Source organism: Artemia sp. Qi Xiang Cuo, chromosome 9 (genome assembly GCF_049724085.1).
Source record: "Artemia sp. Qi Xiang Cuo chromosome 9, ASM4972408v1, whole genome shotgun sequence".
Lineage (NCBI taxonomy): Eukaryota > Metazoa > Arthropoda > Branchiopoda > Anostraca > Artemiidae > Artemia > Artemia sp. Qi Xiang Cuo.
Window position 1 is genome coordinate 16,214,783 of NC_142802.1, and position 60,948 is coordinate 16,275,730.

General features: G+C 34.4%; 2 protein-coding genes across 3 annotated transcripts; both read left to right on the plus strand.

Moving 5' to 3' along the window:
- The first annotated feature begins 2,922 nt into the window (after positions 1-2,922).
- On the plus strand, positions 2,923-4,324 carry LOC148948369 (uncharacterized). Its single transcript, XM_089094908.1, has one exon. The coding sequence runs from the start codon at positions 3,524-3,526 to the stop codon at positions 4,322-4,324; it is 801 nt and encodes a 266-aa protein (XP_088951034.1). The 5' UTR covers positions 2,923-3,523.
- An 11,835-nt stretch (positions 4,325-16,159) lies between these two features.
- On the plus strand, positions 16,160-54,346 carry LOC148948370 (brachyurin-like). 2 transcript variants are annotated; one of them, XM_089093901.1, is made up of 6 exons: positions 16,160-16,294; positions 35,312-35,465; positions 37,858-38,026; positions 46,256-46,425; positions 51,612-51,847; positions 54,104-54,346. In XM_089093901.1, the coding sequence occupies exons 1-6, from the start codon at positions 16,256-16,258 to the stop codon at positions 54,272-54,274; spliced, it is 939 nt and encodes a 312-aa protein (XP_088950027.1). In that variant the 5' UTR covers positions 16,160-16,255; the 3' UTR covers positions 54,275-54,346. The 2 variants fall into 2 exon arrangements, with proteins under 2 accessions (XP_088950027.1, XP_088950028.1); XM_089093902.1 differs by having other exon boundaries at positions 16,178-16,294; positions 37,851-38,026.
- The last annotated feature ends 6,602 nt before the right edge of the window (positions 54,347-60,948 follow it).

Genomic DNA, 60,948 nt, shown 5'->3' on the forward strand with positions numbered 1-60,948 from the left:
CAATTCCATAATACACTTGAACTTTTAGCTCTAGTCTTAGCGATTGGTCCTTAGATTTAATAGCATCAGCTACAGCTGTAGCTTGATTTTATCACTTACGACGAGGCGCCAAGTATCTTCTCTCGGTCTAAGATCAGTTATCGCCGACTTCGAGTCACCATACAAGTTATCAATAAAAGTTTGCGGTCCTTGGGGTCGTTGAGCTCTAATTAACAGCTTTGCAAGACCGTAAAAAGATTCTAAAACTGCAGTTTAAAATATTACGCCCACTGAAAATATTACACGGGTGAAGGAGCCAAAATAATAATTGTGAGGGGAGTGCTGTATGAATACGTTTGAGGATAAAAGGTGGTATGATATACACAATTCTCAGATAAAAAAGAAGAGAACTTAAATTTTACACACCGAATGAGACAAAAATTAAAATGGTAAGAATTCCTGGCAAAGAGATCAATTCCTTCAATATATTATGCGTTCAATAATTAAGTATTAAACATTAATACAGTATGTCCAAAACAAAAAATAGCAAAAGACAACCAAATTTAAACTTATGATTTCGCTTTCAAAACAATTTTACTTCTTTAGAAGTTCAATTTCAAAACCCAAAATCCAACTGAGCGTTCCGTTAAACAACTTCAAGTATAATTCTTGGCTAATTTTGTCAAGATTGTCTTGGCCAGGAATGATGTAAATGTAAGAATCTTATAGCATTTGGAATACCGCATTCGAAATGGTTTACCTTAGGGATATATCCAGGATCATTAATGCAAGACAAGTTGCATTGTCAGAAACACAAACATGATGTATGACAAGAACATAAAACAAGGAATCCAAAATATGTTTTAAGTTTATTAAGCTGTTCTCTCCTATCAAACTACTGATCTATAATGCTAATTTGCATCCTAGGCTACTTCCATTTTTCATGATTGGGTTCAATATGGGCTATTTGAGGCTAATTGTTTTTTCTTCAAATGATAAAATTGTACAATATGACCTTAAATTTTGATTGGAAATAAGTACAAAAGCATTACAAGCCAAAATAATCTGCAAAGTTTTGTTTATAGCCTAGGCAATAGGCTATATATTTTAATTTTACAACAACACTTTATTTACATTTCTAACATGTGGAACTTGTATTTAAAAATAGTTTTTAATTTTAGAAGTGGTTTAACTTTTTTGAGGGAATTCACTACAAACAGCATATTAACAGTAGGCTACGGTAATTCTATCTGTTGTATCTAAATACATTTAGATGGATTTGTTGACACAGAAAGATAGGTCTATATCAACTATGAAACTTTAGTAAGAATATAAATAAATGATGAAACCATTTTGTACAAAGATTTGAATGACACAGTTAGATTATCTTTCTTATCAACAAAGTTTTTGAATTATAGGAGGAAATGCTGAGAGTAGTAATATATTTTTCCTCTTTCCTTGTATTGTTCCACTTACTGTTGGCATAATTTTTGTGTTTAATATTGTGACGAAATTAATAAAAGTGCATTTGGTAAAGTCTGAAAGTAATGCTGAACAAATTAAAATGTACTCAGTTATTTTTCTACTAAGATCTGAATAAAAACTAGATTAATAAGACCTAACTTTTTGTAAATGCTAGATTAATAAGGTATTCTAACTTTTGAATGTCTTTGATAAATGCTCTTTTGCTCTGCCTGTTCAGAACTAAACCAATTATTGGAACAATTATCCTCAAATGTAGGAGATTTAAGATCATAAAAAAAAACTACTTAATAGAAATTTTATAAGGGATATCTTATGGATATATCCAGGACCATTAAGGGAAGATAAGGGGCATTGTCAGAAACACCAACATGATATATGAAAAGGACATACAACATGTAATTTCAAAATAATTTTTTTAAGTTTATTAAGCTGTTTTTTCTTGTCAAGCTAGTAATCTATAGTGCTACCTTGCATCCTACTGCGATTTTCCATGATTGGGTCCAATATGAGCTATTTAAGGCTAATTGTTTTTTCTTAAAATTGTACATTATGAGCTAAATTTTGATTGGAAATAAGTACAAAAGCATTGCAAGCCAAAATAATCTGCAAAGTTTTGTTTATAGCCTAGGCAATAGACTATATATATTAATTTTACAGCAATACTTTATTTACATTTCGAACATGTGAAACTTGCATTTAAAAATATTCTTTAATTTTAGAAGTCGTTTAACTATTTTTGAGAGAATTCACTACAAAGAGCATATTCACAGTAGGCTACAGTAATTCTTTCTGTGGTATCTAAATACATTTAGATGGGTTTGTTGATCCAGATAGCCTATGTCAACTACAAAATTTAGTAAGAATATAAATAAATGATGAAATAATTTAGTACAAAGATTTGAATGTTTCAGTTGGATTATCTTTATTATCAACAAAGTTTTTAAATTATAGCAGGATATAGTATATTCTTTAAAAATATAATTTACTTCTCCTATCTATCTCCCTATTTTCAGATATACTGAGAGTAGTAATATCTTTTTCCTCTGTTCTTTTATTTTTCCACTTGCTGTTGGCATAGTTTTTGTGTTTAATATTGTGAATACAGTAATAAAGGCGCATTTGGTAAAGTATGCAGAGCCTATTGTGATATGTACCTTTGTCTAAGAGCCTAAAAGAGATGTGGATATCCTTGTATCTGCTTTTTTCCCTTTTTCTGTATAGAAACTGAATTTTGACTGAATTAGGATGGCTGGGCTCAAATTTTGAGCCCAGCCAGCCCAAGGATAAGTTATCCCCCTGCTTTTAACAAGTTTACCCCCTTTAAATCAGAAACTAACACAGTTACAGAGACTCATCATGCTTTATTTGCTAATATTGTACATTTTGATTGCAAAAACATATAATACCTAAAAAACTGATTTATAACACTTTACAAATCTTTTACCAAACACAAACAACATTTTCTCAGTATTTTTCACAAACAAGCTGCAATAAAAATTGGGCTATAAAATGATTATGTTTAAAGTTTAAAAGTTTAAAAACCTAATATTGTATATTTTGATTAAAAACATATAATAACTAAAAAACTGATTTATAACACTTTACAAATCTTTTACCGAACACAGTACAAAAGAAAAAAAACGCAGAAACATGCATCTTGCTCTTTTGCAAAAAAAATTCTTTTTCCAAAACAAAAAGATTTTTTCTAAGCTACCCCAGTAGGGCTTGGTTTAACTATCTTCAGGGACAGTTGATATAGATATTACTTCAGTACAGTAACAAACGTTTTGTAATTGAATATAGGCAAAGTGCTTGTTTCAATAAATTAAATTTAAGACACAGTAAGTTTTCCTTCTTTTCCAATCAAACCTTGACTTTCTATGGTCTAGAAAATATTTTTTTTGGTGCTCCATTGAATTTAGGAGAAAAATCAACAACATTTTCTCAGTATTTTTCACAAATAAGTTGCAATAAAAATTGGGCTATAAAATGAGTATGTTTAAAGTGCAAAAGTTGAAAAAGTTAGTAATAATTGTTATTTTTTCTAGTTACTGAACTTATGAAAAGATGGGGAAACTTGAGGGACCACTATGTCCGTCTAAAGAAAAAAGGGAGATCTCCAAGTGGCTCTGGTGCATGTGCAAGCTTAAAGCCAGATGAACTAAAGCTTGTGCAAAGAATGAATTTCTTTTCTGAACACATAATTGAAAGGAAACGTAAAACAACAGGAAATAGTGATCAAGATCAAAACATTTCAGGGGAGATTTATTCAGAGCATACAGGAAGTGTCTGTAGTGAGAATCCTTTGGACTATACTACAAGTATTTTTGCCATTTCTCCTGATATGGATGTTTCAGAGGCTCCAGTTAGCAGCCAACAAAATAACTATTATGATCTGAATGACATTAATTTTATTGCATCTAGTGCAGAAAATATTATCAACAATACGGAAACAGATATCCCAAGTTCCGAAACTTCTAGTAGGCAGCAAATATATGCATCTACAAGCCAGAATGAAAATCAGAAAAGAAGAAAAACTGGGCCTGGAGATCAGACAGATCTGAAAGAAGCCCTTGCTGGTTATTTTAAACAGCAAACAATTGAAAAAAAAGATAAGCCAGGTGAAGATCAGCATGATCCAGAGTGGTACTTTCTTCAATCACTTTTACCCCATCTAAAAAAAAGTACCAAAGGACTCAAAGTTAGAGTGCCAGATGGAAATTATGAAAACAATCCAAAAATTCATTTAATCATTCAGTGTATTTTCAGTTTTTTAGTCAAACTCAATAAAGCTTTTTCTTTTTTCTCTCTGGTAAGCATTAAATTGTATGAAAAAATAGCTAGTAGGTCTAAAAAATAACAAATAATCTAGCAATGTAAATAATTAGCAATAATAATACTAGTACCACAAAAAAAACATGATCCGAGAAAATAGTTCTAACATTTTTATGGTTTTGTTTTGAAATGTAGTAACTGTTTCTAGATTTTCTTTGAAAAAAATAATCTACTAGCTAAATTAGGTATTTTAATTCAATTGGAGATGGCAAAAAACAAGGTAAAGAGCCGTTTTTTAACATAAAGTAAATAAAAATGTGTAAAAAGGCATGCATGCCATGAAACTGTAGTTAAATAGGAAACCATCAAAAATTTAGAAACTGCCACGCAATGCCCTTTCCCTTTGCCAGGGTACACTTCCAGAAGATGAAACTAAATATCTAGCCAGATTATCTCTAAGGCATTGGGAATTTCTTGATGCATTATTGCTTCCAAACCGTCCGCCTTCAGATAAGACAGAGCTAGTTAATGTTTCTTGATGATCAGTCTGAGTTCCACGAGTCTGGACTAGAAAATTATGCAAACAGAGACAAGCTGAAACCAGTAATTTTGCTTTTTCTGGCTGGAGAATAATCTCAGTTCAAAATATTCTAAACCTTTGTACAAAAATACCAAATGCATTCTCAATTGATCGCCGGGCACTTGAAATTCTACAATTGTAGGTTTTTTGCTCTTCTGAAAGCCTATTCCCTGGGTATGGGCGCATTATGTAGTCTTTTAAAGGGAAGGCCTCATCAGCAACAAAGTAATAAGGAAAGTTTTCATTAGTTCCTGGCAATGGGGTGGGGTCTGGAAGTTTAATTTGACCACTTTCTATTTTTTGACCACGGAAAATCCTTTTCCGTGACCACAGGAAAATTTGACCACATTTTGTTACCAGTGTTACCATTCAATTGAATCAGGAAAATTGTATCAAGTGAAGTCTTTGGTTTTAGAGTCTAAGCGTAGAGGGGGGCTATTTGCTCTCAAATCACTTTGACTTTTATAAAGGGCACTATAACTTCTAATTTCAAATCTAATAAGCCCCATCTGATATTTATACGACCGCCCATTTAATAAAAATCTTATATGCCCTCACAAAATAAGTTATAACCCTATCCCCAGGGCGCAGGGGGGTTGTGTCATCCCTAGAGACGTTATTATATGTTCTTTGGATTATTTTGAAACGAATCTCTATCTCATAATTTTAATCAGATGCGTTTGGTGAAAGGAGGAGTTGTAGAAGAAGGTTTGTTCAGTCCAATTAACTCCGTGATAAGAACACTGGACTTTCAAGAGGTGTTGGATTTATTAGGTTGGTTGCCATCTTGCTCCTCTCTTTTGCAATGCTTTAACCTTAGTTTTATTTTGTCTATATTTTCCACATTTTTTCTTCTACAACTTTTTTCTTCTGACCACAATGTGGTCAGCTGTCACCAGTTGTCTTTCTGTATCAAGGAAACTCAATTTCCTTTAGCCTTCTTTTTTTCTTTGTTCCTTTTTTAGGAGGGGGGGGGGTAACCAAAGATACAGTTTTGCTCTCAAGTTGCCTCTTACTGCAAGTCTGGCTTTTATTTATATATATATATATATATATATATATATATATATATATATATATATATATATATATATATATATATATATATATATATATATATATATATATATATATATATATATATATATATATATATATATATATATATATATATATATATTTTACCCTTAATTTTACATCTTCACAAAGCTTCTGACCCCTCAAGATAGCAAAAACATAGCTATTGCTCCTATGAAATAATAGTCTTGACTAGAACAAAATAATGTACTTGAATTTTCCTTGAAAATAAGAATCTGCAATGGATTTCATCGAATATAAAGCCATTATAATATACCAGGCGTGAGAATGCCTAAGGAATGTCCCTGTTCCTACCTGACCTTAATTATTACTGTCATCTAGCAATGACTAGTAAACACAAAAGGAACCCAGTAAATTTTTTTTCAGATTTAGATTATTAAGTGTTACCAAAAGAGTTAGTAATGAAAAATCTTAGTAGTTGGATTAATAATTTCATATAATATAATTAGTTAGGCCTTTTAAATGCTGACTGATGACATTACTTTAGCTTCTTTTAGATGTTAAGACTAATGGTATAATATATTTGAAAAAGGTACATGTTATTAAACCATTTATTAAAATCTTTATTAAGGTTCTGTTAAAATTAAAGCGACTGAAAAAAATGCAAATTATTAATAAATATAAAAGAATAAATTTGCAATTTACAACATTTACGAAAAAACAAGCAAGAAAAACGGGTTTAAAAAACGGGTAGAAAAATATATATATAAATAAACAAACCACAAAACAAACTCTTATTAAGAGTTGTTTTTTTATTTATTTACCGTAAAATATTTTTTTCTTCCTGTGTTTAGTTGTTCTTTTTTTATGTGTCTTATTTTTTTTAAAATATATTTTTTTCGTTTTTTCATGGGGCCAAAGTATTGGCAATATTTTTTAATTAAAGTATTGATTTGTTTTTATTCATTTCTGTTTCACTGCTTTATTAAAATTAAAACCCGTTTTTTTTGCTTGTTTTTTCGTAAATGGAAAAGCAGCAGGAAATTATTTAAGTTTACAACATTAGTTAGGATGAATGTTAATATATGAGTAGATGCCCTTTTTTATACTCTTTCCTAATCCAGTAATTGCTTCTGGGGGAAATTATATTTCAACCACTTACATGCCTAAAAAAGTTCTAGGTGTTTACCCGCCAGAAAATAATCCTTGTTGAAAGGAATTTATTCCCAAAAATCTACTCCTCATTGAAAATTCACCCTGACAATAACACCCCCCCTGTCCTGCAGAAAACTCTGCCAAAAATGTCCCTATGTTTCCCAATAACGAATACTATATGTAAGCAATTGACAAATTACATAACTTAAAAGGCCACTTAAATATCTACAATGTGTTTATCTGATTTTTTGTAGTTTGGGAGGGAGGGAGATACCTCCCTCCCTCGTTTGGGAGGAGATATATCAGATAAATATAGAATTAGTTCTAAGGGAAGGTAGAACTTGTTGTATTACCCCCAAAGCTGTAATTAAGATTTTTCTTGGGGGATGGGTACAAAAGAAACCTAAAAAAACGCATAAAAATGTGATATTGTTATCTACTCGCTTTATGCTTTCATGGAATATTTCTAGTCTACTCTGCTATTATGAAAGTATTGAGTAACATTAAACCCCAAAATGAGCAGAATTTATTCTGTATAGGAGGGGACTAACCCTTCCTCCTCCACGCCTCAACCTAATGCAGAGGATGATCATTAGATCAGAAATTGAAAGTTCCAGTCCTTTTTTTTAAGTCAAAAGTGATTTTAGAGAAACCAGCGGTAGGGGCGGGGGCTGGGTGCTTAATGAAAGAAATTTTTTCGGGGGAGGGGGTAAATGTTGGCCACTGGGTAAAAGGGCTCAAAACAGCCCATAGTAACCAGAAATTTAAAATCCTGTTTCTAAAAAATAGTTGCAGGAATTTTGCAGCTGCAAATGGCAACTTTTCTCAATATACAGTTTTTTTAGAAACATTCTTTTAAACTTTTGGTTAATATGGAATGGTTCACCTTTTAGGGTTCAAAATGAAACTTCCCCCTAAACAATTATTGAATTAGGAAAGACCTGAATTATGTTGAATATTTACAGAAAACTTAAATAAATAGGACAACATACTTTACTTGTTGATTAGATTCCTCAAGGATAGCTACAGCAGCGAGTACCAAATCATCTTCACTGTCACTGGTTCATCATCATCATCATCATCAAGGGTTTGGAGTTTCCCTTTGTGTTGAACGCCTTGTGAACCAAATCACTGTTTTATATGTATCACTTCACATTACTTAAATTTTTTTATAGCATCGAGTCTTATCCAATTTCCTTAAAGAATTGAATTACAATTCTGACTATTTTCAGGTTGTCTTCTAAGTCATTCAGCCCTCCAAGAATGGAGTGCAAACTTATGGGGTCAAGCCTCCCTCTGAAGAAAGCATATATCTTGTCTCTTTGCTCCTGATACTCCTCCCAATCCAATATTAAATGTTCCACAGACTCTTCTTCCGAACAAGTCATGCAATTTCTGTCTTCATCATAAAATCTAGCTCTATAGTTATTCGTGCTGCAGTGACCTGACCTTAATCTGAAAAGTAGGTGTCCTTTGTGTCTGCTAAGATTTTTATGAATTGATTTTTCGAACTTCCAATGCAGCTTGCTTGTAACAAATAAATTGCCAGTCTGATCTCTCACATTCTCAAATCTTTCTCGTAATACATCTTCACACACACACTACAATTGACTGGAGGTACAGCAATTACGAATCATTCCTTCTGTGGCTGCTTGTTTGGCTTTGCTATCTGCCAATTCATTTCCTTTTATTCCCACATGTGATGGAACCCACTGCAATGCCACTCTCCTCAATTCCATCAACATCAACAACTTTGAATAACATTCAGCTATTTCTCCTGATTTACACCGATCTGCCTGGAATGACTTAATGGCAGAAATCACAGCTTTAGAGTCAGGACATATCAATATGCCAAAATATTCCTCGTGCACTTCTGATAATGAAAACTGAAGTGCTTCTGCAAGAGCTACTGCTTCTGCTTGGAAAACTGATGCTTTACTGTGAAGTTTAAACTGTTTTGAAACATTCATTTTAGGGACAACAAATGCAGCACCAACCATCCCTTCATTTTTTGATCCATCTGTATAAATGTCTAAGAATCCTTGATACTTTTCTAACTTCCATATCCGGAAACAGGTTTTCTAATCTAAGTTATTAGTCTGCTTAAATTCCAAACCACATACTACAGATTTCTCTTTCCAAGGAGGTGGTAGCACCACTTGAGGTACTCTTAACATATCAGTAAACTTCAGTTAAATTCCATGAGGTTTTGCAATACTGTCACATTGTTCAAATATATTTGCCTGGAACCTCTTATTTTTGGGGTTTGCAGTGATGATTCTTCCTTGTTTTATAACTCTTGACTTCAAAGGGTTGGTTTTATCAGCTATCCATAATCTTTGCAAATACTTCAATACACTTATTTTCCTTCTAGTCTCAAGTTCCGGTAGACCACTTTCAGATAGTAAGAATATCACTGGTGTTGTTTTTCTTGCTCCAAAAGCAATTCGTACTGCAGAGTTTTGTATTACATCCAGTCTTTTTAATGTTGAATGCGGTCCAGACCCATATATCACTGAAGCATATTCAATTTTAGGTCAAATATACTTCACATAGAACTCCAATAACATATCTGCCTTCATCCCCCATGAGTATGAAGTGAGCAACTTCATAATATTCAATCTCTTCATACATGCAGCACGAACCATTTCAACATGTGGGTACCAACTCAGTTTATCAGTAATTACACACCCAAGGACCTTCGTCTGTTTCACGTACTCAATAGGATTACCATTGAGATAAAGAATGTGTAAGTTCGTTATTTCCTTTCTAGTGATCACCATCATCTTAGATTTGTGAGGGGAAAATTTCAAATCGATTCCCTTGGCCCAATGTTCAATTTGTTGTAATGTGGATTTTACAACCTCCATTGTCTCTTCTAGTGTTCTTGCTACTGCCCAAAAAGAATTATCGTCAGCAAATATCATCCCTTTCGACTCTCCATTCTCAATCGGTATATCATATTCTGCAATATTATAATAATCAGGACCAAGTGCTGATCTCTGTGGAACCCCGCGTCTTCTTCTTAATATAATACTAGACTCTACAGAGCCAACTCTAACAGTGTCTTCTCTTCCTGTCAAATAGTTCTCAGTAACAGCTAATGTCCTTTCTCGGATTCTGGCTTCCATAACCCCACTCAATATATGACGATGCACTATTGAATCAAAAGCACTATTCACATCCAAATGGACAATAACCATAATCCATCCGTTCTGCAATGCATAAAGGGCATCTTGTTTAAAACCGAGCAGGTTTTCAACTGTGCTTTTCTTTCTCCTAAAACCACACTGGATATCATTTAGAAAACCCCTCTTTTCTATCTCCCAATTTATCCTCTTTTTTATCGTTCTTTCAAAAACTTTACCTAGTACTGGTAACAGTGTGATAAATCGATAGTTTTCTATTTTTGACATATCCTTACCAGGCTTAGGTATCATCACGACCTGGCCTTTTTACCAAATAGTAGGGAACACTCCACTGTCCCAAGCTAGGTTCATTACTTCCAATAACGCATCCATCCATTTATTAGGCATTGCTTTCACGAATCGTGAATGAATCATATCAGTGCCTGGGGAAGTATCTGGAAGACTCGTCACAATATTTTCCAACTCTTTCCTGGTAAATGGCTGGTTATAGTGTTCATCGTTACCAACTTTACTAAGTCTTCTTACTTTTGCTGTTGATCGTGCTACCTCATCATGAAAGGGATCTTCTCTTCCGATAGTCTTTAATAAATGCTTTGCACCCACTGTCACTGGTTATTTGTGCCATGTTTTGGAATTGAAACCTTTTGCGAATGATGATTGTGATGGTTTTGTACGCTGAAGGTGCATTATTCTATAGACAATTAACGTTGCAGTGTGAAGGGAAGATTTTTGATGTGAAGGAACATAAACGTAAGACCCGTAACCTGAAACTTAACAACCTTACGATTGAACGTAACGTAAAGCCTTACGTTTTCAATGTGAAGGAACCTTTTAATCTAAATGCAGGAAAAGGATACTTATGTGACCATATGAAGAACGGTCTATACTTAAATTGTATCGGTCTGGTTTTTGTGCAAAGCAGCACAGGAGACGAAAATTAACGAACAGGAGAATAGTGAAAATTATGGTATGTAAAGTAATCCAGTAGTCAAGTGATAAGTGAAGTTTTGTTAAAGCTAATGAAATAAAACAAAACAGGATGAGAATATAATAATTTATGAGCCAATTTGGACTATATATTTGCTCATTAGGGCGGAGGGGTCGGGTTTAAGCATAGCATATATTAAATACGTAACCTAACCTAACCCAAACTAGGTACTTTTTATTCCCCCTAAACCCCAAAAAACTAAAATTTAAACATAGTTCCCGGAGTGAGAAAAATCTCACAAGCCAGCGGAAACCCAGCGGAAACCAGTTTTTTCATTGGATCTTTGAAATTCTATTAAATGAAAAGAAATTTTCATTTGAACTTAAACATTAAAACTTAAACGAACAAAAATTATTCCGTATATGAAAGGGACTGTCCCCTCCTCAATGCCTCACTCTTCGCGCTAAAGTTTTTTATTGTTTTAAAGAATAAAGTTGTGAGACAGAGTCAAACTTTAGCGTAAACAGCGAGGTGTTGAGGAGGGGACAGCCCCCTTCATCGAGTTTTTTCCGATTTCTTTTTTTTATTGGCGTGTTTAGCCTAGACTGATCAATAGTGGTCCTATCCGGTATCTTATGCTTTTTTTCATCTTGCTATTGTATCTATCTATACTCTACCACAGGGAAAGTCTATCTATACTAGCCTCGGGGAAAGTCTTTACATTTCTAGCTGATTAGAGTAAAGCCTAAAGGAATATTTAGTCAGAAGAGTGCATTTCATTCCGTTATTAACATTGGTTCTTCTCTACTGTTATAGTTTAAAAAGAACATTATTTTGTGGAGCTAAAGAAGAACCATCTCTGACATTATTGTTGTATTTCGTACTAGGTTATATTTTACTAGCTACTAAAATGGAGGTTATTTTCTGCTCGTTTCTACTATTTGTGAGTCGAAATTTATTTATTAAAGATATCTTTCTTATATTTGGATTATCAACCGCGCTTGGATTGATTGGGAGCATCATTTATTTTCTTGGTTCTCCTTATTTCTTCTCAAGTAGTAATTTACTTTTCTAACTACATGGACGGCGAAATTTTTATAAGTCGTTTCATATATATATTGCTAGGATTTATCTCGTCTATAATCCTGTTAATCATCTCATCATACGGATTAGGATTAATATTAGGTTGGGATGGGCTCGGAACTACTTCCTATCTCTTAATTATGTTTTATAAAACTACGTCTCTTCTTCTAGAAAGATAATCACAGTCTTAAGAAACCGGGTGGGGGATGTACTAGTCTTATGATCACTGGGGTTAATATTTTACTCTAAGAGATGGGATTATATATCCTTAAGATATTTCTCTTTATTGAATCTTCTTTCACTAAAAGAGCTCAGTTACCTTTCTCCCGCATAACTACCTACAGCCATGGCGGCCCCCACGCCCCTCTCGTCACTGGTTCATTCTTCTACATTGGTAACCGCTGAGATTTATTTAATAATTCGTTTATCTCCCTGATTTGAAGGAAGAAGCTGCTCCCTACTCATTATTATAGGGGCTTGACTTCCTTCGTCTCAAGACTAGCTGCTTTTGGAGAAAATGATTTAAAACGAGTAATTGCATTGTCCACACTGAGTCAATTAGGGGTAATAGTATTTTCTCTGGGCTTAGGGTTAACATTATTTTGTTATTTGCATATCTGTGCTCACGCACTTTTCAAGGCACTCCTTTTTATATGTTCGGGGGTGGGGAATTCCTTCATTGGGCGTACAGGATATGCGTCGGATGGGAGGGGTCTCTAGAATACTCCCGTACACGAGTTACATTATTTTGGTATCGTCCCTAAGATTAATGGGATTTCCGTTTTTATCGGGATTCTTCCCAGAGGATCTAGTCATTGAATCTTCAGAAGACCTAGCTCTGTTGATCTCCACTGTGCTTATATTAACCTCATGTCTCTGGACGAGAGTCTATTCATCTCAAATCGCCATAGTATGCCTATGTTCTTACAACTACAACCTGAGCTGTCAATATAGGGATGAAGAGAGGGATTACCTAGCCCCTCTCTTCATTCTTTATTTGGGGGCCGTTATGGGGGGCTATATTTCCTATTGATGTTTTATGGGAGATATAAGACCTATTCTAGGGATTTTGAGAAGATTTTTCTTTTATCCCTCGTTGGGGCGGGGGTTGCATTATCTTATTTTATAAAGTCGCTTAGCCTGAATTTAAGACATGATCTAAGAAATATAATCTTTCTACCTTTCATCACAGGACGGATGAAACAGATGCCACACGGCTGCCTATCCATGAAAAAAAAAAAAATCTAATGTCGCTTAGGTTTCTTCTGGTTTATATGTTCTCCGGAGCAGCTGCATCTCGGTCCGGCTTTGTCTAATGGTTGAGACAGGAAATGGTCGTACTCTTACAATATGTCTACAGTGTGAATGATCTCTCTACGATGTTCTGGCCTCTTCAATTTGCTTATACTTTGAGCAAGTATCAACTTACTGCTATTTAAAACCTCTATTTGCTTATAGGGATAAAATTTTGAAAATAACAAAATGTTTATAAATACTAGATAATTTATTTCAATTTTGCACCCCCAAAAATTCGTACCTGGAGCGAGTGCCCCCCAGCCCCCTCCTTTAAAACTACCTGTAGGGAAAGGGATGCTTAAAAAATTCTGAGAAACACAAACCTAAATGTGTTTTAAAGATGTCTGAAAATTCTGTTGGTTCTTTTTTGAATTTTCTCCCGTTATTCTAAGGGGAAATCAAGTCTTGTTATTGAAAGGGGCCATCACAAATATCATCCAAAGCTGAGACTGGACCATCAGTTGGATCACGTTTGTTAATTAATTTGATCAAAGTTAAGCTGCTTTCACTGTTAAGATTGTCTTCACTTTTTGTTATTGTGTTACTATAAGAAAACGTAGATGGAAATTAAATCCGCTTTCCATACCTTCTTCTTCGTGTCCCGATTTCCGTTGCTTTTTTAGTTGGTTCTGAGCCAAAGAAAGAAAGTAAGGAGCTCTACCCTTTGTTGGTTTTACTAACCTGTTATAACCAATTAAAAGAGATATAAATTATATTTTTAGTAACGTTATAAAAAACATCAAGTTGAGAGTTGGACAAAGCTGGTTTTTATGGAGCTGGTTAAGAAACCTAAAGTTTGGACATCTTACATCGCTGAGCCTACGGACGCGCTTATTCTGAATTAATAATTTACAGAATATTTAGCATCCCAGCTGTCTCTATCCTGGGACCGCAAGTTCATTTGATCTTCTCCCTCATCAGGGGGGGGGGTTATACCAAGTGGCTAAAGAATAAAGATAGCCCGCTCGTTTAGCAAGTCTTCAATAGGACATTTTAAAAGAAAAGTAACTATTTAACAAAGTCGTTACTAGGTTAACTTCAAAAACATTACAGAATGCATAAGTAAACAACGCAAACGCATCAAACAAACATAAATTAAGTAGTGGACTCAGCTTTTACTAAGGCTGTAAGTAATTCATTGAACAGCTCACTATTCCAACATCCCCGTGCATCGCGTCATTCAGTTGCATATTATTTAAAAATGTCTGAGCAAATCAAAAAGTACATCCTTATATATATATATATATATATATATATATATATATATATATATATATATATATATATATATATATATATATATATATATATATATATATATATATATATATATATATCTATATGGCCGTCATAAATTGCCACATGGTACACTAAAAGTGCAATTTGGGTGACATTTTTGGAATGGAAAGGCTGGCATTGACACACAGTCATCACTGCGATCTAATTATGAGTTCACTTATAAACTAATTTTTATATATAATTGCTTTTTTTTATAAATTGGCTGAAATAATGCAATCATAAAGTGCCACATAGCACCCAAAAAGTGCACTTTCGGTTTTATATATATATATATTTTTTTAATAAAAAATATAAAAGGGAATTGGCCTAACTATTTTTTCTCTATATTATTAAGGGAGGGACAACTGGCCCCTCTTTCTCCCGGGGCAACGACGCCACTGGTCATGAAAATAATTGTAGTTTCATGTCATAAAATGCAGAAACACTTCTTTGCTAAGGCTAAATCTTTTTTTCTACGTAAAAGGAGCCTTAGAACTTTTTATTTATATTTGTGTGAAAGTCTTATGTTTTTTCTAGGAAATTCTCATGTTGTGCGATAAGGTCAAGCATATGGAAAAAAAAAAAATAAATAAAAACACGCGTACAAACACACATCGCAGATCTTAATTCTCAAAAAAAAAAAAAAAATACAAGTTCGACATTTTTATAGACAGGAGTTTGAAACCTCTTCAATAGGGTTGATTCTCTGATGCGTTAAATTGGTTTTCTGATGTGTTGAATTTGATGGTGAAATTATCACGATCAATTACCTTTTGCAATTGATTTTTGTAAAGGGGGTGTTTCCCCCCTTTGCGAAAATAAGGCTAATTTTTTGAGGTTCGTAGCTAATTTAGATTTTCGGTTATTGTTAACCTAGGTCACTTCTTACTTACAGTTTTTTTTTCTCGAACTCTTGGATGAAGCCTCAAAAATATGACCCCTCAGGCTTGCCTTAGAAATTCCATTGCGATTTTTTTTTTCCTTAACAAATTCGTTGGCAAGAAGTTCCGAACTTTTTTCTTTTAGATGTAGACAAACGAAAGCGATGACTATACAAAAATAAAATATGTCCCCAAGCCCTCCCTTGTCCAAAATCTTCAACTGTTTGGAGCTTACTATAATTTTGTTTCTGGGAAAATCATTCTGAATAAACAGATAAAAGAAGATTAGATAGATAAGAAAAGAAGATTAGAAGGAATAGATAGAAAAAGGCTATAGAAAAAGAAAAGAAGATAGAAAAAGAATAGATAGAAGATTAGAAAGAAATAGAAAAGAAGATTAGATCCTTGTTCTAACTACGCACCTGAAATAAAATCTTATATTTGCATTTCATCATCTGTCCAGGATTTATCTGTATTTGTTTTTGACGAAGAGTTTTTGCTGTATAAAAGTTGTTTACTTTGATTTCTACAAACCAATATCGAACGGATTCGAAAATAGACACTTTTATCAGTTGAAAATTAATACCAATATTGCTGTTCAGTTCAATATTTTTAGTGGGATCTGAAAATGAAACAATTCGGTCTTCTTCTTCTCTTGGTTGTCACTGTAAGATTTTTTATGAATTTAAGATGCTATGCTCACTTAAAAAGGGATTTTTTTTGTTAGAATTTCACCTTTTCCAAGTTGCTTGACCTATTTGTTTTATAATAAGTGTGAAAGATTAAAAATATATGAGGATTAAATTAATTTATGCCACATTTTTGTAGAAAAACACTTTTTATTAAGTAAATATAATGTGAATCTACATTATATTAATAAACACTACATAGGTTTAATGTGTTTACGGAAGTAGAATGCATTCTTTCTTTTGGAAGCAAAAGTACAATAATCGAATTTATAGCTCATATTTTCCTACTATTAAAATTTTATGTAGTAACGCTGATAATAATACATTTCATGATTTTATGAAATGATTAGAGTTCAAGCCTTAGGTTTTATGTAGTTCCTTATTTTTATAAACTTCTTTTGAGAAAAAGTTTATTTTTTATTAACTTCTGTTCGATTTTAATTGACATAGTTTTCTTTTTTATTAAAAGTGAAATTTTTGTAAAGCTTTTTTCGTTTTTTCATCATAAGAATCAAGATTTTCGCTTGTCAATTACATTGACACATCTCGCTTGTCAATTGCTTCTGATTTTGCTAATACACAGTTCGAATTTTTCAAGAGTTATAAGGATGCTATTGTTACATATAATAGGTTTTATATGTTGTCTTTGTTTAATATAATTCGTAAGCAAGGATCTTCTCAAGAGGAGAGTCCAATAGCCGTGTAACGTTATTTACATGAAAAGTGTGGTTCCAAAACTAAGGCACTAAACAAATTTTTTCATGGTCATAACTTTTCATGCCAGAAAATCCCAGCGTGCCAATTTTCATAAAAAAAATATATCGAACCGTTTTCAAATACATATATATATATACATATATATATATATATATATATATATATATATATATATATATATATATATATATATATATATATATATATATATATATATATATATATATATATATATACATATATACATACATACATAGCGAGAATATATTCCTTTCAATATATTCTCGTATATAGTCCTTTCAATGCCATTTCTGGTGCACTGCACAAGGATAAGACCTTGGATATAGCTCTTCTATCAACTGAGTCAAACGCTTGCTCATAGAATATAAAACTGAGGACTAAAGGTGTTTCAGTTGGATTATTGGATATTGTTATTATTAGCATAGAGATTGGATTATTAGAGTACGGTGGAAAATAAAGCAGGTTCCACTGGGCCGCCTAGCCAAAATCGCCAACGCATACTGTTGGCCTGCCCCACTAAAGATAAGTCGATTTCTCATATTATTATCATTTACTTGAGGCCTCAGAATTTATTCTAGAATATAGCAAAATACAAAAAAAGGATTTGGCCTTTGTTCGTTTCCAGGATTACCCGTTATGACCGGTTCGCGTGGTCAAACTGATTAACCAATCTGGAAAAATTTCTCGATACACTGTTTTTGCTACGTGTCCGATGATCTACAGAAGAATGTTGTCGAGGCAAAACCTGCTGGATTTTACAGAAAATTATCCGGTTGCTTTTAAAAAAAAGTGCAAAAGGAGTAAAGAATGCTCTCCGTGAATACGGAAATCATCCAAATATTTCATTGAGTTTATAAAAAAGGACAAAGAGAAAAGCGGAAAGACAGATGGAACTGCATTTCTGTAGGCTTAGACACTTTGATTATTCCTAATCAGCTTAACTCTACTCGAGCAGAAGTAGAGAAAATTAGAGTAATTTTGATGTAGGACATTGAGAAAAAAGTAATGGAGAAAGTTAGTCCGCCAATTGATGGTGCGTCAACAATTACTCAGTCTAAGGATACTAAAAATATTCAGCTTATTGTGTCATGTATTTATGATTAAATCAAATTAGAATATGGCAGTAAATTTAAGCAATTGGAAAATTCCTAGTAGGCCTTAAAGGTCAAATTGAATCTCTTGAATTTTGTGTTGAAAAACCTGAAGAAAAGCTGGAGGATTTTGAGCAGGAAAAGCTGCTGGTTTCATTAGTATTTTCTGGACTAAAGCAAACACCAGGATTTGAGTTAAATGTGGCTGTATTTGATACTATTGTGAACAAGATGGGTCTGTCAACTATAACTCAGTCTCAGGTATTAAAGGCTTCCAGATTCAGACTTATAAACTCCACTGTCCCAAATAAATCTATTAATACTCTGGCTCCTGTCCCTGTGAACTTCGCGAATAAAGAAATTGCTTATGGCGTATTTAAAGCTAAGTCAAAACTAGCTTAATCAAGAATTTTCGTTAGCAAATTCCTGAAAAATAGGAAAAAGTTAATCCTAGACGGTGCAAGTGAATGCTACGGTATAAAAAATGTTCGGTCAGATCGTGGGCGCATTCTCATGCACCAGCACATTGATATAAGAGTGAAGTCACTTGCTGACACATTCTGAAATGTTAATTGAGTGATTGTTTGTTAATTGTATTATGGCTGCCCTTCATGTAGGCTGCCCACCCCTTATCTTTCTTTTCTTTTTTCTCTCTCTTCCCAATTTTTTTCCCTTTCGTTTAATTTTTTTTCGTGCTCATGGTTAATTCCAATAATACCTGCTGTACAATTAGCTATTTATACGTTTATAATACTTATGTAGGTGTTTCTTTTGTAATGGATTTAAATAGGGATTTCTTTTTTGTTCAAATGGTGACTTAAATGGACTCCAAGTAAAACCTGCTTTTGTTAATATTTTAAACCGTGAGAGGCGCCTTTGCGAACTCGAAAATAATCCTTTTGATGTAATTGGTATCGTAAATAATTCTGTGGGTCAGGCTAATCAAAATCCGGTTAATATAAGCCCTATTGTAGTACTAAATATGTTTCAGATTTGGGGGGAGTGGAGCTGACCAAAGAAAATTATTCTCTAACTGCACTTCAACTTAACATTCAGGGTCTCTCCTCGTCAATAGATAATCTAAGACAAATTGTTTCGGATGAACAGCCTGATGTTGTTGGCTTATGTGAGACGTTTTTGGATTCTGGAAATGAAATGCTATTGGATATCCATGGCTACAAAATGGAACATATAAACCGCTGCAAGATGGCTAAAGGAGGTCTCGCCATGTATATATCTTGTAATTTGCATTATTGCTTGCGGGTTGACTTATCAAGGAATTTTGAATGTATTATTGAATCACAATTCATAGAAATTATATCTAATGGTATTGACCTAATCATAGGAAATATTTATCGTTCTCCTAGTGGTGCTGTTCCGTTGTTTCTTCGGAACCTTGAGGAAATACTTGATATAATACTGAAACGTCCGTGTCAGTAAATCATAATGGGTGACTTTAGTATGAATTTAATGGATTCAAAATCATCGGCTTCAGCTGATTTTATTTCAATCATCATTGCCGCAGGAACTCTACAATCTACATCCATCCCCACACAGTAACTAATGTTACAGCTTCTTTGATTGACAATATCTTCTCTACACTTAGCTTGAAGGAAAACTCAATTTTAGTTAGTGATATCTCCGATGATTTTCCAATATATTCTTGGTTCAGCTCTAAACAGGAGAAGAGAAACCTGACTCAAGTGTTTGACTCTTATTCTATTAGGTTTGATTAGAAAGAGTTATCTCTTGTTGGGTCTAAATTGGCGGAAATTTCTTGGAACTTGTTTGATAATGATAAAGATTTTTCTTTTTTATTGAGTCCTTTTATGGAACTGTAAAAGAGGCTATTCTTAATATTTGTAATGTACCACCTTCTAATCATAGGCCTAAAAGGATTGTTCCTCTAAACCCATGGATGACATTCGGACTTCTCAAAAGCTGGAGAAGGAAAAAATTATCTCTGGATGGCGTATAAGCTCGCTACACTTTCAGCGTGTGCTATTCGTCTTTGTTTATTCAAGATCTACCGGAATATATATAATTCCTTGTAAAGGAAAGCCGAATCTCTCTATTATCTAAATAATTTTGCTGCGTGTGGAAATGGCATTCGTAAAACTTGAAAGGTAATAAATTCTGTACTTAAACCCAATTCTCAATCAAGCTCTACGCCTATGAGTCTGGTCATAGGGGATGAAGCTGTAGAGGGTGAGCTTAATGTCCAAGAAGAATTCACTTCATTCTTGGCTTATATTGGTAAGAATATTGCTTCTACAGTTGCTTTGTCTAGGCCTAAGCTGGACTATAGATCTTACCTCAGGCCGCCTTGTCTTAAGTCTATGTTTCTAGACCCAGTAACAGTAAGTGAAATTACTAAAATTGTTAATGGCTTGAAAAACTCGTCCTCATCTGGGCCAGATTCTATCCCTACTAAGGTAGTTAAATCTATTCTTCCTTCAATAGTTTTGCCTCTAACAAAACTTGTTAATCTTTCATTTGAATGTGTAGTTTTTCCAGATGCTCTAAAGCGTGCTCGGATTATTGTTTTGTATAAGGGTGGACAAAGAAATGATCCGCCAAATTATCGACCAATTCCAATTTATCAGTATTTAGTAAAATCTTTGAAAAGGCTATGCTTTCTCGTCTCCTTACTTTCCTAAAATCTAAAAATGTTCTCCGTGATTTTCAATTTGGTTTCCGAATGAAGCACTCCACTGAACATGCCTATATCACCCTTTTGAATTTTATTCATTCTGCGTTGTATTTGGGATTAATTCCGGCTGTTATATTCCTGGATATTCACAAGGCTTTCGATTCCTTAACCCCTGAAATTCTCTTATCGAAGATGTCTCCTTTTGGTATAAGGGGAAATTTATTTTCTTGGTTTCAGTCTTATTTGAAGGATAGGTTAACTTCTGTTGATCCCCTTTTCCAGTCACCCTCACAATTGAATTTTGGCGTCCCCCAGGGATACGTTTTAGAGCCTCTGCTACTTTTGATTTAAGTAAAAGATCTTTATTATGTAGTAAAAAAGCAGAAACTTATCAATTGCTGTAGAATTTGTCATCCTAAGCCTTCAGAATGAGAGCTTCGATTAAATTTGGAAAATTTGTTTGAGAGGGTAATTTTGTTGCTTGATGCTAATTATCTTACCCTGAATTTTTTAAGTCCAGTTTTTTTTATTTTTTCGCGTGTTTCTCAGGCTTATCCCCAATTATCAGAAATTCACCAGCCAAACGGGATAGTTCATAGATCTAAAGGCCGATATGTTCGTTTTTTGGGCACTCTTGTTGATGACAACCTATCTTTCAAGCGTCACATGAATTTTATCTAAATGAAGATATGCAGGAGTCTCAGTATTTTAAAGAAACTTAAACATACTTTTTCTTGATCAATTTTGAAAATCCTTTTTCAATGCTTGATCCAATCTAACGTTTCTTTCTGTCCAATAGTGTGGATGTCAACCTTTCCTTCACTGTTAAAACCCCTTTCTTAGGTTTACAATAAAGCTAGAAACCTCATTTAGGAAACTAATCGTTCATTAGTTATCCCATTACTTGATCTTGAATCACCGTACATTCTTTTATGTGCAAGTTATATTTTTTCTCCGCTTCGTGGGGACCTCTTCCGGCCCCTAAGTGTTCCGCTATCTTTTACTTCTGATCAAAGTAATTATTATCTTCGCAATGCAAAAAAACATTTTCAAGTTCCATTTATTCCTTGAGTAAGGTTAGATTTTAATCCTCTTATGGTGAGTCATATTGTTTGTAATACATTGTCTGAATCAGCTCGAGGGTGCCACTCATTCGGTTTGCTTAAAAAAATTTTTAACAATTCTTTGGCTTCTTAAATATTATTTTTATGTATTTTTTCATTTTTTTTTCTTATTTTTTTAGATTGTATTTAATCTATTTAATTAATTTGATCTATTCATTTGATTTAGTTTTGTTTTCGATAGTTTTTATTTTATTTATACTTTCTTTTCTTCTCCCTTTTGCTCTTCTGGTCTGTGAGTAAGTGATCATTTTAAATTTTCTTTTGTTTTTCTTCTCTGAGTAAGTAAATCATTTGTCTTTCCCTTTCCTTAAAGGCCAATGAGCCTTTTGGAAAATAGTAACATGTCATATTGTATATGTATTTAATGAAGAATAAATCCCCTACTACCCCCACGCTCATCATTTTCCCAAAGACATCCAATCAAAATTCGAAGATAGCAATTTTGTTAATTGTAGACGAAGAGTCCGGAAATTTTGTCTTTGAGGAAGACACCCTCGCCCCAACAGCTCTCAGGACAAGGGTTGTAAATTATGCCCCGGGGTCATATAAGGTTTTTTTTTATAGAAAGGGTGATTGTATATACTTCAGAGGGGCTCATTGGGTTGGTAATCTGACTTTCTAGTGCCTTTTTAAGAGTCAAAGTGATCAGAAGGCAGTTACTTAAGGCAGAAGGTGATCAGAAGGCAGGTACTTATTATTTATTATTATCTTATTACTCAGGCACTTCTTAATTATTAATATAAGAGTGACGATTTTGTTGACGATTCCTCTACCATTCCTAAAACCACACTGAGATACAAATTGCTCTTGATTTTTATTGTGCTGAGATTTGCCATGCTCTAAGATGTGCCGAAAAAGCAGCGGTTCCAAATAGTTCCAAATCGAAAGATAAGCATCGGCACTGATGTCCCCGATTGGTAGAAAAACAAAGAACCTTTGAAGAATGCTAACGTGCAAAGCTTTGGCTTTTTATTTGATTGATTAAAAAAAAATTGTCGGCAAAATAAGTTTTTCAAAGAAAAGTAAAGAACTCCATTAAACAAAAATGAGCAAAAATAAAATCAACTAATCTACCAAGCGTGAAACACCACAAATCAGCATCGATAAATAAATTAAACCCAAAATGAGCACAAATTACAATAAATAACCGAGTCAAACTAAAAACGACCAGGAATTAACATAAGTTGGGCTCAAAACCCCTATGCCTTCCCAAGGCCAGAACATAATTTGCACTTTACTGAAAGAAATATAAATGTTTTGACTTTTATAACTTTAATACATCAAATAATATTAAGATTTTGATTACTAAATATCATTAAATGTATATTAAACTGACAATGCACATTCATTTGTATTTTTTGAGTAAAGTGCAAATTATGTTCTGGTCTTGGGAAGGCACAAGGGTTTTGAGGCCAACTTATGTTAATTTCTGCTCGTTTTGAGTTTGACTCGGTTATTTATTGTAATTTCTGCTCGTTTTGGGTTTCATTTATTTATCGATGCTGATTTGTGGTAGTTTCACGCTTGGTAGATTATATTTTTGCTCATTTTTGTTTAATGGAGTTGTTTACTTTTCTTTGAAAAACTTATTTTGTGGAAAAAGTTTTTTAAGTTAATTTCTGTTCGTTTTATATTGACATAATCTTTTCAGAGAAAAAGAAAATAATACTTTAAATTTTTTCGTTTTTTTAAGAATTTATAGTTTGGCCTGCTATTTGTATGCTGGAGAAAAATTTTCAGCGATTTTTGACAACATACACCCTCTTAAAAATCTGGACACAAATAGAAGTGTTTAATTTAGTTTCATACCTCCTCTAGTTGACCTGAAATGGAAAACTTGATACCATTCGCAAAAAAATCTGTTTACTTTCTTTGATAGCTTAGATACATTTACGCTATTTTGATTCTTGGGATACTGCTGAGTCATTCTTGGGATAATGCTGAGATGCCTTATTGGGAATTAGCATTAACACAGTGCATTTTGATTTAATCTTATGGCAACATTTAGTTTTTAAACATAAAGTCTAATGGGAGGGTGGGCGTGGGAGGGGGATTAGTTGCCCTCCAATCACTTTCGACTAATAAAAAGGGCATCAGCCCTATATATTTTCAATCAAATGAGCCCTTTTCAAAGTTCCTACGACAACTTCTTGATACAAATTGCCATGGTCTAAACAAAAACAACAACAACAAAATAATATATTATATCCACATCGATCTTTACTATAAAAATGTCAAGCCTTCCAATTACTTTCGACTATTAAAAAGGGCACTAGGCCTTTCGAATTCCAATCGAATGAGCCTTTTTCGAGTTTCTACAGCAACACTTCCTATAAACACCTTATATGGCCCCAGAGCATAAATTACAACTCTTACCCTAAGGACTGTGAGGATGGTTGTCATCCTCTAAGACCTAATTTCCAGAACTTTCAACTACGTTAAACAAAATGGCTATCTCAAAATTTTGATTGGATGTGTCTGGGAAAATGGTGGGTGTGAGAGGGGCGCTAGTCTTTCTCCAATCACTTTCAACTATTAAAAAGGCACTAGCCCTTTCAATTTCTAATTAAATGAGCCCTTTTGAAGTTTATACTAAAACACTTTAAAAAAAAACCTTAATGGCCCCCAGGGGATAAATTACCCCCATCGCCTGGTGGGGTGGGTGGGGGGGGGGGGTTGTCATCCTCTTAGACCTGATTTCCAGAACTTTATACTAGGTTGAACAAAATGGCTATCTGAAAATTTTGATTGGATGTTTTTGGGGGAATGGTGGGCGTGAGTTACGGTCCAATTAATGTCAACTGTTAAAAAGAGCACTATCCCTTTCAATTTCAAATTGAATGAGCTCTTTTCGAAGGTTTTACGACAAATCTCATTAAAAACCTTATATGCCGCCAGGGCCTAACTTACAACCTTTGCCCTGGGCAGTCAGGGGAGTTTTTCATCCTTAAATACATTATTTCCAGAACTTTTAACTATTTTGAACAAAATGGCTATCTCTAAGCTGTGATTGAATGTGTTTGGGGAAATGGTGGGCGCGAGAGGGGGGTTAATCATTCTCCACTCACTTTCGACTATTAAAAAGGGCAATTTCAATTTCCAATCAAATTAGCCCTTTTTGAAATTTCTACAACAACTTTCTATATAGACTTTATTTGCCCCCAGGGCACAAATTAAAACCCTTGCACTGAAAGCTCTGATGGGGTTTTTATCCTAAAAGACCTATTTTCCAGAACTTTTGACTACGTTGAACAAAATGGATATCTCAAAATTTTGATTGAATGTGTTTGGGGAAATGGTGGGCGTGAGAAGGGGGCTAGTTGCCCATTTCAAAGCAAACCCTGCGTGCCCAAGGGACTTAAGTTTTAACCATTGCTCTGATTACTTTAGGGAGAATCTCCTCGTTGTAAGTATAATTTCCTGAACTTCGTGGAACAAAATGGCTATCAAGAAATTTTGATCGGATATGTTTGGGGAAATGGTGGGCGTGGAAGGGGTGGTTGTTGCCTTCCAATCACTTTCGACTCTTAAAAAGGACACTAGCCATTTCAGTTTCCAATCGAATGAGTCATTTTTGAAGTTTATACGACGACGCGTTCAGTAAAAGCCTTATATGCCCCCAGGGCATAACTTACAACCCTTGCCCTGATGGCTGTGGGGGAGTGTCCTCCTCAAAAACATAATTTCTATCTGGAAATCCAAAACACTGAATAAAATTGCTATCTAAAAATTTTAATTGGATGTGTTTTGGGAAAAGCTGGGCGAGAGAGGGGGGCTAGTTTCCCTCAAATCACTTTTGACTATTAAAAAGGGCACTACAGCTTTGAATTTCCAATTGAATGAGCCCTTTTTCAAGTTTCTAGGACAAAGATTTTAATAAAAACTTATATGCCCCCAGGGCATAACTTATAACCCTTGCCCTGAAGACTGTGGGGGGAGTGTCCAGCTCAAAGGTATAACTTCCAGAACTTTAACTGCGTGGAACAAAATGGTTATCTCAAAATTTTGATTGGATGTTTTTGGGGAAATGGTGGACGTGGAAGGGGTGTTAGTTGCCTTCCAATTACTTTCGACTATTAAAAAGGGCACGAGCCATTTCAATTTCTAATCAAATGAGCCTTTTTTGAAGTTTCTACGACAATGTGTTCTATAAAAACTTTATATGCCCCCAGGGTATAACTTACAACCCTTGTCCTGTGGGCTGTGAGGAGGTTGTCATCCACAAAGACCTAATTTCCAGAACTTAAAACTACGTTGAACAATATGGCTATCTCAAAATTTTGATGTGATGTGTTCGGGGGAATGGTGGGTGTGAGGGGGGGGGCTAGTTACCCTCCAATCACTTTCGACTATTAAAAAGGGTACTAGCCCTTCGAATTTCCAATCGAATGATCCTGTTTTGAAGTTTCTACGACAACACCTTCTATAAAAACCTTATATCCCCGCAGGTCATAACTTAAAACCCTTGCCCTGAGTGTTTTGGGGGAGTGTCCTCCTCAAAAAAATATTTTCTATCTGTAAATCAACTACGCTGAACAAAATGGCTAATTCACAATTTTGATTGGATGTGTTTTGGAGAATGATAGGCGGGGGGGGGGGGCTAGTTGCCCTCCAATCACTTTCGACTGTTAAAAAGGGTACTAGCCCTTCGAATTTCCGATCGAATGAGCTTATTTTGAATTTTTTACACTGCATTATATAAATACAGGAAATGCCCCCAGGTTTTAACTTAAAACCCTTATACTGATGTTTGCGTATGAGTGGCCTCATCAAACACATATTTTCTATCTGGATATAAACTACGCTGTGCAAAATGGCCATCTGAAAAGATTGATTGGATGTGTTTAGAAGAAGGCTTGACGTGGGGGGGGCTATTTGCCGTCCAATCACATATGACCATTGAAAGGGGTTCAAGCCCATTGAATGTATTAATGAATTTACCTGTGTTGAAGTTTATAAGAAGACGCCTTTTATTTAACCCTTGAATAGTCCTAGGGAATAAATTAAAACCATTTCCCTGAAGGATGTGAGGGAATGTCTTCCTCAAAAACATATTTTCTATCTGAAAATCAATTACGCTGAACAAAATGGCCAACTCAAAATTTTGATTGGATGTATTTGGGGGAATGATGGGCGTGGGGGGGGGGCTAGTAGTCCTCCAATCACTTTCGACTATTAAAAAGGGTACTAGCCTTCGAAGTTCCTATCGAATGAGCCTGTTTTGAAGTTTCTACGACAACACCTTCTATAAAAACCTTATATGCCCCCAGGGCATAACCTAAAACACTTGCCTTGAGGGCTGTGGGGGAGTGTCCTCCTCAAAAATATATTTTCTATCTAGAAATCAACTACGCTGAACAAAATGGCTATCTCAAAATGTTGATTGGATGTGTTTTTGGGAATGATGGGCGTGGGGGGGGGCTAGTTGCCCTCCAATCAATTTCGAATATTAAAAAGGGCACTAGCCACTCCCATTTCCAATCGAATGAGCCCTTTTCGAAGTTTCTACGACAGCTCCTTCAAAACGAAGTACCCGGGTGGAGAAAAAACACATTGTGCCCACATCGTTCTTTACTTAGGCAGCGCTAGCGCACTGCCTATGAAAAGATAATGATCGTCCTAGGTCGGGTGCTTTGAATTAGATTCGGCTCTATACAAAATAAAAAAAAAAAGTTTTTTTTAACTGAAAGTAAGGAACGGCGTTAAAACTTAAAACGAACAGAAATTATTCCGTATATGAAAGGGACTGTCCCCTCCTCAATGCCTCGCTCTTTACGCTAAAGTTTTTTATTGTTTAAAAAAATAGAGTTGTGAGAAAGTCAAACTGTTGCGTAAAGAGCTATGCGTTGAGGAGGGGACAGCCCCTTTCGTATACGGAATAATTTCTGTTCATTTTAAGTTTAACGTCGTTCCTTACTTTCAGTAAAAAAAAAATTATTAGTAAATAATTTATTAGTAATAAATATACGTAACAAACGAATTAACTTACTTAACGAACTTCTGTATTCATAGATTTTTAATACGTTAGATTTTTAATACGTTAGATTTAGATTTTTAATAGATTTTTTAGTACGATCTTTAATACGCTCTTTACGCTAAAGTTCGAATTTTGTTCCAATTCTTTAAAAATGACCTCTTAATCACAAAGGCCGTTAATTAGAATAAATAGCTCTTATTCTCTTATAAATTATTCTCTTATTAAAGTACAAAAAAATCTTTGGCTCAAAGAGCGAGATATTGACTTGGGGGTGAACCCAATCATATACGTAATAATTTCTGTTCGTTTTAAGTTTTGATGTTGCTCCTTACTTACAGTAAAAAAACTTGTTTTTTTTATTTAATTTCTGATCTTTTTTTAAAATAATTTTGGGAAATCCGGCGCCCCCTTTATAGCAATTTCCCTTCCCTCATGAAAACTTCCTTCATGGAAAGATCCCCCCACATAAACCCCGACCCCCCCCCCCTACCAGAAAAAATTCCCCTGAAAACGTCTGTATACTTCCCAATAATCAATACTATATGTTAACATTGGGTAACGTTCATAACTTTCAGCCCCCCCCCCGGGGGACTTCGGGGGATTAAGTCATCCTAAAAGACATAATTATCATATTTTCGACAATGCTGAACATAATGGCTATATCAAAATTTTGATCGGGTGACTTTGCGAAAAAATTAGTGTGGGAGGGGGCCTAGTTGCCCTCCAATTATTTGGTCACTTAAAAAAAGCACTAGAACCTTTAATTTCCGTTACAATGAGCCCTCCCACGATATTATAGGATCACTGGGTCGATATGATCACCCCTGGGGAAAAAACAAACAAACAAACAAATAAACACGCATCCGTGATCTTTCTTCTGGCAAAAAATGCAAAATTCCACATTTTTGTAGATAGGTGCTTGAAACCTCTACAGCAGGGTTTTCTTATACGCTGAATATGATGGTGTGATTTTCATTAAGGTTCTGTAACTTTTAGGGGGTCTTTCCCCCTTTTTCCGAAAATCAGCCAAATTTTCTCAGTCTCGTAACTTTTGATGGGTAGAATTAAACTTGATGAAACTAATATATTTGAAATCAGCATTAAAATTTGATTCTTTTGATGTATCTATCGGTATCAAAATTTCGTTTTCTAGAGTTTCGGTTACCATTGAGCCGGGTGGCTGCTTACTTACAGTTCGTTACCACGAACTGTTTGAAAAGATTTTTGCAAGAGAGCTAGCTCGTCACCGTGCAGGCATTGTTGATTCATATTCGCATAGAGTTTCTGCTTCGCCCAATTCCATTTGGAAATATCTTGCTCAAAAAACCAACAGAGAGAAAAATCTCGGTGAACAAAAAAACATGTTAAACTGAGGCCAGTGGAGAGAAAAGACAAAAAATGTAAAAACAACGCAGATATTTGGCCTATATCAAAACAAGGCGTCTTCAGCACGAGAGAAACACAAGAAGAACAAGATAAAAAAACCAAGCTAAAACTAAAAACCAATAAAACCACCACCAAAAAAAAAAAAATATACAATTGGCGCAAATTAATCTACATAGGGAAAAGATGCTATTAGAGTTACTTCAGTGAGAGCACCAGAACAACTGAGTTAAAATTCGGATCATAAATCGAATATTCGGAAAGTTCTGATAAAATTAGGATCACACATCCTACAGATAAATTTGTAAAATCGACAAGAGAGGAATTGGAGTCATTGAAAAACAATTTTCACATTTCCCCACAGTTTTATAACAAACATTATCCTAGGGGTTGTTCTGCACCCAATATCTATTGTCTACCTAAGATTCATAAGACTGGACTCCCCCTCCGTCCTATTGTGTCAACTTTTCCGTCCTCGGTTTCGGATTTAGGAAAATGGTTGTCGATTGCATTGCGTCATCTTTTGGGAGCACAAAGATCATATTTAAAAAAAAAGAGATTGCTCTTACCAATAAATTGAGGAATTTCACATTGGAGGAGAGTTCAATTCTTTGTAATTTTGACGATACTATTTTGACGATATATTTTTTGACGATATATTTATTTGACGATATGTAATTTTGACGATAATAGTTTTGATGTTGTGTCCATGTATTCAAATTGTGATTTAGAAAGGTGCGATGATATTTTAAAGAGTAAATTAGAAAAACACTTTGATTTAATACAAGATGTGACTTTAGCCAGTTTGGATATTGAAGTTATTATTAAATTAATTATCCTGGTAAATGAATTTTCTTTTTATTTTGGTTTTAGAGGAGAGTTTTATAGACAAGTGTTTTGGTTACCCATGGGGACTTCTCTCTCTGCTTTATTGGCAAATCTTTTCATAGATTCTATTGAAACCTCCGCTATACACAGTTTTAGAATCTCTCCTCGCTTCTGGGGTAGGTTCATGGATGATGTGGTTTGCGTATGGAAACATGGGTTAGACTCCTTAGACCTATTTTGTAAGCATTTAATTAGTTTGGATAAGAATATTAAACTTACAGCTGAGTTTGAGGAAAATAACAAATTGTCTTTTCCAGATATTTTATTAATTAAAAGGGATCTCCATTTACTTTTCTCGATTTATAGAAAACCTACGCACAATGATAGGTATTTGAATTTTCATTCGTGCCACCCTATGTCGGTGAAATGATGGGTGGGGGGGGTTGTGATTTCATTAGTGGATAGAGCCTTTAGAATTTTCTGGATTCAGAATTGTTATATTTGAGGGATATTTTGTTTTGTAATAATTACCCAATTAAGTTAATTGACAAAATAATTGAAAATAGACATGTTAAACATGATAGTAGGGTTGTTGGGGTGTCTCAGTCTTCAGATTTAAACATATCTACAAGTTTAATTTTATTTCCATATGTGGCAATGAGAAGCTGGTTTCGATGAGAAGCTTTCACGGATTTTGCGTACATTTAACATCAATGCATGTTTCGAATCGATGAGGCCAGTGGGTAGTTTCTTTAGTTCTGGAAAGGATTTAACCCTGGGAAATTTAGTAATTGGGGTGTATAAGATTCCGTGTTCTTGCGGGAAGTTCTATATTGGTAGGAATCACCGACAATTTGTTGAAAGATTTATTGAACATCGAAATTCAATAGAAAAAAACCCCTACAATTAAACAAGCCTCCGGAAACTTTTGCTTCAGCCTTAGCAGAACATATTTGGTTTCAACCAGATCGCTTTGTACAATCTGATGAGGCCTTAGCTATTTCGAATGATGTTCTCAATGGGTGTTCTCAATGGGCGAAATGAGCCATAGAAATTAAAAAAAACATATGTTTGCTAACCTTTCGATAAATAGATAGGGACACAGGTAATTTAAATATTTACTCAATTTATGATAATCTTCTAAAAAGTGAATCAACAGTCAATAAGGGAATTAAGATCTTAACCAATCACCAGGGGAATATTTTACCTACTAGACCAAAACGATTTGCTTCAGTAATAGCCAACAAGAGGATTATTTCGCAACAGAATAATTAACTTGATTTCCTGTTTTTTTGTTTTTTTTTATTTTACCTCAGTTGCTCTGGTGTTCTCACTGAAGTAGCTCTAATAGCATCTTTTCCCTACGTGGAATATTTTGCGCCAAATGCATATTTTTTTTGGTGGTGGTTTTATTTGTTTTTAGTTTTAATTTGGTTTTTATATTGTTCTTCTTGTGTTTCTCTCGTGCTAAAGACGCCTTGTTTTGATACAGGCAAAATATCCGCGTGGTTTTACATTTTCCGTCTTTTCTCTACATTTTTCGTCTTTTTTCAGTAAGATTTTTCTCTCTGTTGGTTTTTTGTCATGACTGGCCAGTTCGGCTTAATATCTTTCATTCGAAATATCTTGCTCCACAAAACACCAGATCCTCGAATCCACATCCTCGAAAACACCACAAAGCTTCTGATATTTTTCGGGAAATCTACATTTTTAGAATTAATTCGCCGCGCTAGATCCAATTTTAGAGTCTAAATATGAATTCGAACTTGACGAATTTCTATCTGTTTATCCGGAGTCTCACTATGTTGTTACCAATACAAACCGCAATAACGTCAGTCTCCAAGCTCAAATGGAAAGCTTCGATTGGTGTAGATAATTTAAGTACATTTTAGGTTTTCCATGGAACCCCTTTGCTCAAGTCACATCTAGGATTGCTCATGTAGATGATTTTTGAAATTTTTACATTACCGTCGTCTTTTTGCATTGGTGATCTCACTCCTATCCCCAAGAAAGGGGAATCTAACATTCAGTGTTCGACCTTCAGCCCTATAATAATCTCTACTACATTTTGTAAACTTTTTGCGATGCTTTTTGTAGATGAATTAAAGGAGAAATGTAGCGTCCCGCCATAGCAGTTTGGTTTTCAGAATAAAGCAGGGTGCGTTGATGCCCTTAGTGTTGTAGCTAATGTCCTAATAGAGGCTGAACTGGCACACGAGGGTCTCGTTCTATTAGCACACGATGTTAGGCGTGTATTTAACTCATTGGTACACGGAGCCAAGCTCCTTCACACGGCAAAAAAAGGTGTTCATTCTTCTATTATTCGTAGCTTGAAAAATTTATATTCGCGGCTTAAAGTACGCATTAAAACTACAAATTCGCTTAACTTGCCGGTTTCCAATTCATCTAATCTAACACATGCTTCACAAGATAGCCTTCTCGTCCCAGTAACACACCGAATGATCTGAATAGTTTTGTATCTGTTTATAAAGGTACGCATCAAGGTGCTATCACTTCGCCTACTACTTTTCGAAACATTGTCCTAGATGCTCAATCAAAATGCTTATCCTCATGCACTGAGGCAGCAACAGACGTTACAGATGTCTGTTATGCAGACGATGTCCTTAATCTTAGCAGGTCATTACAGTGCACCAAAGAAAACTTTAGTATACTTGAGAGTGAATGCTCCAAATTGGGGCTGGAATTTAATTGTGAGAAATCTGAGGTTTTTCCGTATAATTGGTGTAATTCGGATTGCACACCGTCAGTCCAGCTGGGACGTTCTTTAGGAAAGCCAGTCGAAAAACTTGTTTATCTTGGTCTACCAATTGGCCCATCCCTAAAGCAAACTCGCTTGCTGCTGATTTTCCGTCTTGAAAAAATCTGTGGTGCGTCTTATGCTTCAGTTGTCCGAACCAAAAAACCTTTCAACCGATTGATCCTCGCTAAACTGTATAATTCAACAGTACTACCACATTTTCTATACACAGCACCATTTTTGAAGATTTTGTCCCAAACAAATAAACTTAAACTCCGTTCGTTATATTTCAAGTTTGCAAAATATTTACTTCATTTACCCCCATGAACCTACAATTCAGCATTAATCCGTAATTATAAAATAGCCGACCCAGCAATAGCTCTATCAAAACGTATTTCGAAACACAATCGCAATATCAGTTTTCATCCATGGTATCCCCTCATTATACAGTGATATTTAAAGTTGTATGTATATAGAGCTGTTCAGTGTCTTATAGATGTTCTTTATTAATTGTTCTGATAGTTGTGATGTCTCTTTTTTTCTTTCTCATATTCTTTTTTTAGTAGTTTTCTATATGTACTCTGTCTCTGTGTACTTTGTATTGTATGACGGGTTTGAAGTAAATAAATGCATAAATGAATATGGTTTTTTGGTCTATTCTTGAAGGACAAAATTCAAAGGGAAAAACAGCAAATTATTTACCAAAACCACTTCACTTTATTCTTGAATCCTTAATTTTGAATTAAAAATCAGATTCAGATAATCCATTAAAGCCTCTGCTCAACCATGAAATTCCAAAAAGTTATAATTGAATTTATCAAGTTCAGTTCTTTAGTTATTCATGTTCTCTAGATTCATTTACTTATATCCTGATTCCTTCTTTATCTTAAGTTCTTTAGTTCAGTTCTCAGTTCTTTAAGTTCTCCTTTAGTTCAGTTCTTTATGTCCTGGTTTCTACTCTTTTCAGCCTCCCTTTTATGTAATTTTTCAAGTTAGAATTTTGTTTTCCATTTATTTGCCATTATTTCACTTTGTCTTAGAGTTCAAAAAATTTCGGTTGTTATTGTTTCATCAGTGAAACAAACTAGTGAAGAAACATCTTACGACAAGCTAAGCATTTTGTTTATTATGGTTTTCTTTTCGTCATTGTAAAATTTAGTTAGAAGATGGCTGTTTATTTTCTTTGGCAATATTTTTAGCGCTAAAGTATGCCACCAGGCATGAGCGCTGTTTTGTGACGTTTATTTATCTATGTGCTGTAAATAGAAATACCCAACTCTACTCAAAGATAAAAAGACTAGTCAGAATGGTTGGATATTAGGAAAGGATGTTAGCCTTCCGAATAACAGGCAAGTAAATGCAGCCTGTCTGGAGAAGTTGCAAGATAGAAGGAAAAATTCTCGCAGGTGAGATAATTATAAATGGTTGTGGATTGTCAGTTATTTGGGATAAGACGACGGGAATAGGACTAGAAATCGGAAATATACCAAATTTAGTAAACGGTGTGGAGTTTCAGAAGTGACACTGAGAAGCTGCAGTCTCGAAGTCCCATGGAGTTTACCAGCAATGGAAGGAGGTCTGGATATTTATTATGGAGGTCATATTAAGGAGGTCTGGATATTTATTTTAAAGCAGTTTTAAATAGTAGTATGTTAAGTAGTATATGTCACAAAGCGATAATTTTATAGCACTTGGAAAAAGAAGAAAATATTTAGGAAGGTAAGGGTGATGGATAGTCCTTACTCATTCTCCTCTGTGGAGAAACTAGCGAGGGTCTGCCTTACTCAATGGCCCTTTGTCTGAATTACTTGGTCAAAGGAATAAAGAACAGGAATAAAGAAAACATTTGTCAGGGAGGGGAGGCGTGTGAGGGTGGGAAATATTGATAAATATGCTTTAGGTTTTGTTTTCTTTTATGTATATGTTATTGAAATGTTCGTTAATGCGTCAAGAGTATTGATTATTCTTTTATGCTGTTTGTTGCCATGGACCTGTGGCTGTTTTGCTAAAGTAAAATCTCTGAAATCTCTCCTAGTCGCTCAAAAAGGAATGTTGACTGGAATTAGTTGATAAAATATTCAAAATTTATAACAATTACGGTAAATTATTTATTTGCAAGTGATTATCTTTTAACTACGTTATTTATTACTCATTTTTTAATAATAATTTACTTTTTGATATGTTAATAATAAAAAGAACATGAATTAATTATTAAAATTATTAAATGCCACGTTAAGTATTTTAAAAATAATGATTTACTAACAAAGCAAGAGCAATAACTCAAAGAATCATTAATCAGTCATCTATAAATTCGTTGGTTACCTATCTACTTGGCAATTTATAAGCACGTAATTTTAGGGTAGCATCCCTAAAATTAAATAGCATTCTCATCCAAAATTCAACCGTTTTAACAATTTTTCGTGAATTTACAAATATCTTACAGGCACTTGCTTTCCCGTACCGGCCCTACAGGGATGTTGACTGGAGCAAGATTAAGTTCAGGACACCCAAAGTCCCACCTCATACTCTAAAGCTTACCAAGCGCGACAAGCCACAAGAAACATATGAAATACCATCTGATGCTAAAAATTTTCGTGGTAAAGTCTTTTATTTACTGTTATAGAAATTGTAACAATGAATGGGGGAGTTATTTAACTTGTACCACCAAAATAGTGGTAATGTAGGTTTTTTTTAAAAGAAAATCAGTTACTGCTTTCCCAGCAGTCATACATAATATCAAGAACATCATAATAAAACACCATTTGTCTCTTAACCCATCTTAGGCCTGAAAATTACTCATACCTGGAAACCACGGTTTTCGAGTACTTATCTTTTGATTGTTATAAAATTATAAACCTTAAGGGAAATATTGACTTTCGATCAGTATTGCCACGTTGATTGTTTTTCTGATTTTCTTCTTTTTTTTTAATTTGGCACTAAAGTTTGAGTTCCTCCCTATTTTCCCTAACTTTTAAAGATATATATGGTTATGTAAATTATCACTTAACCAATTCAAACCAAGCAGAATCCATTTTCACTGTCCTTGGAACTTTCATGGGTTTTTATCCAACGGTTGAATTAGCAGATGTATATGTGCTCGACACTTACTCCACTGTAGATAATGCATTGAGACTCTGCTTTTTGGCATTGCATACCTGCTTGGGCATCACTATTCAAATTAATCAATTGTTTAAAGTAATTTCTTTAAAAAACTAGTATGTGTTACTCTTTTTTGCTTAAAACTGGCATTTTTGGTGTATTGTCACTTTCTTGGCGGTGCCCTGTTTTACTTGCTATCTTGAAATGATGTTTTATTGAAGGCAAGAATGAGCAGTCCTGTTTAGGTTCGATACTTGCTAAGAAACCCTAGCTTGAAGTCTATCAGACTCAGTTGCACAAATTGTATACTAAAATAAACTTTAGGATTCAGGTGCCGCACCGGCGTAATTTTTTTTTAAAAGTCACCCCACGAAAATCTTAAAAAAAGCTTGTTTTCGCTCTGCTCTGAAATCTCAACTTTTCAGCTCCTACCTTTAGACGTAATAATAGCTGTATATATTCAACACCTCCTGGTCCAGTTTCAATTTAACCTCCTGGTCCAGTATTCAACATCTTCTGGTCCAGCTGTATATACTCAACACCTCCTGGTCCAGTTCAATTTAAAATAAATTAACATCAAGGATACACCAGTATAATTTAGAACAATTATAATTCCTCAAATAGAACGAACTGAAAGAAAATACAAATCTGCGGGTTGCGACTGTAATATTTTGTCCTGCGTTTAACTTCTTACTTTTAACCGCAGTGATTTTTTTTATGTATTTTACCTGATTTGTGAAATTCAAAAATCAATGATTTATTAATTCATTAATTGATTAATGAGTAAATACAAGATTTCGGAATGTAGATTCTAAACTTCTTTCCCTGAGCTGAGAAAAGCTGTGTACCTAACATGATGTGTTCAGATGTCTAGGCAATTTAGACACGCTAAGCTTGAATAAAAATGATATTTTAAATTATTATTATTATTAGTTAAATTATTAAATTACTAGATTATTATTCAATTATTACTATTTAAATTATTAAATAATTTTAAAATTGTTAAATTAAATTATTTAAATTATTAGGTCGTTAGTGACTTTTCTATACTATCTGAGCCAACTAACATAGCTAAGCCCTCACTAGATTGCCGTGAAATAAGGGTTTATTTGAAATTCCAGCATGAGCATAGACTCTAGGATAGGGGGAGGGGGTTGTGGTTGATACTAAATTAGCAAATTTGTACAGAAACATTACAAATTTGCTGCAAGAATATTACAAATTTTTCTTTTTGAATAAAATTTTTTCGTAATGACTATCGATTTTGGAAAGCTTTCTTGGGCAGGAGATCTTTTGACGGTATTGTGAGGGTGTAGGTCCCCCCTATCATTCTCCAACTGTTCGTGTATGTATCTGAAATATAGTATTCATTAATTAAATTGTATATTTTCTTTACGTTTGGAGGGGGCGGGTTCAGATAAAATATACGCTTAACGCTTTTTAAATGCACTGATGAAGGTTTAAATGATAAAGAATTTAATATAAAACTAAGATTTCGAATTTTCCAATATAAAAGAGAAAATGAACCATGGTACATCATTAAATATCTTGTATATTGTGTAATCTAAATTTAACTTGGTATGCAGATATTTAAGAGTTTACAGCCATATCTTGCTTCCTCTTTTTTACTTTCTTGTTTTGAAAAATCTAAAATATATGTGTCGAAAGTTTTTCGTACAAGAGATCTTTGAATCATATTAGGAATATAACGTTTGACTTTTATACGGGCTAATTTGTGCCCACATATACCGAAATAGTGGTTAGTAAGTTTTAATTAGATTCTTTTTTTCCAGCTACAGTAGTGAGTGCACTGGGACTCTATTCAGGATTTTTTCCATGTTTTTTTTGTTTTGAAAATGAATTACAATTAAAAACTTCCTAAGATTTCAGCTGTTTGTGGTAAAGGCAATCGACCTGCAGCAAAAATTGTTGGTGGCCAGGAAGCAGTTCCTCACTCTTGGCCGTGGCAAGTCGCTATTTACATTGATGGTATGTACTTCTGTGGAGGTTCCTTGATTTCTGATACAACGATTCTTACAGCCGCTCACTGTACTGATGGGTAAGTTTCTATTAACAGTTTAAACCTCTTTATTGCAAAAGCTGTAAAAAAAAAAACTGGAAGAATTTTATTCGTCAAATATATCAAAGGCAGCGCAATAGCGCTGCCTAAGTATAGAGCAATGTGGGCACAGTGTCTCATTATTATTATTATTATTAGACCAGGGTACTTCGAATAGATGGAGTTGTCATAGAAACTTCAAAAGGGACTCATTCGATTGGAAATTAAAAGGCCTAGTGCCTTTTTAATAGTTAAAAGGGATTGGAGGGCATCCAGACCCCCCTGCTCATCATTTCCCCAAACAAATCCAATCAAAATGTTGAGATAACTATTTTGTTCAAAGTAGTTGAAAGAGCCGGAAATTATGTCTTTGAGGATGACAACCCCCCGCAGAGAGCTGCCCAAGTGAAGAGCGATGGGGCACTATGCATGATTTTTTTTAGAGCAGGGCTTTCGTGTAGAAGGAGTGATCGTAGAGACTTCGAAAGGGGCTCATTCGATTTGAAATTGCGCTGCAGATTGTAGTCAATTATAGGCTAAGGGATATGGACACAATGTGTTATTTATTTATTTTTAGTTATCTATTGTATTAGACCAGGGCACTTTGTATACAAGAAGTTGTCGCAGAAACTTCAAAAAGGACTCACTCGATTGGAAATTGAAAGGGCTATTGCCCTTTTCAATAGTCTAAAGGGATTAGAGGGCAACAACAACCCCCCACAAATGCCCTTTATTTCCCCAAACTCATCCAATCGAAATTTTGAGGTGGCCATTTCGTTCAGCATATTTTAAAGGTCCGGAAGTTAGCCTATATATTCGAGGATGAATACCCTCCCCCCATCCCTCAGGGCAAGGATTGTAAGTTATGCCCAAGGGGCATATACAGGTTTTATTGAAAGGGTGGTCGTATAAATTTTGTACGGGGTTCATTGGATTGGTAATAAGAAGTTCTAATGCTCTTTTTATGAGCCAAAATGATCAGATGGCAGCTACCCCCCCCACACACGTCTTATTTTCCTGAAATGCATCTAATAGAAATTTTGAGTTAGTCATTGTTTCGAGAAATAGTCAAAAGATCACATAAAAAGACCTTTGGGCTTGTCACAGCCCCTCAGAGTCTCAGGGCAAGGGTTACTAGTTATTCCATGGGGGCATATAACATTTTTATGGAAGGAGTGGTCGTGTTAACTTTAATGAAGGTTCATTTGATTGGAAATTTATAATCCTAGTTCTCTTTTAATAGTCAAAAGCGAGGGAAGGCTACTAGCTCCCAAACACACCTGATCAAAATAATAAAATAGCCATTTTGTTCACAATACTCCAAAGAAAATAAAACAATGTCTTTAGGGTCAACAAAACTGTCAGAGCCGAAGAGCAAGGATTGTAATCATGCCCTGGGGCATAAAAGGTTTTTATGGAATGGGTGGTTATATAGACGTCGGATCGGATGAGGCTTATTTGATTGGAAGTCGGAAACTGTAGAGTACTTTATAAGAATCATAAGTGATAGAGGCCAACCATTCCCCTCCCCCCAAGCCTATCACAATTTTAAGAGAGCTATTTTGCTCTGCATTGTTGGAAGATCCGGTATTTATGTCTTGGGGATGTCAACCTCTTCATAGTTGTCAGGACAATCCGTTCATTGTTTATATATACTATATGCTATTGAGAAAGATAAGTATTTTGGGCTTTACTTTCCAAAAAGACAAAGGGTATTCAGGTAAGCCTTACAGGGAATGTTGATTAGAGTGTTAAACTAAATCGAAACACATTATGTGTATACGAATGGTCAAAAGGGCATAACTCAGGAACGAATGAGTATATGGGAGATGATAAAAAAGGCAATATTTGCATGCTAAAACTGCTACTGCAACTATAACCGCAACTACAACTACCTACTACTTCCACACTACACCATTTACGATATTGAGGGGAAATTTGAACTAAGTCAAAAGGTGCTATGTGAAGGGAATGTGTGCACGCTACTACTAATAGTACTATCACTGATTCATTTACTAATACTACTACTACTACAACTACTGCTACTACTACTACTACTACTACTACTACTACTACTTCAAGTACTACTTCTATTGCAACTACTTGCAAGGCTATGACCATTGAGATGAAAATTTCAAGAAGGAAATGAAAAAACAGGTTATCAAAAGGACATACCAGCAATGTTATAGCAATGGCTAATTGTATTTGGGTGAAATTTCCAGGAATTGATGGGAGGGATATTCAACCGACCAAAAGGCAATATGTTAATACTGTTGCTGCTACTAGGACCACTGCTATTAGAATTAAAACTACTACTAGTAATAACAATGCTACTACTGTGATTACTATTGCAACTATGCCTAATTGTATAAAGGTGTAATTTTCAAGGACTTTTTGAAGGGGGAGGAGAACTAAATCACAACAAGCCATCTATACGCAAGTTGTCAAAAGTGCGTAACATCAATATCTTAGGAAGAGTTTGGTATGTGAAGTTGAAAATAACAGGGCTTTTTGTGGCGGATGTTGAAATGACCAAAAGGAAATACTTGCATCCTAATGCTACTGCTTCTACTCATACTACTACTACTGCTGCTATAATTTTTGCTTCTACTATGACTACTGCCTCTTAAGCTAAGACTACTGCTATTAATTCAGCTGCTATTATTTCTTTTACTACCGCTATTAAAACTAAGGGTACTATGGCGAAGAATTTGGAATGAATTGAAACTATATGGAACGGGATCGAATCACACTATGCCCAAACAGGTTGTGAAGAGAGCGTATTAGGAATTCTTCAGACACGGTTGATAGCATTAAGTTGACACTTTCAGTGTGTGTTGAAGGAAACTTTTAGCGTGTGTTGAGACAGCCATTTTGTTTAGCTTAGTAGAACAGTCCAGTAAATATGTCTCTAGGGATATTGGGTGTGTTAATCCCTCAGAATTATCCAATTGACCCATTATGCTTTAAAGCTAAATGTTGCTTTAAAACTAAATCAAAAGGCCCTGTATGTATGACTGCCAATAAAACACCTCATTAATGTCTCTAACGACTGGGGGTATTAAGTTGAAACTTTTGGGGCTACTACTGCTACTAGTTCTGCTTTTACAATTTAAATACATCAAAAGGGTGTAATTTTATCCAGGTTGTCAAAGGGCATAGATAGAAACTTTTGTGAATGATATTAAGTGTTATTTCTCAGGTTAACTTGACGAGGTATAAAATTAAATCAAACAATAATATTTGTGACAAGATTAAAAACTATTGAAAAAGTTTCACCAACATACAAATAGCAAGTCGAACTATGGATTCTTATAGAAAACAACCGACATTTTTTTCTCATGAAAAAGACTATGTCAATAAAAAACGAACAGAAATTATTATAAAAAAAATTTCTCGAAACACGCGTTTCAAAGAAAAGTAAAGAGCTCCATTAAGTCAAAAATGAGCAGAAATACATTCAAATAATCTTTAAGCGTAAAACTACCACACATCACCATCAATAAATAAATGAAACCTAAAACGAACAGAAATTACAATAAATAACGGAGTCAAACTCAAAACGAACAAAAAATCAACATGAGCAGGGCTGCATTACCTGCTCATGCAGTGCATGAGTAAGGCATACAACCCCAATGCCTTCTCAAGACCAGAACATAATTTGTGCTTTGAAGAGTGAAGAGTGAACAGAAATAAACCTTTCAAAATAAAACAGGTATATAGGGTGGCTTCTAACCTAGTCATTTTAACACCTTATTTTAGTATATAGACTGTGAAAAGACCCAATGATGATTGATATATTGAAAATTAAAAGTAGAGTCTAATCCAATATACATTGTTTTGGATTTCTCAAATATCAGTTTTTAAGAAGTTCTTAACCTGAGTACTGCACAAACTTTTATCCAGCAACTATCTAAAGAGAAGATTTGCTCTAGCTACGGGAGAACGTAATCTATTGGGAATCCAGTACCCAAGACAAGATAAAGACCTTTACTGCAAAAAGTAATCTTTTGAGGTAAATCTGAAGCGTGTGTTTATCTTTATCGTGTAAAGAGTTTGGATCTTGTTTTTCTTTTGATTTATTCTAATGTTTCAAATAAATAACAGTAGGAAATTGTCAACTTGATTAGAATGATATAACCGATCTATTAGAAGTGTTTCTCTTGGATTCAACTAGATTTTGGAATTTAAATAATATGCAGACAATTACCTTTATTAATTTGAAATACATATGTTTTTTTAGACTTTAATTATAATTTAATTTTGCTGTATTTAATTTTCAAACAGTTCGTGGTAACAAACTGTAAGTAAGAGCGACCCGGCTCAATGGTAACCGAAACTGTAGAAAACGGAATTTTGATACCAATAGATACATTAAAAGAATTAGATTTTAATGCTGATTTCAAATATATAAGTTTCAAATTTAGTCCTACTTATCAAAAGTTACGTGCCTGAGAAAACTTTGTTGATTTTCGAAAAAAAGGGGAAAGACCCCCTAAAAGTTATAGCACCTTAATGAAAATCACACCATCATACTCAGCGTATCAGAGAACCCTACTGTAGAGGTTTCAAGCTCCTATCTATAAGAATGTGGAATTTAGTATTTTTTGCCTGAAGAAAGACCATAGGGTCCTGTTTATTTTTTGTATTTTTGCCATGAATGATCGCATAGACTCACTGGGCCTAGAACACGAAAGAGGGCTCATTCAAATTGAAATTAAAAGTTTTAGTGCACTTTATAAGTGACAAAGAAATTAGAGGCCAATTGGGCCCCCTCCCACGCTCATGTTTTTTCCAAAGCCACCCGATTAAAATTTTGAGATAGCCATTTTGTTCAGCATGGTCGAAAATCTGTTCACTATGTCTTTTAGGATGATTTAATCCTCCAAAGTCCCCTGGGGGAGGGCTGAAAGTTATGAACTTTACCTAATGTTAACATATAGTATTGGTTATTGGGAAGTATGCAGACGTTTTCAGGGGGGATTTTTTCTGGTAGTAGGAGAGGGGGGGGGGGTCGGGGGTTATGTGGCAGGATCTTTCCATGAAGGAAGTTTTCATGGGGGAAGGGACATTGCTATGAAGGGGGCGCCGGATTTCCCAGCATTATTTAAAAAAAAGATCAGAAATTATATATAAAAAAAAGTTTCTTAACTGAAAGTAAGGAGCAACATCAAAACTTCAAACGAAAGAACACATTACGTATATGATTGGGTTCACCCCCTAGTCAATACTTCGCTCTTTAAGCCAAAGATTATTTAGTACTTTCATTAGAGCTATTTATTCTAATTAACGGCATTTGTGATTAAGGGTTCATTTTTAAAGAATTGGAACAAAATTTGAACTTTAGCTTAAAAAGCAAGGTATTGACTAGGGGGTGAACCCTCTAATATACGTATTAAAAATATGTGAATATAGAAGTTCGTTACGTTAGTTAATTCGTAAGTTACGTATATTTATTACTAATAAAAACGTTCGTAAATAAAATTAAACAGGTTTCGAGAAAGCCATTTAACCAAATAAAAGTAAAATTTTGTATATTCAAATTTTGTTTTAATTATTCATGTACGGTGAGCCAAAATCAAAACCTGCATTAATTCAAAAACTTTCAAAAATTAAATAAAAAAAACAAGTTTTTTTAACTGAAAGTAAGGAACGACGTTAAAACTTGAAACGTACAGAAATTATTCCGTATATGAAAGGGTGCTGTCCCTGCCTCAACGCCTCGCTCTTTACGCTAAAGTTTGAATTTCACACAACTCTATTTTTTTAAACAGTGAAAATCTTTAGCGTAAAGAACGAGGCGTTGAGGAGGGGACAGCCCCTTTCATATACGGAATAATTTTTGTTCGTTTTAAGTTTTAACGTCGTTCCTTACTTTCAGTTAAAAAAACTTGTTTTTTTTATTGATTTTATTATAAGATTTATTAAACGCTCAACAATAAATTTAACAAGAATAAGTGCGCGCAAGACAAAATGAAGCAAATTAGTTCTCTGAATTAGAATTAATTTCAAGGAGGTTTAATTTCAATTGCCTTACAGTCGTCAAGCTGTCACAGATAATTTCCAAATTCAATCAATCATTTATTACCCACAACTACAAGACAACAAGCAGTACAAGTGGAGTATAAACATAATAATAAAAAAAAGAAAAACAAAAAAAAAACATCAACAAACACTACCAATTAAATTAAACTAAGAATTGGTTAAATTAAACCAATTAAATTAAACTGAGAAACTGTAAAAGACCGTGGTCAGGGCCAACATTACAAAATGCATCAGCAGAAAGGTTTTGTGTAGGTCACCGTTCTTTTGAGTTACATCCGTAACATAAAAACTTTTAACTAGATACCGATTTATAGTCCATGGCGGCAAAGAAAGAAGAAATTTGCAAAATTTGAAATATGTAACTTTAATCTTTTCTAAATCCTTTAGCTTAAGAACAGAATGAACATCCGAAAAATAAAGCACAGAATGATCAGAAAAATTCGAGAATAAGCGCCCAAGAGCTCTTCTGTTATATTTTCCACGGTTTGCTACAATTTTTGAATAACTGAACTGAATTTTTCTTACTGAAACAGCAACAACCTCTTTACGAAAGAGAGCTAGAGAATTAGAAACAGTAATACCAAGCCACCGAAAGGAAGAGACAGAAAATACAGAAAATTCATTATATATCAGAGGAGTAGACGAAGACAGATTATAAGATAAGAATTCACACTTGTCAAGATTCAGGGATAGACCAATATCTGGGAAAGACTGAGAAACTAAGGAAACCATCGCAGAAAGAGCAGACTTAGTACAACTAATCAACAGAATGTCATCAGCATAGGCAATGTAAGAAATATCAGTAGAACCAGAAAAATAAGTGCCTGAGATCTTTTCCAGAACAGTAGAAATACAAATTTTGAAAAGAGTTGGTGATAAAACACCTCCCTGCCTAACACCATGAAACACTTTAATAGTTGTTTCCGGAGAAGATTTCAGGCGGAGGTAAGAATTAGAATGCCAAAACCGTAGAAGGTAAATAACCGAAAAATTAACACCAGAAAAAGCCAAAGAAAAGAAAAGCTGGTTATGAACAACAGAATCAAAAGCCTTTGAAAGATCAAGTGTACAAAGATATACGCCTTTACCCTTAGAAGAATTAGAAAGTAGAATGGAAGAAAGGACACGATGAGCATGTTGGCACCCCACACCATGTCTGAAACCAAGTTGATTTTCACCAAAGAAAGAAATATTTTGAGTTAGATTAGGTAAAAGAATATACTCGAAGACCTTGCTAATATTGCATGAAACAGAAACTGTAAGGTAAGAAGAACAATCTGTTGGCGGTTTACCTCTTTTTAATATTGAAGTCACGCTGCCACACAAAAAGCTTTCCGGGACGACAGAAGATGCCAAGCACATTTAAAACAAAAGTGCAAGATGTGACACAAGTTCAGCACATTGGGTTAGATGCTTTTTGGAGATACCATCAGCATCAATAGATTTCGACTTAAGATGATTCAAAGCATTCAAAACTTCACAACGCGATATAGGCAGAACAAAGCGCTGAGTTAGAAATCTAGGGACCGTTTCAACAAACTTTCTACGAACAGAATAATTCAAAACGGAGAAAGTCTTCGAATAATATGCATGCCAAGAACTTGGTGGAATAGCATTATTACTTACATCAAAATCGTCTGTTTTACTTGAATTAATTACTTTCCTCCAATCTTTAGGCGAAGAGGGAAAATTAAGCCCTCGGTATCGGACACTTTTTAGATACTTCTTAAATTCTAATTTAGTTTTCTGTTTAATAAGAAAATCATTACCAGACCTAGGCCGACCACAATCTGTCCAAACTTTTAGCCAAAATTTTGCTTTATTTTTACAGGCCTTAAGGTTAGGGTCAAGTGACCAAAGAGGCTTTTGAGTATTCTTTCGGATTCGCTTTACTGTGACAGAAATTTTTTCATCTTCTTTCATAGCGGAGAGGACAGAATGATAATATCGGTCTATTTCATATTTAGTATAAATAAAATTCTGACTACACTGCAAAAGCTGATACGGAACATAAATCATACTTAGAAGAAAAGCCAATGTTGTAAGATAATGAAAGATAAAACGAAATATAAGGATATATCAATATTTTGAAGTCATACTAATAAATAAAGCACCAATTGCTTTAGTGCTTGAACGTAACTAGTGATTACCTAGTAGATTCAAAAAATGTTTCGTTATTTTCAGAGCCTCCTTCTTCCGCGTTGTCCTTGGAGCACATGATATTAACAATGAAAATGAGGTAGGGCGCATTGAGGTTATCACGAGTGACTTCAAACAGCATAACAGATACAACGCCATTTTTATTTCAGATGATATTGCTGTTATTAGACTTCCCGAGCCACTTACCTTTACCGGTTAGTTTTTTACCTTAATATTTAACCTTAAGTTTTAACTGGCTAGTTTAAGTAGTCTTTGCCTTTTAGCTCTGATTTACATTTATTTTTAATCTCTTCATCCATCCAAAATTAAATTCAAGTAATTTCCAAAGCCACAGTTTTATTTTACCACAGTTCAAAGATTCTACATTACAAAGACAAGGTTGAGTCTCATCCAGTATCTTCTTTTAATAGTATCCAAGCTATGGCATAGTGCAAAAAGAAATAAATAAATCGGTGGCTCCATCTCAAAGGGGATCAAGTGGAACAAAGAAAAGAAACTTATTTGAAATGATGTTTGCATATATTGAAATAAGAAGTGATCCAACCTTTTGGAAAATGCTGAGAACATGGACATTAGATATTAAAGTGACAATAAAGTGGATTCAGTTCTTTTGGATGTATACTAAAGAATTATTTTTTTGTAGGAGGGAAAATTTCAGACACACCAAGCTTTGGAAAATAGAAAAAATCGAGTAATAAAGTGAAGAATAAAAAAGCGAATAAAAAAGTGAATAATAAAGAAAACTTAGCGAATTATATGGAAAGCAAAAAATCTTACTTTTTTCTTTTCTTTTGGGTAAGGGGAAGGTTTATCTTCGGGTTCTTTTACAAACCTATCTTTGCTCACTGTTGCTATGACCAAAAAACGAAATAGATCTATTTAGCACTACAGAATTGTTTGGATATATTTTCTGATGGCAAGCAACTAATAACATATTTTGACTAATCGAGGAATTAAAAATTTGATTGATCACCTTACAGATAATAGCGGGTTTGTATTACGTTGAGGAGTCGGCTCTACAAAAATTAAAAAAAAATAATTCATTTTAGTAGTAAACCTACCGAGTATGTTTCTCTTTTTTTTTTACAAATTGCAAGTTGCACAAATCCCCATACGTAAAAAAATTTAACTGAAAATCATGATAAATCTATGTAATTTGTTCTGGTCCTTTCTTTAGCAAATTTGTGTATGTTCTAGAAAATATAAATTAATTGTTTGGTAATAAACAATGACTTACTCTTTAGTCAATTTTAGCAAAAAATCTATGCCAGTTTAGTCACATATTCATTTTGCCCTTGGTTAAAAAAAAATATCTTCTTAAATGTTTTAAGCCCATTTAGCACGATTTCTAAACTAGTATAGTCAAAGAAAATTATAGTAACTCTGGTAATAGATTTGTTGTCCATTAGAAATATAAAAATATAAGTAGATCATAAAATAAAGAGAAGAAAAACAAATAAAAACAGCGCACAAAAGCACCACCAACCTCACAGAAAGACCCAAAAGCACCCTCGGGCAGTTAAATGTCTGAAAGGTATAAAATAAATAACTAAGGAACAAACCCAGGGACAAACTCTTAAAAAATTAATTTAAAAAAAATTCAAGCGGAAAGATATTATCCTCAATATTAATTGGGCTAACACCTCCCTAAACAAAAGTAGCCAGTAGAAAAATTTAAGAGTTTTACTTACCTTAAGCGTTTGAAATATTTGAACTTGAAATTCTATTGTTTAAGACAATACTAATTAACAATAAAGCCAAATACTCTAGAAAAATTGAAGGGAATCTTTATTATACATTATAAAATAAAAAAAATACATAACATATTATATATAAAATTTATATAATATACAAAGTTTTTTTGTATGAAAGTATGAATTTTTTAAAATGTTATTATATTTTATTGATTATATTTCTTGTTTATTTACTTGGCACATAGTGTGTTCACCATTATTCTTATGTAGAGCCTTTCTCCAAGCATGCTAAGAAAAAAACTTTGTATGCTAAGAAAAAAAGGTCGGGTATACGGGTGCCTTTTGGCTATATATGATGAAGTTTTACGCGTGCTAGAAACCTGAGAAAATTAGTATAGACAAGCCCCAAATTGAATGGTACTAAAAAATTACTATTAGTATTGAATATACTAAAAAATAATTATCTACATTCTTCTTCTCTTCTTCTTCATTACATACATTTTGTCTGTGATTAAGACTTTTCTTCTCTAAAGTTTTATCTATGCAGGATGATTTTTAGCCCCATCTATTATTATTTAATGATAAATATTGTTCAGTATCTTCCTAAATACTAAATACTGAAACTAGATTCCTAGACAAAGAAGTTCTGTTGCATCGTCCACAGTGACGGGAAAAATATATATGTTTGTTGTATTCCAGAGAAATATGGAGCAAAGAAACAATGTATTTTTTTTAATGTCACTATGCAATGTGTAATGTTTTTTCCAATTAGCAAATAGTTCCACGGCTTCAAAAGCAAATTAATTAAGCTGGTCTTAAAGTATACCTTCCCACGTTGAAATAACATTTAGTATTTGTAAAAGAAAAAACCTAATATTTCATATCAATCTACCACTGCTGAACTTTCTAGTCAACGATCTTTCCATGCAAAGAAAAAGTTTACAATGAGTGAATTCGTCACTCGTTCACCCGAAAATATTTAAATATTTTTCATCTACTCCATCTACTGCTATTGCCATCTACTGCTATCTACTGTTCTACATAACTCCATCTACTGCTATGACCATCCCTATTACTCAATGATAGAGTTCTTACCAAGAGTCCTTTTTTATCTGTTGCATAGCGATTGAAAATCCTAGAAAAGAACAAAAAAGGAGTTGGGTAGTTTTTGAAGCATAAAGATCCACCTAAAAAGATAAATTAGAATATCTGCATAGCATTCAGATTGAGATAAATCCTCTATTAACGGCTGCAGCGATTACCAAGGTAAAGAAAAACCCTACGGATCACCACCCTTCACCCCAGACAAATTATAAATAGTTTGCAAAAAGAAACTTGTTCTGGTTTCAACTCCAAGGGAGCCTATGTTGACCGCAGTTAAATAAACTTGTTATGTGGCACACTTTGTCTAAATCTTGTTTTCGTGATAATCAGACATTCGATTGACTGGCCCAACGCCCCTCGCTCAAAATTTTTGGAAGAATGTTTTTTTTAATGTATTATACCTTTTTTCTCACTTAAATCAATAGTTGGAAGTCTGAACTTTTGACATTGGAAAAGTTTTGCCATATCTTGGATGCATAAAAGACTTCTTTATATAAAACATATAATACTAATAATGATAATTAATTTCTACCCTCGATATAGAAAATGCACAGTAGAGAACTAAATAGGAAAAAAACAAGACAAGAACTAGACAAGGACAAAAATAATGTTCTCACTCTGTAAAAACACGAAGCTACAAAAAAAATTCACTAATAATAGAAACGATTCCTTAACTGACTTAGTAGACACTTTAACATACTATAGCTCTAATGTGCTAGTGTTCTATACTATAACATGCTAACGTTCATAATTTAAAGGCACATAATACAAAAATATCCAAGTAATTGGCCTAATGAATGACTTAATTAACTGACTTAGTAGACACCTTAACATACTATAGCTCTAATATTCTAGTGTTCTATACTATAACATACTAACGTTCATAATTTAAAGGCACATAATGCAAAAATACCCAAGTAATTGGCCTAATGAATGACTTAATTAACTGACTTAGTAGACACTTTAACATACTATAGCTGTAATGTTCTAGTGTTCTATACTATAACATACTGAAGTTCATAATTTAAAGGCACATAATGCAAAAATATCCAAGTAATTGGCCTAATGAATGACTTAATTAACTGACTTAGTAGACACTTTAACATACTATAGCTCTAATGTTCTAGTGTTCTATACTATAACATACTAACGTTCATAATTTAAAGGCACATAATGCAAAAATACCCCAGTAATTGGCCTAATGAATGACTTAATTAACTGACTTAGTAGACACTTTAAATACTATAGCTCTAATGTTCTAGTGTTCTATACTATAACATACTAACGTTCATAATTTAAAGGCACATAATGCAAAAATATCCAAGTAATTGGCCTAATGTAATTCAATGGAGAGTCAACTATTTTGTCTGACCATTTACGGAAATTAATTAAAATCTCATCCGTCTTTTCACAAATTTTAAAACGCCGTACCGTTTAGAAACATAACCATTTCTAGTTCAAATGAGCAACTTAAGTAAATATTAACAAAATCAAAAAAGATAGAACGGATTTTGTTACGTTCAGTTGCAGAGAAAAAACACCAAAATCGTGAAATGAACAATATATGGGGCACAAAGAATGAATTATAAAGCCTGTCTACCGTTCTTTTATCAAATTGTCCCTTAATTCTAGCTAGTAAACTAAGATTTTTTTCAATTTTTCTTTCAGAGTATTTATAATAAATATTATTGAGGCTTCAATACATCCGCCAAACGGAAGACCAGGTACTTAAGGGAAAAGGGGTAGAAATTCTGGCAAGGCCAACTTATAAAATTGTATTTGGAGGTTGTTTGGAAACGAAAACATAGAGTTTAGTTATATGGTTGCTAGTGTGACAGTTCGAATACTCCAAATGCATTTGTCATCTTTTGTATTCTCATGTAAAATACATGATCGGTGCCGCTTCCAAATTGCAGAACTAAAAATGAGCCACAATAGTGGCTAAGCTACTTGTGGCTTAGCCACAAAAGAATAGAGGGACGTTATCTAAATGTTAAAACTTAAGGCTTCTTTTTTTTTAATCGCTTAAAATACCAATAAGGAGAGCCAATCAGGTGGAATTTTGCTTTTTGATCAGTTTAATTGCTTTAAATCTTTTAGATTGGAACCAAAGGGTTAATCAGGTTTTTAGGGCCGTGGCTATTGGATTTCCTTTCTGGCATAGGAACAACTCTATTGGTTTGTGAAAATACATCACAGACGTAAACCAATAAAAATAAAGCACAGTTTTTACCATATAATTTTAAGAAAATAATCTTTGAATACCAATTTAAACTTAATCTTTGACCTTCATTAGAAATGAAATATCAGATAATTCAAATGGTTTTGGAAACATCGAGTGCCGTTGCGTATTAATAAGAACAACAAATGAATAGTATGGCACTGTTAACGTAGTTTTATGTTTAAATCTCATGATGATGTAACACGACAGTTTAATCTATGCTCAGATCAGACGCACAATCCTTATTTATATGGTTTACGGGAATATGTGGCTAATGACAAACATTTATAGTAAATCTATATTATACCATCTTAATTATAATGTTTTTAGACAATATCATAGAACTTTTATTTTGTTTCAGAAACAATTAGCCCAGTTTGTTTGCCGACTTCTGATGATGTTGAAAATACTTTCGTCGGTGAGATGGTCACCCCGACTGGATGGGGACGTCCTTCAGACAGCACCAACAGTATCTCAAACGTTCTTCGTGAGGTTGACGCACCAGTTATGACCAATGCTGAATGTGATGCTGTATACGGCATTGTTACTGATGACCAGATTTGTATTGACACCACTGGTGGAAAAAGTACTTGCAATGTTAGCATATTCTTTTTTTATTTTATGAGAGGGAAGGGGTCCATCACAATTTTGATTCTTGTGTTACGCTTTATGTTAAATATTTCATTACCTTGTTTATTCTGTTGTCATACTGTATCATTTAAGCGGAGCTTCTGTTATAAAAGCTACTGATACAGGAGTGCTAAGAGACTTTGACCACTGTTTCCTTGCATGGTTCTGAATATAGTTCTGAATAAAGAGATCAGGACATAATGCCCCGCAGAGGTACGACACAGTAGGCATTAGATAAGAAACGCTGATACACATTTGGGGGTCAGGTGTGCTAATGAACCAAGGAATATGTTACAAAGAAATCTTTAACCTGTTTGTTGCTGCAGTCCTGGAAGATGCGTTGGAGGACCAGGTGTGTCAATGAAACAAGGAATATGTTGCAAAGAAATCTTTAACCTGTTTGTCGCTACCCTCCTGGAAGATGTGTTGGAGGGCCAGGTATCTGAATGAAACAAGGAATATGTTGGAAAGAAATCTTTAACCTGTTTGTTGCTACACTCCTGCAAGATACGTTGGAGGACCAGGTGTGTTAATGAAACAAGGAATATGTTGCAAAGAAATCTTTAACCTGTTTGTTGCTGCACTCCTGCAAGAATCGTTGGAGGACCAGGTGCGTTAATGAAACAAGGAATATGTTCCAAAGAAATCTTTAACCTGTTTGTGTCTGAAGTCCTGGAAGATGCGTTGGAGGGCCAGGTGTGTTAAAGAAACAAGGAATATGTTGCAAAGAAATCCTTAACCTGTTTGTCGCTGCACTCCTGGAAGATGCGTTGGAGGGCCAGGTATGTTAATGAAACAAGGAATATGTTGGAAAGAAATCTTTAACCTGTTTGTTGCTACACTCCTGCAAGATACGTTGGAGGACCAGGTGTGTTAATGAAACAAGGAATATGTTGCAAAGAAATCCTTAACCTGTTTGTTGCTGCACTCCTGGAAGATGAGTTGGAGGGCCAGGTGTGTTAACGAAACAAGGAATATGTTATAAAGAAATCTTTAACCTGTTTGTTGCTGCACTCCTGGAAGATGCGTTGGAGGGCCAGGTGTGTTAATGAAACAAGAAATATGTTACAAAGAAACCCTTAACCTTTTTATTGCTGCCCTTCTGGAACAACTGCCTTTGTGTCAAACGAAAAACTTCAATAGTGATGATGAAGGCCCAGTTAAAGCCCCAGGGTGACTTTCGTTGAATTGGAAGGAAATTCTCTCTTTAGCTAAAAAATTTCTTGGCATTATTTAATGCACTGTATACCAAATTGAATCTAAAAAAAAGTAGAACATGTACATTTTCATAATTTTAGAGAGCAAATTAAATCTTTATATATTACAATTTAAAGATCGTTGAAATTGCAGCTAGAGCTGTTAGGATTAAACTATCAAGTATTTGAAAAACTCGTTTTGTTTTCATGTAAAATTATGAAAATGTGTTTTTTTCTTGTTTTTTTCTTGTTTTTTCTTTTTTTAGGACACAAAACTGTCTTTTCCCCTTTGGATGAACCTATATTTCTTGAACTATACCTACGCTATACAAAAATATAACGACAATTTAAGCTTAATTTTTCACCCAGAGGATCTCGTAAGGTTTCCAAATAAACATCTAGCTAATAAACTAGATTCTAATTGATAAAATAAAGAGTTTGTTCATTGAGTAAAATCAAGATTTACACAAAATAATTATTCACGATGAAAGAGGATCCTTTGGATTTACCAGTGAATTGCAATTCTAATATTAAAATCATCTTCCCCTTCAATAAAATAGAAAAAAAGAGAACAGAACAGAAATAGCAATAGTAAAATAGGAAACGTAATATAGAAATAGAAATAGTAAAAAAGAAAACAGAAATTATGTGTTGAAGAGTAAACAAAGTAAATGATGAAATGTTCGAATTAAAATGATATATAAATATAATCTATTTTATTGTATCAACTTTACTGGATAATGCTGAAATTTAGTATCTACTTTTTTATTTATTTATTGGATGTTACTTAAATGGTTAGAGGGTATTCCAGTTCTGACAAGTAGGCCTTATAGATTAGCTAGTGATACTCTTTTGACCATGAGCGCTGTCAATAAGCATATTTAAAAATAACCATTAAATTTATTTTAGGGCTTTAACACACTTAAAATTTTCTCTAAAAGAAAACAGTAAAACTAGTTAATCTACGAAATTAACTAGAATACACTCTACTCCAAGGGTCTGTTCCTAATTTAATTTTTTTCTTAAGGGTGACTCAGGAGGACCACTGAACTACCTAATGGCTGACGGTACCTACAAGACTTTGGGTATTACCTCTTTTGGCGCATCAGCTGGGTGTGAGAAAGACTACCCAGCAGCCTTCGTGCGTGTCACTGCTTACCTTGACTGGATTGCAAACAATGCAAAAGTGATTGGTTAATTTTTGTTTACATCTTTTAATGTAATTTCATTCTTGTTCTTCCAGTATCTCAATAAATCTTCAATGAAGTCTGTCCAAGTTCATGAGTTGACACATCCCACTACTCCTTAATTCCCAATATTATATACTTTATGTGGGCATGTGGCTACGTGGCTATGTCGGCACAATGTATTATTATTATTATTTTTTTTTTTTTTTTGGCCCGGGCACTTCGTATCGAAGGAGTGGTTATAAAAACCTCAAAAAGGGACCATTCCATTGGAAATTACAGGGGCTAGTGCCCTTTTTAATAGTCAAAAGAGATCGGAGGCCAACTAACCCCCCTCCCACGCCCACTATTTTCCCTAAACATATCCAATCAATATTTTTAGATAGCCATTTTGTTCAACGTAATTGAAAGGTCCGGACGTAATGTATTTGAGGATAATAACCCCTCCCAGAGCCCTCAGGACAAAGTTTGTAAGTTATGATCTGGGGGCATTTAAGGTTTATATATAAAGGGTGGTCGTATAAACTCCGGAGGAGTTTCATTGGATTGTTAATCAGAAGTTTTAGGGCCTTTTTTTCAGATTCAGAGTGATTGGAGGCTGGATACCCCTTCCCCAAACACCTCGTATTTTCCCGAAATGCATCTGACAGAAATTTTGAGATGGTCATTTGTTGTCGTAGAAACTTTGAAAACAGCTCATTCAATTGGAAATTGAAAGGGCTAGTGCCCTTTTTAATAGTCGAAAGTAATTAGAGGGTGAATAAACCCCCTCCCACGCCCATCATTTTCCCAAACACATCCAATCAAAATGTTGAGATAGCCATTTTATTCAACGTAATTGAAAGGTCATAAAATTATGTCTTTGAGGATGACAACCCCCCGCCCCCCCCCACTCCTCAGGGCACGGGTGGTAAGTTATGTCCTGGGGGCATATAAAGTATATATGCCTGTTAGGGCTACTTTTGAGTGGGTCACTTCTAAGAAACTAGCGGCTAACAGTGATAGGAAATCAAACGCAAGAAAAATGAGGATTTAGGGTTTAGATATTCACTGAATATAACAGGAGAGAAAAGAAGGATTTTCAGAGTATGATGATGAGTGAAGAAGTTCAGCAGGAATTAAAGAAATATTTGATTTTATTAGGTGATGGAAAAATAGAGGAGTCGCTAGTAGTAGTTTATGATGTTGTATATGAGGTAGGTTCAAAGTTAAATTGCAGAGTTAAGAATGACATTAAGAATGGATATTTTGATGAAGATTGTGAAAGGAAACGCCAGGAAGTTTTAGAGGCCCTGCAGAGAGCGAGGGATAGCACAGATAGTAGGGGAAATACTAAATATTATATGGATTATAAGTTGATTCGGAAAAAGTATAAGAAAATGTTTAAGATTAAGGAAAAGGAGCGTGAGATTAGGAAAGGAGAGTAGCTGAAGAAAGATTATAGAGAAGGGGATATTAGGACCTTTTGGCGTTTAGTTAAGAAATCTATAGGAGGAATAGAAGTTTATGATGGCATACCAGTAGTAGATTCTTGGCCTAAATATTTAGAGGAGATAGAAAATGAAGTGTTGAGGGACCAAGGAGGAACTTGTTTGAGTGTAGATCTGGTATCTGCAGCAAGTGCTGTAATAGATAGGCCAATGAAAGAATGTGATTATGATTTGGTTGCTCCCATCCAGGTAAGTGAAGTTTGGGAGACAATGAAAGGAATGAGAGGTGGGTCTGCTCCAGGTATAGATAAAATACCAGCCACACTTTGGAAGTGGGAACGGGTGTGGCTGCTGCCTGTTATAGCAGGGACATTTTGTGGTATATTGAATAGTGTAGAATGGCCCTTGTCTTGGGCTACGTCTTTTCTAGGGCCGTTATTTAAAAAGAGGGATAGATTAGACCATGGGAATTATAAAGGTATAAGACTAAGTAATGTGCTTAGGAAAGTTTTCGCTAATATCTTATATCGTAGGATAGATAGTTGGATAGACCAAAAAAAAACCTTATCAGATTCGCAGGCAGGGCTCAGAAAAGGCTATAGTCCTAAGATCATATTTTTATTTTGTTAGGGATGATTAGGATACAAGTTAGGAGAAAAGAGGGCAGGCTATTTGTTGCTTTTTTGGGTTTAAAAGGAGCGTTTGATGGAGTTGATAGAAGCTTAATGATACAGTTGTTGTTAGCACTGGGGCTACCAAGCGTATTTGTTAAGATTATAGCATCTATGCATAATATTGTTAATATTTTGGTACGGGTAGGTAAGAATTTTTCTAGGGTTATTGTGAGTAGACTTGGTGTTAAGCAGGGGTGTAAAATTTCCTCAAGACTATTTTCATTGTATATTAATGATTTTGAAGAACACTTGACAAGTAGAGGCGCCCCAAAAATTAAGCTTTCAAGTGGAAGTGTTATCACATTACTTTTTGCGTACGACATAGCATTAGTAGCAGAAAGTAAAGACCATTTGCAACAACTACTAGATCTAGCATCTTCTTATTTTAGGAACAAGAACTAGTATTAAGTATTAAAACTAGTATTAAGTACTAGTATTAAACGTAAGGAAGTCCGTGGTTATGGTTTTTAGGAAAAGTGAAGAACAGATCGATTCGCAGTGTTAGTTTAGGCATGAAGGAAGGACACTAGACCGTGTAGATGGATTTCAGTGCTTAGATTGTAGGCTATCGTCAGATGGGAAATGTAGAAAACTTCTTAAGATGGTAGAAAGTAAGGGAAATAGACTACTAGGAATTTAAGTTAAAGTAGTATTAAGGGAATTAGGGATGTAGGATTGCTAAAGTATATTTTTAATGATAGGGTTACATCGACTTCGCATTACAGGGCGGAGCTCTGGGGGTTTAAATTTAGAAAGAATGCAATTGAGGTTTTTTAAGCGTATGTTAGGCACTTGATAATAAGTTTAATGGGTTTGCACTGAGACGGGATATAGGAATCAAGTGCATGAGACAGAGTAAGTTAATTAGTATGATTAAATATTGGGAAATATTGTCATCGATAGAAGATAATAGGCTAGGTATGCAAGCATTTTTAATGATGCTTCAAGATAGGAGGAAATATTCGTGGCTAAATCAGGTTAAGAATATTATAGACCGTGCAGGGCTAGGTAATTGCTGGAATGAGGGAAAGGTGATAGGAGGGATGGTAGGGGACTGTAACTAGGTTAGTTGCTAATAGGCTAGAGTCTCAAGAAGTTCAGGTTTGGGAAGCTGAGAAGGCCACCTCGACGTCCCACGGGCTATATGTGGAGGTCAAGGAAAACTGGGGCGAATAAATTTACTTAAATAGAATTGGCTCCGGAAGATTTAATATGGGTAATATATGTAAGGGGGAATATTATGCCTCTTGGAGAACGTAGGAAATATTTAGCGACGGATAGATTGAGGGGTGGTCCTCACAGTTGCGCTATGTGTGGAGATATGGATGAGTCTTTGCATTATTTGTTAGGAGAATATCAGGAGTTGAGGACGTTGCGCTTAGAAATATTTGGTAGAGAGGTCGGGGGGAGAGATTGGATTTTGGAAATTTTAAGAAGTATGAGTTACTTAAATATAAATAATATTGGAAAGTTCGTCCGGGTAGGTAGCCTATGAGGGAGCGTAAGGATTTTCTTAAATAATTAGTTTTAGCGTCTTTTCAGTTTATGTTTTGTTACTGTATTTTATTGCTTGTTTTGTATATGTCACCATGGCTCAATTGGTCTTTCGTGTGAATAAATCTATCTATCTATCTATCTATAAAAACAGTGATCGTAAAAAATCCGGAACGGGCTCATTTGATTTGAAATCGGATGTTCTAGTGGCCTTTTTAATATTCAGAGTGATCAGAGGGTGGTTACCCCCCCCCCACGCACACACCTCGTATTTTCCCGAAATGTATCTGATAGAAATTAGGATCTCATGCAGTGGTCATTAATAGAAGTTTTGTTTAGACTTTAAATTTTATAGTAAAGATTGACCTCTAGCCTATATTAACTGAAATAATCTATTGACAAGATAACTTGAAACAAACATCTTTTGAAAGTTGCTTCTCTAAGATATGAGGAGTGGGGGCATAATTAGTTCCATGACGCCCGTAGCCGATTTCCATAGGATTTCCATGACATCCCTGTTTCCAAGACACAGCTGGAAAGATTCCCATGAGAGCCCCTGTTTCCATGACACAGGTGGCAAGATTCCTATTGGATTCCACTGCAGCCCTGTTTTCCACCGGCCAATACCCCTGTAGTATAAGCGCACCCCTATACAACCGGCCAGCGGGTATTTGTTACATCATAGGGAGGGGACTGAAAGATGCAAGTGCATTCAGTTGCTATGAAATATAGATGATATGGATGACGCAATCTTGTCTCAGTATTAGAAAAGAGCTCAGTATGCCAACATCAAAGATATTGGAATGGATGCTTTTACATTATTGGATATTGAAAGCGCTAGCAATAGGGAAATGGAGCCTAGAGCGCCTAAGGTAGTAGTGGAAATTACAAGGGGTTGCCAACCAACTTTAGAATAAGACAAGATGTATGCAATATATGTTATATCATAAAGCAAATTCAAGTCGGAAGAACAGTTATGCTTTGCGGCTAAACTGAATATAATACATATACAGAGACTTTAAGACGGATTAAATCCGTTAGTGAAATATATTGAAGAGACCAATCTGAATCAATCTATAGAAAAGGAGTAAGTTTGTTACTAGCAGAATTCTTACGGAATCTAGTAAAATTAGAAAAGTGGTTAATTTTAGATGATTATTTTCTACGGTTATCTCTTCAACGGAGAATATTCTCTCAAGGAATGCTTAATGATATAATGGGGGCTGATTCTCCATCTTTGGACTATTGCATGAAACTGTCGTCTTGGCTCAGATATATTTACTCAATTTATAGATACATTAATTGAGACAAGACGAAATGATATTTTCATTTTGCTTTTAACCACTAATTAGAGGGCCACTTTGTAAGTCAACAATAAATCGTATCAAAGCATGTTTTTTGACGTCACTCCTCCTAGAAGACATTCATCCTATTGATCTTGAGTCAGTTTTTTTTTGGCGGTGAGACAGTCAACATCGAAAAAATGTTTTACACATGTCCATTATGCTTGCATACATTGGGCAGCTGGTCATCCTATGAGAAATGCACCTTTGCTGATGACTATAATGAAAAGTGTAGATTATACAATTCGTGCAAATTGCATAGAGGATATGCTGTGTAAATTAAAGACTGTAATTCCTGTCTTGACGAGATTTGTGACTCTCCTAGAGGTTTCCTCAGCTCAAACTGTTACTATGATAAATGTGATCAATGGGAAAATACTTACCTGGCATGAGTACAAAAACCCCAAACGTGATTTCAGTTTATTTTTCAGAGACTGGAATCGTCGTGGTTTTAAGTTGTTTTGGGAAGAAGAACCCGGTCTACGCGTCAGTTGCTGGGATAATAAGAGATTCTGGTTTTTACGACTTCGCTGTGAAGATACCGGCTACCATGATTGTACCCATACAGACCTTTATCTGGCTGTTACAGAAAGTGATTCTTCATATGAGAATTTTGTGGGTGAAATAAACAAATTGAAACACGTGAATTTTGTAATATGAATCAGAATAGTATTATTGACTTTACAAACAGATATAATAAAAATGAAGTTACAATATATTGTTGAAAATGTGACCCCGACTTTGCTTGCCAAGATGAATACAAGTTAAATCCTGAAGAGCTGCTGTCACGTTCGTTTCTGATGATTAACTATATGTAGAAGAAAAAATCTAAAAGGACACAGTGTTTTGTACGTACAAATTTTATTAATAAACAAATTTACATTAATTATTAAAGCATTTCACTCTTAGGGCACCGAAATTTATATTTTATAGATAGTCATTAGTATTTTCAACTAGAAAGTCGTTCAATCAAGGTTTGTCACCATAATTGTTAAGGAATTCACTGTAAGTATGTCCGCGACATTGGAAAACAAAATATAATAGCGCATGAAAATCACAGTTTTCGGTAGACAAGTCTTGTACCCACTTCCTATTTTGAATAATAGATTTCCACTTTGCTCAATAAAATTTTCAATCTGAGGCGTGTAGAACGTATATGGTAGGCCAAGAAGGTAAAAAAGGATATTCTTTCTTTTTTGAAAGATGCATTGCCAATGCCTCGTCTTTACAGTTGATGGACTACTGTTAACAATGATAATAGTATTTTTAGAACTATCAATATTATTTGATTCGTGTTCATGGTGCCAAATACAATAAAACACTGCCATTAGGGGTAATTTACCAGTAGGTTTCAAATTTATTTAGCGAGATTAATGCAATACTGTCCGTCAACGGTTCAGAAAGGGTACACTCTAAACGTACATTACTCGTTCACACAATACTCATATCTTGAGTACCGGACAAATCCAATACAATCATACCATGAGATTTCGCAAACATTTCGTCAGTTACACCATTTTTAAACAATTGTGGATTTTGATCTAGGGATTGCACTGTCAATTCATATAAGGTCCTGTAGGATTTATCATAGGATAAATTGTTGAGTGGAGTTCCATTTATTTTACATACAAGAGATGAAAGTCCAAACAGGTCAAATTTACGTGGAGAATCTACCCGTGATTCAACGGCTAGCACTTTTTAAAAAAGCATAAGCAAGTTTTGAAGGAATTTCATCATTATAAAT

What these genes read in the sequence shown, in the direction of transcription:
- LOC148948369 (XM_089094908.1), top strand. Translation starts at nt 3,524, where the DNA reads ATGAAAAGATGGGGAAACTTGAGGGACCACTATGTCCGTCTAAAGAAA.
- LOC148948370 (XM_089093901.1), top strand. Translation starts at nt 16,256, where the DNA reads ATGAAACAATTCGGTCTTCTTCTTCTCTTGGTTGTCACT. An exon ending in TTCTTCTCTTGGTTGTCACT is followed by an intron (nt 16,295 to 35,311) that starts GTAAGATTTTTT and finishes AATATCTTACAG; the next exon opens with GCACTTGCTTTCCCGTACCG. An exon ending in GCCGCTCACTGTACTGATGG is followed by an intron (nt 38,027 to 46,255) that starts GTAAGTTTCTAT and finishes CGTTATTTTCAG; the next exon opens with AGCCTCCTTCTTCCGCGTTG.